General features: G+C 40.3%; 1 protein-coding gene across 1 annotated transcript; it reads left to right on the forward strand.

Moving 5' to 3' along the window:
• Positions 1–13,357: 13,357 nt before the first annotated feature.
• Positions 13,358–34,058, forward strand: TRIB2 (tribbles pseudokinase 2). Its single transcript, XM_053939629.1, has 4 exons — positions 13,358–13,418; positions 14,267–14,679; positions 18,640–18,932; positions 31,705–34,058. Exons 2-4 carry the CDS (start codon positions 14,410–14,412, stop codon positions 32,171–32,173), a joined length of 1,032 nt encoding a protein of 343 aa, XP_053795604.1. The 5' UTR covers positions 13,358–13,418; positions 14,267–14,409; the 3' UTR covers positions 32,174–34,058.
• The last annotated feature ends 38,031 nt before the right edge of the window (positions 34,059–72,089 follow it).

Genomic DNA, 72,089 nt, shown 5'->3' on the forward strand with positions numbered 1-72,089 from the left:
TTCCCTTGACCAACAGTTAGTCAACCATAACATCAGAAAGTCAACTAACTTTTTTCATAATTGTAATAAGGAAATACTGACTGCCAGACTATTACATTTTTGCCCATAATATTAAATTATAATAGATAATTACAGCTATCAAGATGGGCAGCTGTTTCTTTGAATGAATATTGCCCTTTCATTTTTTTTTATTTAGGTAAGACACCAAAAATGTTAAAAATGAGTAGTCATTCATTATATAAAGCAGCAGCTGAGCGGTAGGTGGAAGAATCATTGCTTTTTCCTACTCCTAAGTAAACACACATACAGCTTCATTTTTTAAATTCATTTTATTTTGATGGCAAAAAAGGGGATCTCTAATGACACGGAGTTTCAACTGGTAAATCTTCTTTACAGATTTTCTCTTTAATCTTGAAAGCTGATGTAGTTCATTCCAATTGCCCACAGCATCAGCTTTATTCTCTTGAAAGAACTTGCTCTCTTTTTAGTTTTCCTTTAATGTTTGGAGCCCTTACCAGGAGTGGTAATCTTCTTAAGGTGTTAGCAGGAGTCACAGAATGCACCAAAACTAAACCTCATATCTAATGAAGTATCCCATTATCAGGATCACCCAAATGACTCAGGTTTGTCATAGACACAGTATACTCCTTTATAAGATTTTGTAGAATTAGAAAGGAAAGAAAACTTGGGGGACTGATTAGTCAGGTTAGAAAAAGGTTATGAAGATCACTCTACTTAAATAACAACAGTCTTTTTAGTTGTTTTGAAATACATTCAGGTCTATTTATTATCACAGCTAGCCAATATATCTGGGTTATTTGATTACATGCAGATGTTTGGTTCTGGGTCCCACACCTTATGTTGAGGAACCTGTAATTTATAACTAACCTTTTCCCAAACTCCCTCTTTCTGCAAGCTGGCACTGGATCCTATGGAGATAGAAACCTTAGGGGAGCTGTGAGATGCTACTGCACATCTTGATTATAAACATTTCCTCTGACCATGGCTTTGCAAGATGAAGCCTTCACAAATTGCAACACATTGTCCAGGCGGAGCCATGGAAACCTGTAGTTGTTACCCTACAATAGGATGGAGAGAGCAGAGCATCCTCCAGGAACTGGTCTGGAGATGGCTGGTCTGTCCTGCAGTATGAGCCCAAAAATCAGGTGTGACTGTCAGCCTCACTGCTGATTTCTCTCTGTGAAAGCCTAGAATGGGGATGGCTCTGGAAACTCTGAAACATTTTGATTGTTTCAGCACAGGTTGGGAGTTGCCGTTGTAGCACCTATTGAAAAAACAGTGGTTTGCATCACAAGAGTGGGATGAGACATAGTGATACTTGAGCTAAGTCACCACCACTTCCCGGCACAGTTCAAGGTGTTGACTGGTCCTGGAGTAGTTGGCATCCCACTTAGGGAAAGATCACTTCTTTCACCATCTCGTACAGTAGTGATTATAATCTGCCAGATGAATCTTTCCTTTCCTAGAGCTTAAATCTCTGTGACTGACAGAAGATCATATTTGGAGGCTCCACTCTTCTGAAATTGGCTTATTCTGGAAATCTGCCAGTGTCACAGCCTGGCAAAGCAAAGGGATCAGAATTATACTTGGCTATTCACTCAGTCTTGTGAACTGTTGCATCACTGCTGCAGGATGTTACAAGCTTTTGAATTTAAGGGACAGCTCTTTGCTTTAACCTTAGTATTGTTTTCAATAATTTCCACATACGTAAGATTGGAAAAAAATATTCACTTCTCAGGTCTACTGCACTTTGAAAATGTAAAACTTCTCTGTTCCATAACCATTTGTCCATCTTAGCTGAAGAAGCCAGGAAAAAAAAAATAAAAAAAAATCTCAACATGAAATCCCAGGAAGTAACGGACTGAAGACACACAGAAAGATTAGATGGCAATAGTTATTCATTCATGCCTTGTGAGACAAATAAAACAACTTTACATTCATTTCCTCCCCACACCTCCACCCTTTTCTAAGGTTAACAGAAAGGATTCCTTTCATACATAAGTTATTTTAAGATCTTGAACAACTTAGAGATCTAACATCTTTTTCCATGTGTATAAATAACTCCACCTGTTGCAGTATCATATATATGTGATCATTAAAATAGATACAAGTGAAAAACAGTAGTATACATTTCAATCTAAAAGTGATTCTAGGAACAAAGCAGACATGACTAGCAGGCTTTTCCTTTTTCAAAAAGATAAAGGGGATTGTCCAGACTAAGGTGGATTTTCCAGAGTAAAACTTATCATACGCTCATCAACATTGTAAAAGTTACTGGAAATTGAAAAAAACAAAAAGAAATTTTCCATGACCAAGCTATTGAAGTTCACTGAACAAAGTAAGGGTTGCCAAAGTGGAGCCAGAGATACATCAAATTTGTTTCAGCTTCACAAATTCATGTGTTCCATTTTTACTGTTGCATCTGAAACAATTACAGTTCTCCAGGAGTTAACAAAGTGCTTCTCCCTCATTTTCCAATAGAGATCTGAGACACAAACTGAGAAAGCTCAAGTTATTTTGCGATAAAGTCAGCACAAAACATGAGAAGACACAGCATCTGTGGCAAACTTTGCAGGCTGTTTCCAACTACAGATGAACAGCCATACTGCAGAAGAAAGAGATCTGAGACTAAGCTTTGTGCAAATTGTTCTCAGTGAACTACAAATCCATGGTGCAAAGGTGTTTATTTTTAAAGTTATATTTTGGTTTCTTTGTTTGGTGATCATATGACGTTTTCAGCACCTAGAAATCCTTCGCTTATGACAGTGTCTGAATGAAATGTTGTTACTGACGTAACAATTATCTCCTCACCCCATGGCTTTCAAATTATGACTTAATGTTGAGAAAACTGTGGGCAAAGTGAGTGAAATAGCTTCACTACCTTCAAAGGATGTGGTTAGAATAGTCTGCAGGGGTGGGAAGAGAGTTTTCCTTTGCAGTTGGTAGAGCAGCAACAACAGAGTGTCTTTCAATTGCTTCTGTATTGCAGCTCAGGGCTTTTAGCCCCTGTCTGCTGCACCCACACACGATCTGGTACAGACACTTAAAAAGCATATAGCAAGCTCTCAGCTCAAGGAGTCCTTTCAAAGCAAACTTCAGTCACTCAGGGGGCCAGCAATCTGTAGAGGCTGCTTTTTCTATCCCTGAGATGGAGTATCACATTGGCTCTGCTGCATTGGGACCACCCTATGCCCATGGTGAAGAAATAGGATTTGCTTTTCATTAATTCTGTTACTATAAAAAATTCCTGTAGGATATTCTGTAGTTAGAGCACTGAATCATTTCTGAAACTTCCTATTCAAATATTTGTTTTATATGGCAATGGTATTAGTAATGTACAAGTTTTATGCACTGCTATTTCCTCCCACACCCATTGAAAACTTACAAGAGCCAGCCTGTCAAAATAAGCATGTGAATTATAGATCAGCTATAACATGCTTCAAATAGCCAGTGTTCCAGCCTAGGTGATGCTACATAACTCTGCTTTCCCTCTGTTTGCAAAACTGCACAGTCTACAATTCACAAAAAAAAAAAAAAAAAAGCCTACAAACTGAAGTCTGGAATTATCCCATCTCATTGAAAATACTCAAAACAGGCGCTTAATAACAGACAATTTTCACCTATTGTTGATGCAGAGACAGAAAACTTCCTTTTAGCTCAGCTAGTATTTATGTTATCCTTAAGGAGAGCCATTGCTGCTACTGACAGAGCCCAAGATGACTCTGATTTCCGCTCAGGTTCTTCAGGTACATACTTCATTTTCAAGAAGAAAAGGAGACAAGGCTACCTCTGACTCCCTAAAAAGTTTGCAGGAAGGCTGAGCTCACTCTTTCTTTCATAGATTCCATCCTCTTGGAAGTAGGCTCTGGCATTACTCTGTGGTGCCAGCTGCTCCCAATACTGGACACCTAATACATACATTATCCTGTAGGTAATATTCAAAGTGATCAGGAAATGGGAGTAAAAAATGTGCCTGCAATGTTTGCTCATGTGGGGTAATAAAAAGGAAAACTCATTCTGAGGAGCTACAGAGGGGCCTTATGATACAGAAGAACTGTAATAAAATGGCAGTGGAAATCCAACACTGATAAATGCAAAACTGTTCACAAGAGGGAAAATAACCTGAACTGCATGACCCATCAATGCACTCTGATCATGGAGGGGATACAGAAACATTGGAGTCATTAATACAGCCATAGGCACAGTCTGTCACATTCAGCATAGCAATTAGTAGTGATGCAAGAAATGCAAGTCAGTATCAACAACTGTTATAAAGAAATACAGAACAAACAGTGTGTCACTATAAATCCATACAGTTGCTATATCCTGAATATTGAGTAGGTTTCCAGTTTCCCATCCCATAGGATATAGCAGAAGCAGAAAAGGAACAGTGAAATGAGATCTTTTATAAAAGGAATTATTAAATAGATGGAGATTTTTCAGCTGGGAAAAGCAATGGGATATAATACAGAGCCTATAAAATCATGAATGACAGGGAGAAAGTAAGTGCAGATTTACTGTTTGCTGCTTCTTCTAACACAGTAAGAAGGGGGTATCAAATGAAATTAGGAGGTTTGGATGACACAAGTTCAAACAAAGAGTTACTTCTTCATATATATACAATTAAGTTATGGAATGCCTGGCCACAGGATGCTGCAGTTGCTAAGAGCACATGAGGGCTCAAAAGCAAATCAGAAAGATCTGCTGTAGAGAAATCCACTGATGGCTATTAAATAGAAAGGAACTGCTACTGGTTCAGAAAGCAAATGGGCTGCAAATCACTGGGAGAGGAGTTGGAGAGACCACTCTGAGGTTGTGTCATTATGTGCTTGCACTGTTTTTGTCCTCTGACATGGACATTCACCATTGCACTGTGTGTGAGAGAAGACACTGCGCGAGATGGACCACTGTTCTGACTTTGTAAAGTCATTTTATGGTTTTAGTGTCCCTACAAAATTCTTATGGTTGAAGAGAAGAAAACCTCATTTTAAGATCATATATCTTTTTGTCTGGTCAATGTCATCACTTAAGTAAATGGAGGGTAAAAAAATGCTCATGGAAATCCAAACAGGAAGCACTTTGCAAACAAAGAGGCACAGGCTGGTGCCTGCAGAGCTGCTACTCTTTATGCTCCATGGGACCTGAAAGGGACCTCTGCTACATTCAGCCAGAAGGACAATTACTTGTTTTGGTTTTTTTTTTTCCTCTCTAGATAGGGGCAGATCTGATGCTTATTGTTTGAAGACTGTGACACACCTGGGCAGCAGCAGCACAGAACTGCCAGAATCATGACAGAAACTCTTTCAAGCTAATGTTCTGATGATAGCCAGGCCAGCACTTCAGGAAAACTCTCAGATTTTAGTGCTTACACGGACTTCAGGCTTCAGTGCCAGCAGCATGGTTACACTGAAAGTGTAGCATGAAGCAAGGCTTTGTTCCAAACAACACAGAACTGGCTCATCCAACCAGCCCTACCTCTGGGTGTAGGGTGACCTTCACGATTAGCCTTTTAAAAGCCTTTCACTATATATGGCACTTTCAGTCTTGGCAAGATAAAGCTGAAGGGGGAGCAAGGGGATGTCTCATGATGCAAGTACTAAGGCATTCTTGGATTTTCAAGAAAAAATACACAAAACAACTTCCTGACTCAAAGAGAGCTGTATCTGGCATGGGAAACTTCTACATTAGACCTCATCCTGACAGGGACGTATTAATCACAAAATTTAGAGTTTGTTTAGGTGGAAGTCATAATGACTTTGTTGCAATGACTTTGCTTTCTGTGTTTTTAAAATGCATTTTATGTTTTACATGCAAGCCGGATAAAGTCCTAACCAGTAAAATTTGTATCATTGCCCTGAAAGATCCTGTTCTACAAAGCTCAAAAAAAATTAAGAGATGTATCAGCCAGGCTGGAGGAGAAAATTTAAACCAACAAAAATGTGAATAATAATCTACTCAGAAGAATTTCATTAAATTTTCAAAAAGTCACAGTTGAGAAAGATGCACACACTGGCTAAAATCAGTCATCTGAGGAAGGACTGGAGAAAGTTAATATTTTGCCAGTACTTCTGTAGACAAAATAGGGCAACCAGGTAATTATAGACCTGTCAGTTTGACGTCTATTCCAGGCAGAGTGATGGAGTTGCTGATAGGAAAGTCAATTAATAAAGTATTAAAACTGTGCAATTTAATTAATGGCAATCAACACAGATTAATGGAAGAAAGATCTTATCAAATTAATGTGCTATTTTTAAAAGACTACAAATTTGGTGGATAAAAGGAATTGTGGTAATATTTTATACTTTGACTTTGGATGCATTTGCCATACAGTACTATGAGTGATTCTGACGGAAATCAGAACTAACATAAAGAACTCTCCAAAACAACTAAGTTGTTTTAAAGCTGGCTAGCATGAGATCCAACACCCTAACCTAAAGTGGAGCTCAGAGAGTTGGTTCTGCAGGCACTGCTTACCAGCCCTGTGTTAATGATGATTCCAGCAATACAGAAGGAAGCAGTGCCTTTGCTATTACTACTTTTCAAGGAACCAAAATTTGGAAGTGGGCAGAAGTGGACAATACCTTTTTGACATTGTTTGAGGAGCAGGTGCAAAAGAAATACCAGGTGTTCCTACATCACCCAACAAAAAGGACCTATTTGAGAACAAGTACCTCAGGCCTTACTTCACGTAAGAATTCTTCTTTGGGAAGCTGAGACTGAAGAATGAATTGTGGGTCCTGATAGACCCCCAGCTGAGTCCCAGACCCCTCTGAAATCATGTTGCCAAGAAGGCCTGTGCAATCTTTTTCGGTGTGCAGAGATGCTATCCATCAAAGGGCAGTAAAGGGCTTCTGTTACTTCTGCATTTGACATTGTAGCAGTTTGACCCTTGTCCAATAAAAGTATTGGAATAATGTCGGTCCTGATATCAGCAGCTCAGGAGGGATGTTGGCAAATTGGAGGCTGTTCAGAAAAGAACCACAAGAATATGAATAAAAAAATTGGCAGTAAAATGGAATGACTCCACAAGGTAAGTCTATTTAGATTTAGTATATCAAAGCAAAGGCTAAAGAGTAACTTGATTATGGTTTGTAAGTGCTTTCATGTGGAACAGACACTGCCTAATAGGGGAGTTTTTGCTCTGGTATAAAAATATCCAAGGAAGTCCAATGGAAAGTTGAAGACACCATTTCTGTTACATTAAGGATAGGCAACTACTGCAAACATTTACCATTTTCTGTGCTAAAGCTAGATGTATTTTCTATCTAGTCCTTCTCAAGTCCTTCTATTGTTCAACTGGAATCAATTCCAGGTAAGCTAATTAATCATGCTGAAGAGTCAGAAATGGTCTTAAGGTGGTTTACACCTTTTGCATCTATGAATGCAGCTGTAACATACATTTTTAAGTAAATTAAAAAAAATATGTTTCTCAGTGAAGAATGGGATCCAAATTTAGCTGATGGGAGTTACTTGTGCACATCAAGAGAGGCTTTGTGAATGACGGGGGTGATGTTTCTTTCTAGCTCTGCTTTAGGAGCCTCCTTATTTTTCAGTGCTACCCAAAAAGCTGGCAAGACAAAGGATTACAATGAGGTTTTGGAGAACAGCTCCTAGAAGCACATCCAGTTGTCATGTTTCCATCTCACATTCGCCTCCACCAGCATCATGCTGATGGGTGCAACTCAGGAAGCAAAACCTGCTTAAAAGGGATTTGGTTCAGGTCATGCACTTGGCTGTAAAACAACTCCCCAAGGAAACCTCAAGTAAAAAATGAGTGCTATACATCCCTAAAATAAAAGAGACCTTAATGGCAACTGGTTGGATTGTGTTCAATCTTAAAAGGTTAGGAATAACTAATCACAGCATTTCATATCTTCTCTCGTCTATAAGGGTTTCCCTGGGATGTGCAAACACAGCACTTTTATTCCTGATCTTACACCCACGGCTTTGCTCTACTCACCTACCCCATTACAAAAGAAATAAAAAGAAATATGCCCCACCTCCCTTTTTCTTCTCTTAGCAATACCAGTATAACTTAAAATGTGGAAAATATAAAAGAAATGGTACTTATATCTGAGCAATGAGGGAGTGTTTTTCCTCAGGTTATTTCATAAAGCTAAAAGAGAGGGATGTTCAGAAGAGAATTCCACTATGTAAGATTGATTTAAATTAGCAAGGGATAGGATTGATATGGATATACATAACACAACCACTTCTTAATTTCTGGGAATGGTGCCATCTGTGAATAATGAGAGTTAGTGGTAACAGAGAAATGTAAGGTCTAGCTGTGGGAGCCAACAGCCCACAGCCTTGACAGTCAGATTTGGAGGGCAGTGTTGTGATTTAGAAGGTCAATTTGCTTTTGCTAATGCTGAAACCCATCAGCAATGCATTCAAGATACAGATGGAGACTTGTAAACTACCGGGAATTATTAGGCTGGGAACATACTGTGGTCGTAGCCATAGCTAGGACTTGGGGATATAATACTGTTGCTTGGAAATACCTAATACTTAAGTGAATCCAGAACCAGAGAGAAAGATCACCGACTCTTGAGCTGAGGACTTCTTTACTTCCTGGGCAGACTATCCTTTCATACACAGATTTTTTTTTCTGAGGACAACAAAGACACTTTTTGGGTCCCATATTAACAAACATATAAGGGTAAACCTCAAAGAACTTTTGTTAATTGCTTTTTTTTCTTCGCAATTAATGTACAGTATAACAAGAAGGCAGCTTGCAGAAATGTTGGACTTGCTTCTCTCTACCTCATTTAACTGGCTTCTGTACATAAATTATATTTTAGAGGTTTTTTTCTAATTTTTTATATTCCACTGTAGTTAGTTGTAATTCTTGCACTGAGTTATTCAACAACACCTTTTCTTTTTATTGTCTGAGTGAAGAATGAAGCCTAAGGCTTGATTCTGACTGCAGATATGGCACATAGGTATTTATCCTTACATACTTTATTGTATCCTTATTTCACACACACGTAAGCCCCACACATGCAGTTCATGCAAATGGGTACATTTCTTGTCAAGTTACCTCTTGACAGCAGCTCATTAAAAAAAGAAATATGGATGCACATACCAAAAGTCAAAATCATAAGATTTTTTAAAGAAGAGATGCTTGTCTCCATGTCTTTGAATTGCCTTTTTGCTGTATGGTGAAAAGATTTGTCCCTTTGCTGTCCCATGATTTATCACTTTCCTTAGCCTTCTTTACTAACATACTAGAGATATAGCATAAACGATAAGTAAAAACAATTACAAAAAATAGAAAAGACATATTCAAATTGGCATGGGGATCTAGCCTTGACAACTGATGGGGAGGTACTTTCAAGTATATTTTGAGCTAGCTACTTTGATTAATTTTGCTGAAATAAGACTGTCTTCTTATTATGACAGTTCTCAGCACTTAATAGTTGTTTAATGTTCCTAGTAGGCTCAGCTCTGCACTTTGTAAATCAGAAAAAAAAATAAAATTAGGGTCTTTCTTTTACCACTTCAAAAATTATTATCCTTTTTGTTCTAGCTTGTGTTTGTACACTGATAATATATTTTCTGTAAAGGGCCAAGGAGCACACTGACCTGGAAAAGGAAGTATTTTAAATGTAGGACTGTCTTTGATCACTCACAAGACTTATACTCTGATCTAAGCTCATTGACATCAATGGAAGAAAGACTGCTATTGGCTTGGAGGGAGGGTTGGCTCCTGTCCACACAGACTCCATATTTGCAAAAGCAGATGTTAAAAGATAAAACAGACTGAAAATCAGAGTTACAGAAAAAGATACTTTTTTTTCACATGGTCAGACTTGTGACACACTTTTCATTTAATAACTTTTACTCAGTCCCTGAAATAGGAAACTCCATTTTTTTTCACCGGTTTCTGCTCTTTACCTGCAGATAAACCTTGGATACAGAATAGGAGAGAATTTGGTGGATGATTTCCACAGCATGAAAATGTAAGGCCTTCTCCATAGACTCTTCTGGGATACTTAAGAATAGGAAAAATGCTCCAGGGAGAACATCATACACACACGCATACACAGCCCCTCACCTCCCCCTTTCCCCCCTTCCACTCCAGCAGCTGCACTTCCCACAGAAAGAGCAATTCCAGAGAAGGAACTCAGCACTATACTACTAGACAACATCATCAAAGAAGTAGATAATTGTAGGATCTGTTTAAAAGATAAAGAAACTTCTAATTGGATTGTCTCTTTTGTGACAGTTTCCAGGCAAGGTAGATCAGTTCAATGAAGTCCAAAGAGTAAAAGTTGGTCAGTAAGCAGTCCTAAAAGGAATTCTTCCCAACTAACTTAATTCTGATGTGTCTTCAGAAAGATCATGGGGAGATATGATAGTTTTCTCATATGCCAATCTGCTGGCTACTTCTTTGGTAGGTACCATTGATTCACTAACTGTTTTGTCATACATACTCAGAAAATTTCTCTCATTCAATTGAAGGAGAAAATACAATGAAACAATATTTGCCACTACCAAAACAGTTTACTTCAAACTGGAGTTTCTAAGTGTTGTGAACATGACATGTAAACTTGGACCAGCCAATGGCATTCCTTTAGCCCGGACATTCTGGCTCATGTGTTTCAGGTCACATCTCTCCCATTTGGTTAAGCATGACAGCTATGGAAGACTGGATGCAGTTAGGCAAAGCTTCAATGTTGACTTGGTTTTCAGACTTTGATCTGACTTTTATGATCTCATTCATTTTCCCATCTCACATATTAAATGTTGATCTTCCTCTACAACTTCAGTTGACTGACACAGACTAAAAAAATGGGTACAGAATTATGTACACCTAATGTCTCTATGAGGCAGATAAAGGGGTTTGCTCATTCAGAGCTTATTACTTTAACATTGGACTGAAATGGCAGTATCTTCATTGACATAACTGAGAACAAAAGCAAAGTTTACAAAGTATTAGGTCTGGGGAGGGATTCCATAGCAAAGGGAGTGAAATGATTAAAATATTCTGAAAGAGTAAAACTCATCTGACGGATAGGCAACTGTGTCATTACACAGTATGTCTATGCCTTACAGTGTAGATTTAATTCAGAACCCAAAATTTATAATCTCTTCATTCCAAACTTGAATATGGAATCCCTTCTTCAGATTTAGATCCCAATTCCAATAAAAATCAGGAGTTTCCAACCAGAGGCTTAGGATGAATTAGACTTTTCATCCCTTTCCCTTTCACTCCTTTCTCTTGTTGGCCTTGGAGGTTCTGGATAGCCTTTCCAGAGTTGCTAGGGACTGTGGCTCCAGCTGATGCTGAGTAACTAAGAAAGTTAAACAGAAAACATTTATTTACAGAACAAAGGTTGATGCAAGAGTCTAGGTCTTTGTCATAGTCAGAAGGAGTATGCAGGGGGAGAGGAAGGGAGAAATTGTGTAAAAAGCCATCTACTAAGAAAAGAATGTTTGATTTGGATCACAGGATGTGATACTGGAGAATGTATTGCATAACTTTATGGCTTGTCCTTATTTGCAATGATTCAGTATCCGGCACTGCTCATCTCATTTCTAAAAATGGTATTGAAAAGTTACAAACTATTCAGAGGTGATGGGAATAAGTGAGGAAAGGCAGAAAAAGCACCTTTTCATTTACAGCAAATAGCAAACACTAAGTCTGCAGGTCATCCAATGGGTTGTTGCTGATCATTGCATCTGTGCCCTTCCTCACTACCCAAGTGACATTCACCAGGTTAAATCTCTGTTGTCAAAAGCTTGTCTTCTCCATGCCAAATTTAGAATCATGACAACCCTTTTCCTCTTGGTATTTATCATATAACTGTAAAACAGGGCACTTAAAGCTCCTAGAGACAAGACATGAGGCAGGTGCAATGCTGTAGAGAGCCATTTCCAAAGCCTCCCCTGTCAAGACTGGACCCTGACTGCAGCATCCCTAGCCTCTTCGGAGCCCTGTTCAGAGGTTGTTTCTCTTTGCCTCAAAGCAGGCACCTCTGTAATTGACTCCTTCGCTGGTTATTTGATTGTTGCCATTCTCACTTCCTTCTACCCCTTGAAAACAGGTATCACCCAAACTTGCAGGTGTTCACCCCAAAACAACCCTTCTCCCATTTCTGATCCTCCCCTCTGCTGATGTGGGGAAAAGACACTCAAGACACAGACTGTCCCTTGGCATTGCCCTGCAAAGGCTGCAGCTCTGGGACAGCGCTGTGCTCTCCTCACAGACCTGTTCTCTTCTTAATGCTAGCTTGTATACTTTTTCCCCCTTTTTTGGGGTGCAGGCGGGGAATGGGGGAAGATGTTTGAGTATTTGGTTTGGGTTTTTTTCGGTCGTTGTTTCACAGAAAATCACCATCAACATCCAGACAAAAACTAGGGAGTACATGTCAGGCTCATTAGGAGTTCAGGGAACTGCTCATCAAATTTCTATATATAGCTAAACTCCTGTTAATTAAACAAAAGGGGACGGATTAGGAAAAAAAAAAGGACAAAAAACTAAAAAAAAACAAACCAAAACAACAACAAATCCAAACAAAAAAAAAAAAAAAACAAAAAGACCCAAACCAAAACAAAACCGAAAAAACCCCACCAAACCGACAGCCCGCAGTGGTGCTGGGCGGAGACAGACCGACCTCATTCATGGCTTTCTCTGTGAAAAGGTGTACGTTTTCCCCCTGTCTTCCCTTCCCCCGCACTCCCTCCTCCCCTCCGTTTTAATTTTGGGACGGATTAAGACAAGTCTGGAGTCGGTAGAACTCCTCCCACCCGGCAGCATCAGGGTACAACCGCCTGTGCTCCCCTAAGTCTGCGGGGCCCCGCGCTGCCCGGAAAAAAACGATTGCTTCATTGAGAAAAAAAATCGGCCAGCACATGAGATACGCATCAGCCCTCCGCGCCCGGCAGCGGAGCGGACTCTGCTTTTAGGGCAGCTTAAGCCACTACCATTATTATTGTTATTATTTTATTTGATATTAAAATTAATACCAACATCTCGCCCCTAACCGCAAGGGCAATCCCCGGAAAGGCTGGACCTGCCGGAGCTCTGTCAGCGGGGGAGCCGCGGTCAGCAGCATCCCACCGCTGCATAGAGCTGCTCACGCTGGTGGACACACCGGGACACACCGGCACACTCCCGGGGCCCCGAGCCGGCGGGCCGCCTCCGAGCCCCTGACGCGCCTCGGCAGCGCTGCGGAAGGACGTCTCACCTTGTTTACCCCGAGCGCGGCCGGCGCGGGGGCAGGCTGCGGGGCGGGCCGGGGCGGGGCAGCCGGGGCGGGGCGCGGCGGGGCCGGGCCGGGCCGGGCCGGGGCGGGCGGCGGCGGCGGGGCAGTCGGGCTGCGCGCTGGGCACCGTGCGGGCGTGCGGCGGCCGGCAGGGATCACGGAGGCAGCCAGCGTCCCCGCCACGTAAGTAGTTACTGATACGCCCGGGGGGAGACCGTGCCTTGGTGGAGGGGAGCGGCGCGGCTACCCTCTCCTCCCCATGTTCTGTCCCCAAGAGAAAAAAAAAAAAAAAAATCATCAAACAAAATTTGCTCTCCGCATTTATTTTTTTCAAAGCGATTCTAGTTAATTGCCCCTTATGGCCTTTCGCTTATCGGCCTCCCAGCCCCTGCGGTAAGAACTCGGCCCCTTCTCGCCGCGCCGGTTTTTGTTTTCTTTGTGCATGAACTCCATTAAACGCGGCGAAGGCAGCGAGCCCCCACTCACAAATCCGCTGTGCAGGGGGAGCGTGGGAGCGCTCTCTATTCTCTGGTTGCACTTTTTGTTCTGTCGCGACGCCAGCCCGTTCCTTTCCGCCAGCGCGGAGCGGTGCGGGCTGCCCCGGGCTCCGCCGCGCTCCCCTGGTGCCGGTGCGGCTCCCCCGAGCCGCCCGCCGCGGTCCCGCTCCTTTGTCGGCCCAAGTTAAATGCTCCCTCGCTGTTTCGCGGGGCATTCTCGGAGCGCCCCGGGCGCTAGCGGCGAGGCTCCCGCGCCATCTACAGCCGAGCCGCGGCAGCGCGGCGCTGCCGGGCCGTAGGGGAGCGGAAGGACGGTCCCGCTGCGCACACCGCGTTACCGACCTTTTGTTGCCGCCCGCGCTGCGCGCCCCGCGGGAGCGGCGGCTGCCCAGCCCCGGCCGCGCCGCCGCCCGCCCCTCGGCTCCCCGGTACCGGGCGCCGCTGCCCCGCCGCCGCGCTGCTCCGCGCCGCTGCGCGCCCGGCCGGCGGCGGGAACAAAGGGCCGCGGGCTGAGCGCTCTCTCCCTGTGCCCAGGACGCGGCGCTGAGGCTGGTCGCCCGCCGCCGCCGCGCTCCCGCCCCCCCCGCCACACAAAGGCAGCCGCAGCTGGACGGGCGAGGGACCGCGCTCCACGCCAGGGCTCCGGTGCAGCGTCTCGGCTGGTCTTCTCGATACTCATGAACATACAAAGGTCAACCCCTATCACGATAGCACGATATGGGAGACCGCGGAATAAAACCCAGGATTTTGAAGAGCTCTCGTCCATACGGTCCATCGAGCCAAGCCAGAGTTTTAGCCCGAATCTAGGCTCGCCGAGCCCGCCGGAGACCCCGAACTTGTCGCATTGCGTTTCTTGCATCGGGAAATACTTATTGTTGGAGCCTCTCGAGGGAGACCACGTTTTCCGAGCCGTACATCTGCACAGCGGCGAGGAGCTGGTTTGCAAGGTAATGCCTCTCCTTGTTCTCCCCCTCCCCCGGTTCTCCCCTGTCGCGCCTGGGTTTCCCGTGTCTTGCAGGAGAGCGAGCATGGCCGTGTACCTCATTTATTGAATAGTGGAGAAACAAAAGGCAAGGAGACAGGATTATAGGCGAATCCTGTAACTTTTCCCTCTCTCCAGACAATGGCCACGTTATAGCGGTGGCCCGGAGCCAGGTCTGCCTTCTATTGGCAGGGGGATATTGTTCTGGAAAGAGCCGTTCTTGAAGTAGGTTTTAACGTGAGTTCAGACCAGGAGAAAGCCTCATCTTCCACACAGTCACTTTTCAAAATGGAGTAGGGAATCCCCAGCTAATTTTAAGGTGTTGGGACCTGCTGACTTCCTCGATTTTTGCTGCCCCCAATTCTGTGCATTGGGGATATGGAAAAGGATGGAGAAACTGGGGGGCTGTGGGCAGATTGCCATCAGCTTTATCTTAAAAGTGATTTAAGAAAGAGAAGAACCACATCTAATTAATCAGCCTGAGCTCCCTCACGGTGGAGGTTGTTTGCAAACAGCATCCTCCCCCAGTGCCCAACTGAGCAAGAATAAAACCTGCACACCTACGGTTTTTAGAAGTGCAGACAGAATAGCTATCCCACTCTTTGTAGCCTGCCGGCTTTTCTCTGCCTTCTCCCAGTTTGCTCGTACTATTAAAAGGTGAGCTATGGGAAAGAGAAATCCGCATGCGTGCACATCTGTGGAGGGGTGTTTTTCTCTTTTTGAGCTGAGGGAATATTATCCTTTGTTCCCAAATTGTGATTCTTATTGTCTGTAGTGAGACAGACTTCTATCCAGCAAACAGAAGCCGTACCCAGTAGTAGTTTTTATAACTACATAGCAAATTGCAACCTTGCAGCACATGCGGCAGTGTATTATTCCCAAAACACGGAATTATGCCGTTTGGCAAATTTCTAGATGGAAAAGTAGATGCATTATACTAGTATTCCAGGAATTAATAATAGTGTTGCTGACTGTTTCATACTTTCTCGTACTTGATTCATAAAAAGTTATGGACTAGGCTGTAGTAGAGAAGTGGAAATAATTGCTCCTCCTTTCTATTTGTGAAGATTGGAGTTCAGAGGGCAATTTAAATATGCCTGCTGATTGAGTTATAAAACGTGATGTTAAGGCAGCCTAGGACTTCATGTGATTATTTAAGGGAAAAAAGGCCCGTGGCTTTGTGAAGAACTAATACTGCATGCTGAACTGGATGCTTTGTTAGTAAACTGAAATAGAACACGAGAATTTCGAGAATGAAAGCCCAGCTTGATGCAGTAGTATAGTGCTGCACTCTAGGACATCGGCATCTTTTCATGAAATAAACAGATCTCACAAAGCTGCTGCTCTGCATGAAATTCTAGGTGAACTTGCATAGCAAGTAGTAAAGCGGGGGCTATGCGCTTCTTTGTTTCCTGTTTGGTTTGCAGGATTAAGGCACTGTTGATAACAGTATGAACAGTATAACTGCAGCTCACAAAGACTGGGCCATTATTTTTTTTCCCTTCCATTTAAGCTGTATGTTTTTGAGCTGATCCTGACATTTGAATAGTATCAGTTTTTCCATATGTGCGAGGCACTACTAGCTGTGCTCCAAAAATACGATCTTAGCCTGGCTTGCTAGTTTCTGAGCATGCAGTTGTCAGTCCTGAGCTTGGCTTAATTTAATGTGTGCTTTAAAATGCCTGCAGTATCATGACAACTATTTGTCAAGTAGCCTTCCGGCAAAGAGAGGTGCTCTCTGGTATCTTACTGAAGATGCTCTTAGGAGATTGCTTGCAGAAACGTTGGGTTGGATAACAGACACATACTGATGATTCTCAAGATTCATTTGGCTGCACCCAGCGACTGTACAGATGCCGTTATTTGCTTCAAGGCTCTGTGGCATCCAAACAATGGTAACTTCTCACTTCTAATTCCCAGCGAGACCTAAATCAAACTGCAGCTTATTGGACTTTTGCTGAATTGAGGCCAAGGATCTTAAAAGCTGGGATACAAAGAAGCCCTTTATAGAAGGTATTTGACACTGTAGCAGTATGATAGTGCTTCCTATCTACCCCCATTCAAACACAGTACCGGTACATATCCAGAGCTACTTATTTAACATAGTCTGAGAACTGCAAAATGTAACTAATTTGCATTATGATAATCTGGTTTAGGAGAGAATTCTGGAAAGATATTTTTTCACATGAGAGTCTGAGCTACATAAATTTTTCTGCTTAAATTTTATTTTATAGCAGCTGCTTTGTAGAAGAGCCATTCACTTATAATGTAGTAGTTAAGAGTTTTGAGATCCATATGTCAATGAATTCTCCTCTGGAATGAATCGCACACCAGGGATTTTAGCAACACCCCCTCCCCGCCCTGGTTCTGCTTCCCTGGTGCACCATGTCACCAGAATGCCTCGGTGCTAATCCTCCCCCCGTAAAATGTGCTCAGTCTGTTTGGCAGTCTGCCTTTAAGGTTGTTTTTCCCTATGCCGGGGTAAGGCAGTGCAGGTATGGGGTGATGGGAAAAGGAGGTCTGTGAGGAGGGGGTGTCCCAGTTTCTTGGGATTTGGGTCCTCTTTTGTGGAAGGAGTTTATTAGGATTGTGCTCTGAAGCATTAAACGATGCAGGTTTTGAAGCGTCAGGTAAATTTTAATTGAACTGTAATTTTAAAGGATTTTAAAGCTTTAGAGAAAACAGGAACATATTTGCTTCTCAGAGAGGGTACAAATACCCACTATCAGAACTCAAATGCTAGAATAGAGAAAGGAAAAAACAATTGCAGTTTAAAACAGTGGTTAGAGAACAGTTGTTCATTTTTATATTTCGTTTGAAGGACACATGACTACCTTAAATTTTTTTTACTAAAATAACAAAACACTCACGAGTAAGTTACATATTAATCGAATTTTTAAGCTGGTGGAAATACTAATACTTGCTTTGCAGTCCTCTGCAGCAAGTATAATTAAAAATAAAAATCACTCCTATCAATACTTTGCTCAGTCAGTCTCTTTTAGCACACTGACTTCTGTTATTCTCAATGAAGTCTTTCATTTTCTTGTAATGTGGTCTTTTCTCAATTGACTCAAATACTGATTCATTCGTCATCGCTAGATTATAGTAACTTTTTATATTTGGGTTTCCCAGCAGCTGTTTAAGTTCTCACAGCTCATTCATAAGATCAGTGATAACATACTTAGTAGTAAAGGGACACTTTGCTTTTAATGGAGCACTTGATTGAAATGCAAAGAGTTCAGGGTGGTTTTGTCTTTGCCTTTTGTAGGGTGTTTGTCTGTGCTCCAACAGGCAGAGCTATTTCCCGGGTTGTCCTTCTGATCTTATAAACAGCCATTGTGGAACTGAGACTTGGAAAGTGAAAGTGACTTTGCTGTTTTTCAGAGATGAAAGAAAGGCAGGAAGTAAATAGGAATAGCAATAGATGATACTTTAAGCCTGAAAATCCTTAAGGCTTTAATGGGTTAATAAAATCAAAAGAGCCAGGCATGTGTATCAGGGTGGATTTAATGTGACAGCTTCTCTCAATACAAAGCTACTGGCTGTATTTTTTATGAGTTTATTTGGATGGAAAATAGAAAAGAAACACGCTTCCTTCTGAGTACTGCCTTTATACATCACTAGTCTTCACAGCTTAATTTAGATTGCATTTTAGATTTGATCAGGTGTTAGCTACCAGTGCTTGCTACCAGTTTCGAAGACTAGCCTTTCCTGTCAAGGTTACGTGTCTTCTGTGTGGGGTTGTACAGTCTGCTTTGTCCTGTCCTCAGTGCTGTGAGTTTGTGACATCCTGTTTACATTGGTGCAGCTTTCAGCGGTGACATAAATTGTACTTAGGGATGGTTTTGTTAGCAGAATCAGACGTACCGTGACTTCGCTGTCCTTCATGACACTAACCCTGGCTTTACTGTCATTGTTCCTGCAGGTGTTTGATATTGGCTGCTACCAGGAGTTATTAGCACCATGTTTTTGTCTGCCTGCGCATAAAAATATCAACCAAATTACTGAAATAATTCTTGGGGAGACAAAAGCGTATGTGTTCTTTGAAAGGAGCTATGGGGACATGCATTCGTTTGTTCGTACCTGCAAGAAGCTTAAAGAAGAGGAGGCAGCCAAACTCTTCTATCAAATAGCTTCCGCTGTTGCACACTGCCATGATGGTGGACTGGTACTGCGAGATCTCAAGCTTCGAAAGTTTATTTTTAAGGATGAGGAAAGGTAAGTCTCCCTCGTTATGGCTGGGGCTGCCTGAGGTCAGATAGTTGGAGTAGCAGGATATTGTAGCCTTTGTTTGTAGTACACTTTATTTTCCTCTGCAACTTACTTGTGGGATGGATGTGCCATTTTACCTTCTGCCTTAGGTTTTGGAGTAAAGTAAGTATAGAGAGCTGTTTGCATCGGTGCTTGGCCTCTGCATCTCTAGAGGAGTTTTCTCATTCCTATTGGGGAGATATCTCCTGCAGGAAAGCTCTGAAAGGGTGTCTGGTGTAAGAACTGCACTATCATAAAGGCTGATGATGTTAAAGAGGACTGGGGACTGAAATGACTCGTTCCAGTGAGAAGGTGTAAAGAGGAAGAGCAGTCAAATGTTTTCTGTTGGACTGTTCTGAGAACATCTTGTTTTCCATGCTGGGAGAGTCTGGAGGCTGCTTGTAAGAGTATTACGTGGTCACTAATTGTACTAAGACTAAAACTGCCTTCCACTGGGGGTGCTTGTTTGTAGTATCAGCTGCTGTAGTACTTGGGGAACTACTGTTTTGGTTTTATTTAGTAATACCTCCTCCCTATATACCCTCCTGTGTAAATTATCTGGGGAAGGAGTATGGGAAGGCAGGGAAAGAAATAGCACTGGATGCTCTGGGTATATTGTTGAAGTGCTCTTTCTGATGTGGAGCAATAGCTGTTGTACCTGTGGAAATTTCCTATCTCTTTCCTTGTGTTTACCAGTCTTTGTCTTGAATGATGCATTTATTTGCAACTTCCACATAATGTATCAGAGTGAATAAATACTGTAGAATAATGTCAGGGTTTCACAGAGTGATTAAATTGGAAGATGACCATTAAAAAAACTCCAAACATCTAAATGGGAGCAGAGCCTGCCTTTGTGCTTCTTCTGGTCTTGGTAGAGAATGGGGAGATGTTTTACCTTTTTAATTGAATGCTAAAAATTGTCTGAAAACTTACTCAAACTGCTGCAGATTTAAATGGATATTCTGGACAACTTTGTTAAAAATAACCAGTGCAAATCAATTCTGTCTGGGGGAATTGCAAGCAACGGCCAAATTCTCTAAGTTCTCCACAGGCTCAGGGAGTTGGTGATCTAAAAATTAGAAAAAACTAATACACAATTCATTCAGGAAAGAAAAGTTCCTGGTCTTAAAATAAAAATTACATCATAAAGATGACAATCCAACCCATTTAAATATTCTCTATTTATATTTTATTGCAAGCTGAGTTTTGCAAAATAGGCTTCTCCTTTTAATCTATTTACAGACTGAAAATAATACATATTTTCACTTCTTAATTCAGTTCAGATGATTGTCTACAAAGCATTTTTCAACTGCAGCCCCAAGGTCTAATTCTTCATCTTTTTCAAATTAAAAATGCATAAAATTAAACGAGCTTAATGTCCATTCATAGAGAAATGCAGAGCAGGTAGATATAAACTGCACTTCCGCAAATTTTACTCCCAGTTTAATAACTAAGCAGCATTGTAGAACCTCTGATGGAGATAAGAAGGAAACTTGTGCAAAATAGTTGAGTGAGGGATTGTTCTCTCTTGTAGCTGATAACGTCCTAATGTTTAAGTGGATTTTTTTTCCCGGGGATATATGTAAACATGTGTGGTTTTGCATGAAGAACAGAACTTGGAAGAGCTCCTCCAAGGGAAGGCAGCATGAGCTCAGAGCAGTGCAGTGGGAGCAGACGTAGGCCTGTGCTGAATGCTGTTGAACTCCTACCCTGCTGCTTACTAGGAACTGAATGCAACATAGGAGGCACAGGGCCAAATCCTTCAGCCACCCAAGAAAAGTGGTGTGTACTGTAATAGCACTGTTGGCTTTTATGAATGTTTTTAACTTAGCTGTTGTCTGCAAAATGACACTGTTACTCAGTTTTGAGCATTGTCTTCTAATTATACAATAATTCACTTTAAAGGTCAAATAGGACTTGCTGGTTATTTTTAAGATAATCATAATGCGGTTTTCTTCTGGATGTAATGTTGGTTTGTAAGTAGGAAGGTATTGTAATCCTTTCTCTGCTAAATAAACAGAGATGAAATAATGTGAGATAGAAATAGCACCAAACAGCAGTGACTGCCTTTTTTCACATCCTCTGATCATCATACTGTAATCAGTCATCACTTTCAATCTCCTGCTATATTTAGAAATGAAAAATCTTCCTGGTCCTCCTGAGTTCACAGAGGTGTTGGTGTGTTGCTTGCACCCCTCCGAGCTCCCATGTGTCTGAGGCTGCTGCTGAGGATGCCTGTGTGCTGAGCAGTCCTTGAGGAGCTGCTGTCAGCAGCCGTGCCTGGCAGATGGGTGCTGCACCATCCCTTGCTCTCTGGTGCTCATAATGAACCGAAGAGGGAGAGAAGAGATAAAGATGATTTGAGAAATGTGTGTGAGCTCTGCTGCTGTAAGTCACCTGCTCTTCAGTGGAGCTCTTTCTTAGCAATACTTTTCCTATTTCTTCAAGGCTATTTTTCTGCAGTTCATTTAAAGTACCTACTGCTTTGGAACTTCCTCTTCCTGAAGACTCTTATGGGCTTTAATTTTGGTAAAAGAAAAGATGTGAAATCCAGCATGCAGGCAACACATAAATGGAAAACTTGGTGCTTTTATTTTTTTTTAGTAAGATGCTTGTCTGCTGTTAGCTTAGAGCTGCCAGACTGGAAGAACCAGAGGGAATGTGAAGGTTATATGGAAGTAGTTTCATTTATTTAAAGAAGAAAATAAATTTTAAAGCATTTCTTAGTACATCATCTTTCATTGATTCTAATGAGATCCTGGTAGTTCAGTAGAAAAACAGAGCTCCTGAAGTTTTGCAGGTGGGTGCATGCAGTGTTGAAATTCTTTTACCCCATTCCCATTATCTAAATTATTGATGGAATTTGCAAAGATTTGGGCTCCTGATCTAGCAGCACCATGAGTGTTCTTTGCTTCCACTTGATGTCCCCACTAAAAATGTGTGTTATTTGGATGCTGCAAATCACAGTGCCTTAGGATGTTTCTAATGAACTGGGAGGTAAGAAGGTGGAATAAAATATTGTTGTAGGCTGGTAGCACTCAGCATTTTGTAGGGGTCCTAATCGTACTAGAGGTGTTCTCTTAGCATGCTAAATCCATTACAGACTCTGATCATGTCTTATAGTATTGCATGTGTGTAAGTACATTAGCACTTAAAATGAAACTCAGAATTCCACTGTGGAAACAAACAGAAACAATTTGTCTGTGTTTCAAGGTAATTTATAGTTTTCTTTAAATCCGAAACTGTAGGAAGTATGGAGATAGGGTAAATTGCATTCCATAAAAATGATGTGCTGTTGCTACATGGGTTCTTTTTTTTTTTTTTTTTGTATAAAAGGTAGTGCAGTTATGCTTTTTAGGGGAGGTGTCTTTAGATCCCTTTGTAAACTATAAGTGAAATAGCCAGTCTTGTAGTATTGAAGTTTCAGAGTTAAACTCCATAAACCTGCAGCTGATTTTGATGAAGCAGTTCTAAGACATTACAGCATGGCTGGAAATGTTTTGTAAGACTGGCTTAGCAAGCAGCAGCACATCTTTTAAATGACTGTAGTGGCTTCCAGAACACTAAAAATATGGAAAACAACACTGACTTGCCATGCTGAGTCTCAACAGACTTTCTAAAGTACCTCTAAGATACCTGAACACTTCAAATACTGTGTCCTTACACTTCAGAATGAAACTTGAGTCCAAAACAGTGAATGACCTATGATAAAACCTATGTTCTTGTATGTTTTCTGCTTCCATCGGTATTGTTGAATATTTTTTGTCCTGGGTATGAAGCCAGGTTGGTATTGATGTTGTGAGGCTCTTCCTTTTGAGTATTTTATCTGTTCGTGCCGTGGTATTTAGTGTTTTCCATGTGCAGCCTGTACTTATAGTAGACCCTTGGGCAGAACAACTGTGCCCTTCTCCTAGCTGGTGTCCCATAATGATGCAGAACAGGCAGGTTTTTTTGGGTTGTGCTAAAAATAGTGCAATACACAGTATATAGCTAATAAAGCAGTTCATCAATCTGATACATAGCAGATGCTTTGAGAAAGAGCCATCTGAAAGATCTCAGAATTAAATGAAGCATTTCTGTGTTGGTTGTTTCAATGGTTTGCTTAATACAAGAACATTTCTGCTGTCAGGGAATCATTAATTTCTTTAGTGCATTTTTAAGCCTTTAATTATATTAAAATATTAGCTGTCGAAATGTTTGAAGCTTTAAGACCTTGTACATTCATCATACTTGTTGAAGGGAAAATTAAAATAATTTTGGTATCTAGATATTGTAGTTTTCCTCTATTCTTTGAGTAAATATGAGGCAGGTGGGATTCAATAAAAATAAACAGGATTTGACACTTTTTGCTCTATGCCAGGGGAATGCAGCCAGTACAATACACTAATTTAGAAAGCCTGTGTTAGCATAACATATTTACTTGGTGCTCTTAGAATATTTTTTCCTCTTTAATTTCTCAGCTTTGAGTGGGTGATGCTTTAACATGACCTAGTTATGTTGTTTGCAATCCTCATGATACAAACCTGATCCCACAAAAAATATAAATGCATATACCAACCTTTTTGCATGTAGCCCTTTCATTTTCTTCTAGTTAGTAGTAAGCTTTTCTCCCCAGCATTATAATCAAATAATAATGTGGTCAGCAGCTTTTTCATCAATGTGTTTTCATTTGCTGTTACCCTTACAATTCCATAGAGAACATGTAAGTTAATGCTTTCCCCAAGTCCTAGAAAGGGAGTCCTAAAGTGGAAGAAAATCAAACAGAATGGGACTGCTCTTAAAATACCCAAAGATTTAGAAATAAAACCAGTCTTCATCTGTTTCGTCATTTAAGTACTTTGCTCTACCCTGAATGGGGCCACAGGACCAAAGAGCACAAGTTCTTCAATAGTGGAGACTCACAGGTCAGATTTCAAACCAAAAAATTATTATTAGAATAAGGGAGGAAGGTGAATTTCTTAATGGACAGCAAATTTGCTGTAACGCTTAGGGTAGAAGATGAAGTGGTTGCACAACTGTTTTTCACAGAAGGGTTTGTGCACCCTTTGCCTTTATGTGGTTTGGTTGCTATGTCTCTGTTCTCTCACCCTGTTCCTGGGAGCAGCACTGAATTTGTTTAGTGTTTGGTGCCCTTCCCAGCAGGAGGGAAGAGGGAGGCTGTCTGCAGGTGGTGAACATCACAGCCACCCTGTGAAGTGCATAATGTCCCCTGAGGGCATAGATAGTCATACAAGTTAATTGCTGTGCCAAAGGTTATAAATTAATGCAAAAGCCAGGGAAGATTTGGCTGCTGTCTGGCCCTGGGATGGTGACAGGAACTCAAACGGACCTTGAGTCAGCTCAAGGCCTTTCAGTGAGACCAGGAGTGTCAAGAGCCTTTACTGTTGTACTCAGTGCTGGAGTTTGCAGGAGGTTTTACCCCTGGACTGTCTGTGGTTCACAGTAGAGCCTTGTCTTCTTCACTCTCCCTGTTCAGGCAGGATGCTGTGGTATGTGTTGGTTGTCAAGTCAGTTATGGGTGGTGCCTCTCCTAAGATGCCCATCATGGGATCGACAAAAGGTGCTTTGTAGTCCCTGGGAGTAGATGTGTCTTAGGACATCTCAAATTCAGTTCAACAGCTGGTCCTTTAGAAGACTTGAAAACCTATGTATGGATATAGACTTACTGCGGAATGGTCCGTGTTGAATTATGAGTGGAGACTGAGGGTATCTGGATGTCTGTGCTAGGGGTGAGTGAGAAAAGGAGCCCAACTAGCCACAGCTGCAGTGGATTGTCAAAGTGAAATTCTTCTGCTGCCTTCTCCTTTAATTGTCCTTATTTTCACACTGGGAGATTACTTCAGGCTTGGGAGGGAGAGGAAAGGTGGAGATTGTAAAGAGGACCCAACCTGGGGCATATTTAGTCTTGAGCACCTGCTTTTTTAGTAGATGTGTATTGCTTGGAGACAGGATTGCAAACATCTAAGCAAAAGGTTTTCAGTAAGGTTGTGAAATAATGGCATGGCCTTAGAGATGTTGAGCACCCTTTGTAGGCTCAGAAAGTGCAGGGCTGTTTTCACAACATGCAGTTATGTTAAAAAAAAATGTGGTTTTCTTTCCCTATGGAGCTTCATCATGCATTGTATCAAAAGACCTAGAAACGATGGGAAACACAGCACAGCCTTTTAAAACTCTGATCTTCAATGTAATCTAACAAGATAAAAGTGAGGTGGTGAAGTAGCTGCCCTGAGCCAGATTCTTATAAAAAAATGGATTGCTCAGGGTATTGTAACTGAGCTCTTCTGTGGAAGGGTCTGCAGTGGATTTCATAGCCTGCACCCCAACACATGCATCACTCTGAGGAACGTGTTTTGTATTTAGGCAATAAGGGCACGGAAGAAACGAAGTACATGGCATACAGGACAGGCTGTTCCCAGCAATCCTATTTGAGTGTTGTAAAACTGAGGTCTTTGGGGCACCAGTCCTTCCTGGAGGTGAGTCAGAGCATTTGTAAGTGGAATTCTGTAAGGAAAAAGCCCAGACCAGCTTAAAACAAGTTAAAAGCTCTAAGTTGCTGGGTACTGCATGTCAGGGCTGACTGTGCTGTCATCATCCCTGCAGAGGAAGGGTGGGGGAGATGTAATTTTTAGAGGCTTCCTTATTGTGCGGAAGTACCAATGAAGGAAACTTCCCTTAGGAACAAGATTCATCCTGTAAACCTCTGCTGCCTGAAAGTCCCAGTTGTCTTTTGAAACATATTCTTGAGCCTGTTTCATTATGCAAGAGACTGTCTAACAGCCTTTGTGCAGAGTTTGGTTTTTTTCCTTCTCTGAAATTGTGTAGGATGTTGTGTGGTGGACACCCTTGCTCTGTGCTGTTACAAATTGGAAAGGGATCTATTGGTGAAAGGAGGAGGATTTAAATTGATGGCATAACATGTCCCCCTGCTCCTGTGTGCCTCTCTGCCTCCAAGGAGATTGGGTAGTTGTGAGTTCAGGAGTCTTTTCACCAAAGCTGCAAATCATCTGCCTGGGGTTTCATTACTGCCTTCCCTGTCTTACTGGCTCCCTGATGAAGAATGTGTACTTCTGCATTATTTAGGAGAGATTCCCTTGGTTAAAAAAAAAAAAAATTGATTAGCAAAGGATAACTGCTTCCAATGTTGAGCTTCCCTTTTATTCATTTATATTTTTTTTGCCTCCTTGTGACTCTAATTGCATGCATGCTCTTCTCATCTTTATGATGAGGTGTGGGCAACTGACCTCAATTAAATGACCTGTAAATTATTGGCCACCTAGGAGCAATCCCTGGTCCACTGGGCAGTCAATGGCTTGAATGCTTCTACCTAGGGAAAGGCTTTCCTGGTCTCAGTCAGAATAATATTGAAATATGAGATGACATTGCTTGGGTGCTTTTAGCTTTTTACTGTTGGAGGAATATTGTGAAGCACCTTTAGAAATTACCATTTTATATTTTCCTGCAATTGTATTTAAAAACTGGTAATTCAGATGGCAATGATGTTTGTTTCCTGATCTCCAGAGTCTGCTGCATAGAATCTGTAAATCTGGACCTTTTAATTTTACCCAGCCTAAGTAACAATTGGATGGTGTATCTGGAGTGTCCGTAGCAGGATGGCTCCTTCAGTCTCTTCCAAAAGCAGCTGATTTGGCTGTCATATGGGGAGTGTTGCTGTGCAAAAATTGTGGGCCCAGTCTGCAGTTAGTGTTCCCAAAATAGGAAGGTTGGCTCAGCTGTTGCTCAGGTATTATTTCTCATGCAGATGGCTTTGTGGACAGACTAGAGGCAACTGCTTTCATTGATTTGGGTGCAGGCTCCTTTTCTACTGACTGCTTATTCACTGCAGTGAAGATATTTTCTTCTGAAACACTCAGACTATCAGTTGTTATCTCTGCTTTAAATGTTAAAGTTTTTTTTTTTTTCTCCTGCCTTATGAGTTTAGAGCCCTCTGAATAATTCAACTGATTTTGGTATGGAAATTGTTTGCTTTTGTAGAGCAAGTGTGTGAATGTTGGGTTCTTATGTCCTGGTTTCAGTGTCAAAAGGCAGGATAGCAATTTGCTGGTAGTCCCAAAGTTCTGCAGGGAAGAATAATGTTGGGAAAAAGTGTGGGATGTGCAACAAAGGCAGAGGCGAGTGCTCCGAAGGTTGCATTGGAGAATCTTCTGGAAGATGTTTAATTGATTATGTTTTGTTACATTACTGAGGAGCAAAGTCTGAATGCAGTCAAGTAATGAATGGCATATTGATAAGAAACTCAGAGTAGTATTGTTTTTCATGGGTTTCCCTGACGGTTTCTATGGGAACAAAGACGCATTTCCCGTCCGAGTGCTGCTGCTGCCCTCTGATTGCACTTCTGTGGTTTCATTCACCAGTAATGGGAAAGCATTCATAGGCAGAATAGCTTCCCCTTTTTAAATAGCCATGATTCAGGGTTGTATTTTTTTTTTTATGCATTAAACTAATGCAGTGTTTTATCAATGATCTGATAGATGCATAATGCTCTTTTTCCAAGTGCTTATTTGGGGTCTGCATTAAAACTTGAAATTATGTATTGTAATTACGTAAGCATTGGCAAAAGCCTTTGTTGTCCTACAGTATGTGTACAACGTGATTCTCATCCGGCTGTGGCAGTAGCTTACATTTGAACTTTGGGGATTAATTTTGTTGCAACTGTTTGTCAAGCTCAAATGCTGGTGCTTTTGGAAAAGTTTTTTCTTTCGTGGGGGATCCTTTGTGAGGATCCTTTTTCTCTTGTGGGGACTGATGGAAGTTAATTATTTAGAGAATGAGAGGTTTTTAGAGAACTGTTTTTATTTGTCCTTTTTCTTCTCTGTGATGGGAGGCACTTCAAAGTTGATTGTGATTTCACACCTTCATGTTTGGTTTTTTCTGTCCTTTGCCTTAACAAATGTCCAGTTAATCTACAGTTGGATGCACTCCCCACCCTTTTCTGTGGAGGTTCTGTGTTCTCAGAATTGACTTGTAGTTTTCAGGATCTGTTTGTTGTTGTTGGCTTTTATTCCTGTTCATGGCTATTTGATGTCAGTGCTTTCTGAGAGGTGTGTGGGGGAGAGAGACTGCTTCTCATTTAGCATGTCTCTGCATTTCTCTGTATTTAGACTTTGACTCCCCTTTTTCCCATTCCCCTCCATACTCCCTGCCTGCTTTCCCCTCCCAAAAACAACCCAAAAAACCAAACCCTAAAACCTCACTGGATTGCAGAAAACAGACTTCTTTTAGCCAATGCTTGAAATGCAGAGTAAGGGAAGACCAGCAGAGCTGGAAGCTGATTCTTGCAGAGATGGGGTGCTGTGGGAAATAGCAGCTTCTGAGCCACGCTGCTGCTTTTTGGTTGCCTGAAAAGATGTGAAATGACTGTTACAAGGGGACGGAGAGTTGCTGTGTATACACACCTTTGCAGTACCCAGTGGTAGCACTGCTCAGACTGTGTTCCATCGGTGAGGCTGAGGTGGGTGAAATCATCTGTCACTGAAAATGGGCTGCAGTGGGTCTGCCCAGCCCCACTCCTGGCTGGTGGTGAGGGGTGCTGGCAGAACCACCCTGTGAGCCCTTTCTATTGCCAGCTGTGTGAAGTCAGACAGCCCTTCTGGTCCTCCTGTGCTCTCCTTGCTGTACGGATGGAAGCCCTCTGTTGTCATACTGCAAAGACACCAGACTTTACAAATGAAACCAGCAACACCCGGGTTGTGCCTGGGTGTACTTGGGAGAGGAGAAAGCCATACTGAGGCCATGCAGCTGGCAGTGTGTGCTCAGGGGATGCAGGCCCTGCAGTCTGCCCAGGAAATGCATGCCCGGTGCTGTGGGAGCACTGCCTGCTTGTGGAGGAGCCATTTCACCACTTGCACCTTGCACAGAAGGGAGTTTCTGGCTGAGGGTTTGGGGGCTGACCAGGAGGAAGAGGACTGAAGGTTGTGTTTTTGTTTAATTTGGGGCCTTTTGTTTCCTCAAAGCCTGTAAGCTCAGCAGGATGAAAAACCTGGCCTGAGTGTTTTCATTTGCCCACAGCTTACAGAGGAGCAGGCAGATAAGGGCCAGCTGTTGTTCCATTTGCTTGCTTAAACAAAACCCCCTGTTTTGTGTGGAGGCTGCAGCACCTTGCAAGGAAAGCAAGATGGGGGTATGGCTTTTGTGTGCTACTTCTGTTTTATTATCAAGAAATTATTTCTTCTCTTGGAAAAAAAAAAAAAGAGTTTTTGACACACCTTGCAGTCTATTCTCTGTGGTTTTGTACTGTGTCCATTGTAGGAAATGAGAGATTAGGGAATGCCAGTAATTTTATGTAATATAAAAGCTTCTTGAACTGTTTCTCTAAAGTCTTTGGCAACTCCCAGAAATGTAAAATAGGATAGAAAAGTAAACAACATTTCCCTGTGTTGTTGACACTGGGATGGCAGGCAAGTGTGTGTGTGGGGGGTGAATTCCCTCCTGGAAGTTGTTTATAAATAGCCTGCTCTGCCCCACTCCCTGTGTGTGTGTTCTGCTTCTGTTTGTTAGCAGGAGTCAGTCGATGCTTTCCTGTCTGGCAGTTCAGTGACTTAATGCATGTTTGAGTATCTGGCCCCACTGTTTTATTGCTACACATGCTTTTCTATGGAAAAACTGAGGTAGGCAATGCAAATGGAACCACAACTCATGTCCCTGCCTTCCCTTTCATTTCCTTTTCTCTGTTCAATGCCCTCTTTGGTATGTTTTTTTTCCTCTGGGCGTTTCTCCTTGCTTCTCTTCCTACGCTGTGCAGGTGCAGGAATGTGTCAAAGCTGAGCACTGTGAAAGGACTCTCCTCATGTCACTCTCCTGTTGTGGACCCTCTGCTTTGTGTACAGAGGGAAATTTCTGTGGTCTTGGTAATTGTAGTTAAGTTTTTCCTTGCAGCCCGATTCCTGCATGGCACATTGCTGCTGTAAAGTATTGTTCAAGTACTAATGAGGGGGATGTCCATGGCCAGAAGTACTGTTAGGATGGCAGTGGTAATTAATGAGGAAGCAGGTGTGCAATGCCCATCAGCACTGAACTGCAGGAGCAAACACTGGCCTGTTTCAGGAGAGAAGGAGCTGCCCTGACACACTGTGCTTGGGAGCCAGGTATTCGGAATTCTGTATTTATGACTTCCTCATTTGGGGCATGTTGCCAGAGGGGCTTTCACCTCTGCTAGTAAAAGTATTTAGCTGTTGAAAAGGTCCAAGTGTCGTGAAAGTTTATGACACAGTTGCCTCTGGAGTACTCCATGGAGTAAAATGCGTTTCTGTTGGTTCAAAAAAGATAGGGCTGAGCTCTCCTGGAACTAAGTCTAAGCCAAAGCTGGCCCAGATGTCTTTTGCAGCTCAAGCTCAATCAGTGTTGTCTTCAGTAAACATTTAAGAAACAAGGCTCTCCTTGTCTATTTTAATGCCTGTTAAATTACGTGGTTTAGTCAAGAGACGCAATTCTGCCTTCTGGGATGAAGTCCAGTCCCTGCCTGTGAATGTCTGTGGTATGAGAGCAAGGCCGTGACACAGGGCTAAGAGTGATGGTAACAGATCTGTGGGGTTGAGGGAGGAGGGCACTAATACTCAAAGTTGAGTTATGACCCCAAATTGTTGAAAGGAAAATCTGCACTACTGCTAGGTCACTGTGCCATCCCAAGGCACTGGACAAGCCCTGTTGCATTGTAGTGACTCTGTTCTCAAAACCACCCTTTGCTGGGAAATAGTCTAAAGGGTACTTGGTAATCCTTTGGATGCCTCCAACAGGGACAGATTTTTAAATATAGATACAAAGCCTAGCAGTGAGAAAGGAAAGATAGGTTATGTTCGTCTAGTGCTATGACAAGCAGCTCTGCATCATTTTTTTTCTGCTCCTGTGTGATATCCATAAGGGAAGAAAATTCTCTTGCAGAGATAATTACTGCAGCACAGTGCTTTGCAGGCAGCAGGAGTTTGCAATCTAGATAAGGCATTCCTGTCATCTCTGCAAGTCCTTTGCCAGCTTCTCTGCTCATTCCAGTGTGAGGAGCTCCTCTGGCTCAGTTGGGTAGATAAGCTCGCTGTTAATCTTGGCCTTCAGCTCACCTGATCTCCCTTTGCCCAAAATTCTATTTGGGAAGACTGAAATCTGTTAAAAGTGCTCTTTCTTATTTTCTCTTAAAATTGCTGGGATAAAGGAAAATGTTGGTTGTTCAGAGGGATCATTTAAGTCAGAGTGGCCATTTTATTACTGCTAAACCTTGTGGAATTACAGGTGTACAGAGTGGCTTTGCCAGCATGAAGGTGTCAAAATAACCTTGTGTAGTTAGGACTGGGTTTGTATTTGGGCATGAATCCTACACAGGTTGGTTAGAGTACATCCAGCTCAGAAGAGGTCCTGAGTTTATGTCCCCTTTTGGGAATCATGTCTATGTAAAATTAATCAAAAGCATGACTATGGCAGTTCCTTTCCTCTTTTTAAGAGATAAGCTTATTAATTAGTTTACTGGACATGACTGTGTCCAGTGTTTGAAATCTTGTAGCTGTATGTCTGGCAGTATTCTCTATATCTGTTTAATATCTCTAACCAGTATGGAAGAGACAATACTGATTTATCTGTAACGACTGCTGTGAGTGGGATTTCAAATTGATGCACTTCTGCGGTTGTCAGGTTTTGTAGAGTATGACTATTATAAGCAAGTAATTGCAACAGCCAGAATTTGTGTTTGTTTGCTTACCTTGATAGTGTTGTGTTTTCTTTTTTTCCCCCTCCACAGGACTAGAGTGAAATTGGAAAGCCTAGAAGATGCTTATATTTTAAGAGGAAATGATGACTCTCTTTCTGATAAGCATGGATGCCCAGCCTATGTGAGTCCAGAGATCTTGAACACAAATGGCAGCTACTCTGGCAAAGCAGCGGACGTATGGAGTCTAGGTGTCATGCTTTATACCATGCTAGTTGGACGCTATCCTTTCCATGACATTGAGCCTAGTTCCCTCTTCAGCAAGATCCGTCGTGGGCAGTTTAACATTCCAGAAACTCTATCCCCTAAGGCAAAATGCCTCATACGTAGCATACTGCGTCGAGAGCCATCAGAAAGGCTGACTTCACAGGAAATTCTGGACCATCCATGGTTTTCTACAGATTTTAATGTATCGAATTCAGGATATGGTGCTAAGGAGGTATCAGATCAGCTCGTGCCTGATGTCAACATGGAAGAAGACTTGGACCCATTCTTTAACTGAGCACAAAGACTGCTGTTCAGAAGGTACACAACCTGGAGATGGACACATGAAGGAGCCCTTCCTGACCACGTTCAATCACTTCCTGCATCAGCCTAGCTTGGTAGCAAAAGACACTCAGAGGTCCTCAGATTGAGAAGGAACCTCCACAAGGAGCTAATATAACAAATGTAGCATGGGGACAGACTGGGGGGGCGGGGGGAGCTTGCTATCAGGTTAGATTGATTTGGAGGAGAAAAGGCAGCATGGAGCAATTGTAGCTTCACCTTTTTGGAGCCAAGGAGACTGCACATGCCAATTCTGGTGCAGCTGTATCACTCCTGTTTATGTTCCATTAATAACAGTGGTAACTCACAACAAATAGAAACTTTTTTGCCTCAGCTCACATCTTGGCATCGCACTGTTAGATATTTAACTTCAGCCATTATTCAGGGAAAATACAATTGGCTAACTTTTTTAATCAGATGTCTAATAATTAATGGGATTAATACAAGAAAAAAAATAGGTTCACAAAGATGGACATGAAAAGTGGGTGCTAAAAGAAGCAAAATTTGAGTTCATGTCTCTTGATAGGTATTTTCAAGTAATTTCTTCTAAATAAACTACTTAATATTCTTGTCAGGAAATGACATTTTAATGCGTTGTTCCCTTAAGGGGAAGTAACTGTCATTTAACAGGCTGTTCTGTTTTGTGTCAAATGGTTTGTTGCAGGAAGCTATTATAACTCGAACTTTCAACTGCATTACTGCTATAATAGGGGAGAAAAAAAGAAAAGAATAAAACTGTATAATTTTTTTTTAAAGATATGAGATACTGGCTTCCATATCTGCCATGCTGCACGTATATGACTGCGAGGGCAGAAAGCCCTTAACAGTGTCTTCATCTGAGAACCAATCTCTTCTTTACTGACTAGCCCATGTGTAAATAGAGGGCTCTTTATTATTGAGGAAGAGTATTGTGGGTTTTTTTCTTTGAATTCCTTTAAACTTGGGAAAAGAATAGTTTGATTTTCATTTTTGTTTATGTCCAGACTAAGAAATAAGAGGGTATTAATAAGCTGAACATTTATATTACAAATATTCCTCTTGAAACATACACAGTAATATGCACCTTTTGTATTGTCAAGACTTATTCTATTTATTGAAGAAAATGTCACAGTAGTGATGTATTAAGCCAGTACTTCAATTACGGGTTGACTTGGGATGACATGTTACATGCTGTAGTTAACACACTTCTTTTCTGTTCAGGTATTTCTGTCCCTAAATAACTTTTTATTTAGCTTCTTTTTTTTTTTTTTCTAGATAGCTTTATTTGATTTAGACTGGCAAATGTTTTTATTACTGCTTTTATATTGCTGTATGATATTGAAATCTCTTGGCATAAATATTTGTGTTTCCAGTACCTCAGTTGTTCTGATATTACTGCCTGTATACGTTTTGTGAAGTGGTCATGTTTTTTGGGTAGGTACATGTGGACTCTGTAGTATGTAAATGTTACTTGAATTTGTGCTTAATTATAGTATGTGGCATGTGCGTACAGCTACTTGGCATTTGACGTATGGATGCTATTTACCTGCCTTGCAGGAAAGTTATGGTCCCACTCTCAAGAGGATGTTTCACAGTTCTTTATCAAGAGACAAAGCTAGCTGCAGCTGACCTGCCTTGGTTCTATTTTGGTAACTAAGAATATAAAGGAGTAATGTTTTTACACTCTGAAGATGGTGCTGTGTCAAGAAGGACTTTTTTTTTATTTTATAAGTACCTTATAGGAGGAAAGATTGGTGATGTGCATGGTGGGGTTTTACTGCCTCTGGTGCTTTGTCATGTATTTGGTTTAATGTTTTTGTCCTAATCTCTTCAATAAATAAAATTGTGCATATTTAACTAAACTTCAGTGGTGAACAGTGTTCTTACTGAATGTATGAGGTGCTGCAAGAGTTTGCTCTGTTGGGATCATTCAGCTGGTATTTTTTGTGTTGCTGACAAGCTCTTGCCTAGTCCCATGAGCTGAGAAAACTTAGCACTTTACATTTATTTACAAGGTAACACTGTAAGTGTTTTCATCGAAAATTTTACCATTTGCTCTGATTAAAACTGGCTTTTATTTTCTTTTCTTTTGGCTTGTCCCTGTGTCTTACCAAGCCCATTTACCCTTTTCAAGAAAGATACTGAAATGTGGTGAGAACTTTGGTGCTGGGAGGCCCTTTGTCTGATAAAGAGAGATACCAAAATGGAGTGAGCTGGTCTTTGCACTTTCCAAAATCCTGGGGCAGTGTGCATCTGTCGGAACCCAGAATGTCCCTCGGACACTCTTGGATGTTCCGGGCCCAGGTTAGAATCATTTGAGACCCTGGCATGCAGCCGGAAACCCCTGTGGCTTTGAATCTGATCCATGGAACAATTTACCACCCTTGCAGGAAGAACAAGAAATCACAAAAGTTTAGATATTACAGTAGAAGTAGTCACAAAGTGAAAGGAAGAATCTTTGAGTGCTGTACAGTGGGGTTCTAGGCCTTGTACAGAGGGGTATGAGTTTTGTACCTGGGGGTCAGAAGTTCTAAGATGGAGGGATTTGGGTGTGCCCTGTCCTCCTTCTTTCTCCTTCCTAACCTCCATGTACATGGTGATGTTGGCACTCACAGATTGGTTTAGACTAGAAAGTCACCATTCAGTATAGGTAATAGGCATGGGGAAAAACCATAAACATTTAACACGTAATGTATGATATAAAAGATGGCACCAGCCCCCTGGGAGGTCAGTGAGTGTGTGTGTGTGTGTGTGTGTGCCTTTGTCTGACTTGCTGAATGGACTGCAGCAGTTCAGGAAGAAGATCTTTTAGATAACATACAATAAACTACCTTGAGACTGGATGACTGAAGACTACTGAGTCTTTCTTTGAAGGCACGGGTTGGAGGAGAGACTTTTCCATCTTTCGGGGTCACCCCAATCTGGGGATGAGCCCGGGCATGCATCTTGCATTTGCATCTCTATTCCAGAAAGGATGGTTCTGAATTAGCACCTCCTAAATTAATGTCTTTTATTTAAGGTCAGATTCTGTTTCTGTCATTCACATTAATAATTAACAGATGCAGGTAGTGACATATATAAGAGCATGTAGGGTAATAAGGTGTTTAGAGAGTGTGAGGCAGGACAGATGAATCCTGGTCCATTAAGAAAAGACAGTTTGAACTGGGCTTTGATTTAACAGCCACACTGCAGGCTGTTTTCAGCACCTCTGTAGTTACAAAAAGCTGTGGATGGTTGATAGTCACCCCTAAAGAAATCCCCCAGCCTCAAAACTCCCCATTGCAAAATAAAGATTATTGCGCTAAAATTGCTAGCACAGGGTTTACTGTCAGCCTGGCTAACTTTGAACTACATGACTTCTTCCTAGGTAACTCTTGGCATGTGTTTCAAGTTGGTAGATTGAGAATTAAAACTTGATTATAGCATTAACCAGAAATGTTTTTAACATGTAGAAACACTTGAAGATCAGTTTTTAAATTATCTGTATGCCTGCAGCCAAAGTTTAAATTACTTGAAATTCTTTCAAATCAAACTCCCACAATAAATGTGCTTTATAGAAAAAAACCAGATTGTAATCAGTCATAGAGAGAAGGGGAGCACTGAGGATTTCCCTCTCCCCCACTAAAACTTATGTGAACAGCTTCTGTTCTGTTTGGGTGGAAGTAGTTAGACCTTATTTTCCAGCAACCTGCATGCTTGCTTTTCACTGCCAGTAATTATACAAAAAATGCAGCTGACTAATGATTGCTCATTTGCAGTGAATTTTTTATTTGAAGATAAAGCTGCAGAGGAATCCTTTGGCAGCTGAAGTCAGTTTTATAAAATGCTGAAGGGGTGCCTTGTTTTTGGAACTTCCTTGTTCCTATAGCTAAACCCAAGAGGGGAATTTGTGATTCTGTTTTCTGGCTTTTTTGTTATTTCTGCTTCATGGGCACTGCTAGTTGAGTACACAGGTATAGTGCTGCTGGCTGCAGAAATGCTTGAGACAGCTTTCTTAAAAAGTGCTGCTCCACCGTCGATTTAGGTAGCAACTGCAGTGGGATTTGGGATTTTGCTGAGCAAACTGTCACATGGTCTTAGCTGCCTCTCAGTCCTGGGGAAAAGGATGATCATCTCACAAATGTGCAGGGTGAAAAGCCATGTCTACAAACAAAGCCATTTCACAGAATATGACCCCATGGCAGGCTTTGGAAGCCCTCCAGCCCCTCCTTCTCCTCTACCCATCCCAAATGAAAAAAAAAAAAAAAAAAAAAAAAAAAAAAAGAAAAACGTTGTACTTCTCTTTTACTATTATATATAGATTCTGTCAGTGCAGCACTGTGTGCGACTTCAAGCTACAGGCTTTTCTTCAGGACTGCACAAACAAGAGACAATTATTCCTTTGGCACCATGATGTCATATAACCTGATCCCTTAGTCTTGCTGAGGTGTGCATGTGTTACAGAGATAAACAAGTCAATTAAAAATTCATTCTCTTGTAGATGAAATAACCTTGGTGAACTTGTGTTTCTGGAAAGAAAAAAATAAACTAAAAAAGCCCAGCCCAAGACTGTTAAATCCCAAACTGTGCTTTCCTGGCAATTGGAGAGGAAGGGCATGAAACTTGATGCTAAGGAAAAATTATTAAGAAGGGAAAAAAATAACACTCTTCATCCTGAAATGATTGTGTTGAAATTTGGAAATGTATGAGTGAGCTCTGTGACTAATAACATAATGAATACCAAAAGAATTAGTAATAATCAGTTCTTTATTCTTTAAGTTTTGGCTAAAATTTCTATGAAAAACTTGCTAATTTAATAAGTGACAGTCCAGCTAACAACTTAACTAGCTTGTAACTTTTCTATTCTTTCAGTAGAAGCAAATGTTGAAAATTGGTAACACGATGAGACAAACTGAAATCAAAGTGTAAGTAAAGTGGGGTATAAATGACCTGTAATATGGTGTAATTCCCCTGGAACAGGAGAAACTGCTGAGGAAAATTTCTAAAGAAAACCCAAACAAGAAACCAAAGAACCCTTTAAATCAGGGCGGTTCTGCCACTGACTTTTGCTTTTCCCAATGTTCTTGATGCTTACGTTCTTGGTACCAGTTTCTGTGCCTCCATTTTGGCTTTTTTGACATCTGAATTAAATTGCTATTAGCATGAAATTTTGATCCTCTAGAAATGCCTCACCAGAGGCCTCTAAACAAGTTTGAAACTCTAGGCTGTATTTAAATTGTAAGTTTTTATGTGTATTGGTGAGTGTATGCAAATATGTGGAAAAATACATTTACAGTGATGGTAGTGTAAATTCTGAGAAATTAATTTGATATTATTTGCACTGATGTAAATGAGTGGAATCCATTTCTTAAGGGCCTCACTACTGTGCTGAGAGGTGTCATTCATTCTTTATATAACTCAATTTAAATTTGTTTAGACTCCTCTTAAAAACTGGCTGAGTACAGTAGGGGATTCCATTGTTCTGATTCTCCTGCCTTCTTCACCCATTCTCCTGCCTTCTTCACCCAGCATCTGTAGCCAGCAGGACAAAAGGGAAATAATCTTGGCATGGCAGCTTGCGCAAAGTAGTAGGTTGGCTGCTGCTCTGCTTGTTTCTGATCAGGAGGTTAAAGCATTGCAAAGCTGGTGCTGACATCATTCCAAGCACACAAAAAGCTGACGTCAGTTGCACAGTCTATTGCAAGGTGTTTATCTCCATCTGATTAGGCTGGCAAAAAGTGTACTGAGAAAGCAGCACACAAAGAAGGAAACTCTATTTGTCCATGCTTCCCACTCGCCCTGACATCGGAGTCAGTCCTGGAAAGACTGAAACATGTTGATAAGGCTTCTGAGAAAATCTGTGGTGCTGCCATTGGGCTGGACTTTTGCCCATCTAAATCACTAAGAATCAGTGTTGTGCACACAATTTATTGCAGGTGGGTGTTGGGCAGCCCATCCTTATAGGGGAGTCCAGGTCTGAACTTCTGGCCTTCTCAAAGTGACAAAATAAGAAGGGATGCTATGACATAGAGTACAAACACTCATCTTCTGCCTGCTCACCCAAGTGTGGGTCATTGGTCAGCAGAGAATTGCTGCTGGCTGGCTGGTGGGAGGCTGCTGGCTCTACCCATTGCCCTGCCTGCAGCCCCTACCCCAACAGCGGCCTCATCTGCTGACCCTGCAGAACATGGCAACAGTACCAGCTGCTGCCATGGCAGACCAAGCCACATTGCTTCTGTTTCCCCCGTCTGCAGGAATGTGCTGGAGATGTGGAGTAAAGCCACAGAAAGCAAGAATATTCCTTTATCTGTGACCAAATGTGCCCTTATAAACAGAGACTTCCACCTGCAAATCACAGAATAAACTGAGTTGGAAGGACCCACAAGGATCATTGAGTCCAATGCCTGGCTCCGCACAGCACTATCCCCAGGGGGCACAACACATGCTTGAGAGTATTGTCCTAACACTTCTTGAGCTCTGTCAGGCTGGTGCTGTGACCACTTCCCTGGGGAGCCTGTTCCAGGGCCCAACCACCTCTGGATGAAGAGCCTTTTTCTAATATCCAACCTAAATCTGCCCTTCAGGCCATTCCCTCGGGTCCTGTCACTGGTCACCAGAGTGAAGAGATCAGTACCTGCTCCTTCTCTTCCCTTCACGAGGAAGTTGTAACTGCAGTGAGGTCTCCCCTCAGTCTCCTCCAGGCTGAACAGACCAAGAGGAACACCTAGCAATAGTGTGGTCTATGGAACAAGCCAAATTCTTCAAAGGTATGGGGCAGAGCAGGCTAAGTGTTTGATTTCTACTTTTGCTGAGACCTGGCTCTTTTTAAAATTCCACGTGGGTTCATTGTTTCTCTTATAAAAGAGCTAAAATTTGGTCTAATTCAGTCCCTGGAAATAAGGAAAAAATGTAGACAGAATTAGAATTAGTCAGAATTAGAATATCATTGGTTGTCAAATTCCATGCACTTGCAGTTTAATTTGAAATGTTCTGTAGTATCAGCCTGCAAGAAGAAGAGAGTTCTGGCTTATGGGTCATCAATGGGCATTTTATTCCTGCATATTGTTGATTTCTACTTCCTCCTATGTGTGATCACCATGACAGCAGATTATTGGTAATTTCTAAGTGTTTTTAATTGCTAATTTTAGTTTTCGCATTAGCAAGAAACATGTCTGATCCATGCAAACAGCCTTTAGAGCTGCTGTAAGATGGAATGTATCTGTGGTTAAAAATTGAAGCTCTTCTGGGTACTGAGTTTCTGACAGGGCTCCAGCTGCATTAGGGTAAAAGGATTTTACTACGTACAAACTTTTTATTAGAATAAACGTTGCTTAAAAAATTACATAACATGCCTACTCTCCTTGGTAGCTCAAATCAAGGCCAATCAAATCAAGATGCTCAAGATGAGTAAGTACATGCATATTTTACCAGTTGTTACTTTTTAAAAACTCTCTAATTCAGTCAAAGGAACATATCTTGGAGGAGCAATAGCTTGATTACAACAGAGAATTCATGGCAGAGAACAAAAAAATCTTTTTTTTTTCTTCTTTTTTTTTTTTCTATTGAGCTTGATGAGAAATGTTGACAAATCCATGTTCTTGGTACTGTGTAGATTATCAAGTCTTCGCCTTGTCTGAGGAACTGCTAAAATGAATAACCAGTGATCTCATGTAACCTCAGGACAGCAGTGAGATTTGTCAGAAAGTTCGCAGTGTGCTGTCTGTAATTTGAAAAAGGAACATCAGCAACATGAAATGCATGATTCAGAGAAATCCAGTGACATTTTGCTATTGTCTGCGGCTGATAAAATTGGAGTAGTCAACGTTGCCTGATTTCATGCCTGCTGATTGATCAGGCCATGAGGATAACCCACATTTTACTGCAGGATGACATTTTTCCTGGATAAATTTAGCTTTGTGTAGAAAGCAAGGACAAGGTCAAGGTTGCATTTATATCCTCAGAGAACAGGAGATGCAGGGTGATTGTGCCCTTCCTTCTTTTTTTCCCCCTTATGAGTGGTCTTTCTGCATAGGTAAAGTAGGGAAGATAATGCCCTTTGCCCTTTTTGTAGTAGAAACATTACTGATCTGTTCCAGAATAATACTCACACCAACCTGCCAAGGGCCAAGTGGTATTTTGAGCTCTACTTATTTGCCATTAGAGCAAGGGGGAGTGGTATATCTTATATTTCCATCAAGCATGCTGGGATTGTACAACTGATTTTGAAAAATGCCATGATTTAACAAGTTCTGCTCCTTCTTCCACGGTACTTTTTCAAAAGCATCATCACCATTTTCTGTAGTTAGTAATTTTTGAGGAAATTAAGTTTTTAGGTTTCAGATAGTCTTGCCTATAAATAAGTCTGAAAGATAAAAACCATAGCAAATTAAGGGTATTTTATGCAAGCAATCATAGACTTTTGGTAACCTGTTTTCTAAAATTACAGAACAAAAATGAAAATCCTGTGGTGATTCTGTTTAAACAGTTTTATCTTCTGACTCTTTCCACCCTGCCAATACACTTTGCTTTTATCTAGGACAACTGCAATTTTAAGTGACACTTGCTACCATGGGGTTTGTGCTGCCAGGTCACTCAGAGTGCATTTGGAGGCCACCATGGTGAGCACACCATAGAAATAAGGGAGAAATGTATGTGTTGTGTATTATATCCAAAGGCTATCTATCTCAGAAACACCAGACTTTTCTAAAGGGTAGAAGGCTTCTCATCTTATTTCTAATAGTAGATGGGGTTAAAAGATTCTGAATGTTGCTGCTCCCATCCATAAGTAATGCTTCCAACATTGTAGCTGTTGGATGCCAATTGTTCAGAGAAGTGGAAAGAAGTGTCTAAACTGCATTTTTCTATACTTTGCAACTTTTTGACACCATCAATTTACTGTGAGCTCCAGTTAGCTGAATCAATAGCCGATATAATCCCCAGAGACCTGGGAAAGACCTGCTTTCAGGGGGTTAGTAGATAGGCTATAGGCTTCATTGTCTGGGGTGGAATCATCATGCTCTTGCTGCAGAACTAGACCAAAGACTCTGATATTTAGGGTAGTTTTAAAGCTTGTTCCAAGATTGTTTTCACAAGAAAAGGTTACCCTGTCAGAGCACAGCAGGGGAGATTGACCGCACTTCTGAAGTCAGTATAGTCAAGCCCAAGCTTTGTTCTGCCTCAGCTCTTAAATCAAGTTCCTTGCAGAGGGACAGAGAAACCCACTGCCAGCTTTACATGTAACAGGGAGGACAAAGACAAGATTCAGACTATCTAATGCTATTGAAGCTGGAAGTAATGGGCTTACACAAGTGGAATTTGGGGGTAGGATTTGTCCAGCTAAATGTTGACAACTATATTTCTCTCTGCTGACTATAAAAGGAGCTCAGCATGACTAGCTCAGGCATAGATGTCTCAAGTTAAATGGGAGTAATCCTCCCTGCTTGCCAGAGCCCGATTTGTTTGCATATACAGAAAAGTATTGTTCCTTTTGAGATACACCAGGTATCCAAGACATCTACACAAGACTTGCAGATGAGAGGCAGAGGCTATGAAAGAGGAACCTCTGGTGAAGAGAGAGATGGAGATGTGGTAGGGTACCCTCAGGCATCTCAAATGGCAGTCAGTAGACACATCTATATGGACATCTATGTAGGGTGGTCCAGAAGACTTTAAAAATCTAACCTTTTTATAAACCTGAGTCTCAGAACAGGATTCTCTTGCTAGCTTGAGAGTTTCCTAGGTATTAGCCCTTGTGTATTTAAAAAAAAAAATGTAAATACATGTATAATTTATGTGGGAAAATGTTTTCCTTCCCTCTTTGGAAATGGTCACTGTGAAAACAAGCTTGCAAATGTTGTTGGCCCAGAAGGGTTTCAGGCCAAATGAGCCTGACCCTTATATAACATGTGAGAAAATGCTCAGCACATGGCTGCTTTAAGCTTTCTACATCTAGCAGTCATTGGACAAAATACAGAAATAAACCAAAATGCAGAGAGAGCGTAAATCAGCATCATAAAAAATAGTAATGATGAATGTTGATACATTGAGATATACTGGGAGACTGAATAAAAGATCAAGAGCAAATACATTTATTTACTTTTTATAGCATGTCACTATTTTATTTTCCTCTTGTTACCCCTCCATGTAGGATGTGCTACATAGAACAGACTTAACCACCTGTTCAGTAGAGAAATTAAATGCTTTAGAAAAGCATTTTCCATTTCTTCCCTTTAATGTCCACCAGTGGATGTTCTCTCTGGCCCCAGAAGCAGCTGGTGTAACTCAAATAGCTCATTAAAAGTGCCTTGTGATCCTTTCTGTTGTGTACACGGCACTTTAACCTGTTTGCTCTTGGACTTTCTCCTCTAACAACTTCCCTCAAAAACAAGTTGCTTTTTATTTGGGAGGGAGATTTGAGTGTTGTCAGAGAGGAAGATTCAAATTGGGCACAGCATCATAAACACAACACTTGCAAATCTCTCCAGTTTTAGGCAGTAGGAAAATGAATTCCCAGCATTTGCTAGTATTTCTCCAGACAAGAGTGTTCATTAAACAATGTTAATGTTTTTCTTCTGTTAAAAGCCAAGCTATGGTATGAGGCAGCCTTGTGTTTAGCAGTTGCTCACTGACTAAAAATCCTATGGCAACCAATAAATGGAAGCCAAGAAATGTTGCAATATTATTTTAGAGGATCCGTCTGCTTATTTTTACAGTTAGCCTTGCATAACCTTCTACATTTTTGGACTCTGTCTTATGTAGAATATTTCTTAAAGTTTCCATTTATTTCAATTGTGCACTGCACATTAGGAAAACTAAAAGAATTAGAAAAAATGAGTCACAAATACTTTGCCTTTATGATGTTATCCTGTCCTTCTAGATCCCATTTATGTACTGCCCTTACATAATATTTATTTGGTGTTACAGTTTTGCTAAGCATCTTACACTAATTTCTTTAATATGCAAAGCAAAAATGAAAACAGTGTCATGAAGGTAGCTTGAAATGTGTTTGCTTCCTGGGATTTAAACATGTGGACACAACAAATGATATCTGGCTTCCAGCTGAAGACCAGAACTGGATTTCCAGCTTGAGCAATCACATACCTATCTCAAGAGTGTGTAGACTTTGAGATGGTCTTTTTTTTTTTTTTTTTTTTTTTTTTTTTCCAGGGTGGTTGTGGAGATGCATCTTTATAAGCAATGAAAAGCAGTGTAATGCTAGGTTTAAAATGATGTGTGAAAAAAATCTATTCCGTATCAGTGCAGCTCAAGTGTTTGGTGGATGCACATTTCTGTGTTGCCCTGGCACAGCTAATCATTACCAGCAGAATATCAAAGACTACATCTGTATGATTTGGCCTTGATACATATAGTGCTCTAAAAATTGTATATTTCACTCTCTCCTCCCACAAAAATAACCTCAAAATCTCTGCAGCCTGTTCCTCTGTGGCCAGCAGTGTAGCAGTACATGAATTCCTTCAAGCTGGCTCTCTATAGGTTGCCTGGTTCATGCCTGATGTTGCAACCCCATCACCCATGACGAATTACACATGCAGCTCTTGCAAAATTGTATTCTGAATAAATAAAGGCTTGGAACTTTATCCCTGTCTTTCTTCAGCAAACAGGATCTTAGGTAGGAGGGAAATGAACAGGTTTTTGTGCTGGTATGTGAGCATGAGGCTGTGTGTGCACCCACATAAATGAACAGTCCTGAATGCAAGAGGGGGTGGGCATGCACCATTCTGCTTCTGTGCACCAAGAAGCTGAAACAGGAAATTATGACATGTTCCTCAGCTGCTTCAGAGCAACATAGCTTAGCTCTCCAGCAAGAAGAGCTGGGAAAGGTTTGGTGCTTCTGTAGGCTGGAGATTTCCAACAGGCAGCGCTGGAAAGGGAGGGAGCTGATGGGAGGTGGCAGCATCCTGGCCTTCACCTTTTCAGGAAATCCTTGTCCATACAGATATACAGGTTTTGTAATTGAAAATTTGTGTCACCTTGTGCATATATAGAAGAATAATAGAGAAAGCAACCAGTTCAGTTCTTAGATTCTTTAAATATCCTCAGGTGGGTTTCGGCACACAGAGATTTAGGTTTCTGCAGGAAGGATGTGTCAGTTCCTGACATTTCATGGAGACCCAATCTGCCCAGCTTGTGGAGCCCAGAGAGTGATTTATGTCATCCCAAAGCAGACACTGATATTTTATCAAATTAGTGGTACCCTACACCCATTGCCTGAGACCTATTTGGTTTTTAAAACAGTGACCAAAACATGTAGCTCAAATATAGAAGGCAAAGTTGTAGTCACCAGAAATCAGGAGAGCTGTGACCTACTTTTACCTGACACAAAGACTAAGAAAATAAATGTAATAATTTACATTCCCATTGGTTTCCATGGGCCTTGAACAAAGACATTAAATGTAAGAAATAAAAGAAGCTTGTGTGCAAACAGATATTTTATATATTAAAAAAGTATGCATTTAAAGATAATAAGGTAGAACATATCTATTCATATGCTAATCCTATTAAAATGTAAACTTGGGTTGCAAGTTCTTGGGATCAGGACAGGAGGTTTTTTATCTGTATTTGTATATAGCAGCATAATAAAGTCTGGATATGCCTAGGTCCTTCTGACTACTGAAGTAAAATTAATAAATTAGAATGGTTGACTAGTTTTAGGATCAAATACAATATGTCCTATCTTACAAGATCAGCAGCCTCCTGCTATTCTTCAGACAAGGCCTCTGCTCTTTTCTAATTGAATTCTCTGTGGATTTTTTTGTACAAATTTTATCTATGAACTTTAGCTGCAACTGACCTAATATTGCAAAACCCATTTCTCACAGAACCTAAGCAGGTTTTAACCTAGCTTTTGAAAGGAAAGCAAAATATAATAATCTACTTCAGCAACTGGACTCAGAAAACAATCTATTAAGGGCAATTTTCCTTCCATTGTCTTTCTTTGATGAAAGGTCACATAAAAATCTCATAAACTGAGGTATTGTTTGTCATTTTAGATGCTCCCTGTATACCTTGGAAAATCAGTTGAAGAAAAAACATACAGTATATTTTCTGAAGGCTTTATTTAAAGCAATTAGATTTTTAGTTACATCAAACAGTGCATTGCATTACATGCTGTATAACTACACTTCAGAGTAAGCAATTCTATCAGATTTTTGAGATAAATAAGAGATAGAAATTTTTTTAAAGTTTAAATTTACAGGTTTGATAAACATGGTTTACTGGTTTATAAAACCAAACTGACCGAGACAGTGTCATCAGTGATCCTTTCTGATCTGCACTGATGTTTTCTACAATCCTGTTTGGTTTATTGCTATTGTTCATTTTATTTATTTATTTATTTATTTATTTATTTATGCTCAATCCTGACAAGTAGTGAAAATATTGCCAGGAAAAAGGCTTTTGATAGTCATTGCCTTGAACTTCTTTTAGGAAGGTACCTGTGCCACTCTCGTGAGCTGCCCACATTGATCCATCTCCAATGTCTGGACCCGATTTCAAGTATTCCAGAGCAAGAATTCTCTCTTCAAGGGTCCTCAGGCTGCAGTCAGTCTGCAAAGCCTCTGCTTGGGGTTCCAAAGCATCTTCTTACCTGAAGCCAGCACTGGTAGACCCAGATGGGCACTGTTGTGTGAAGGGCTGTGGAGTTTAGGAGAATCCTAAAGGACTAAAGAGGAAGTGCTGCAGCCTGGTTTTGCTACACACCCCCAACCCAGCCTTCAGATGGTTTCACCCAAAAAGAAGTGTTGCAAGGGCAAACTCAGTACCTTCATGAGGTGGAGGTATGATGTCCTCTTGTTTAAAACCTAGTATGGTGTTAAAGAAACACCATACTAGGTTATAAATAATGGGAAATGCTGTTGTAAAGGAATATTGTTGTAAATTATGTGTACTTAGTGCTTGCTGGAGGTTATTGCAACACAGATTTACTGATCTATTAATTATGGTAGGCTAATTATAACAAATCCCTCTTCCTTACTCAAAATGAACAGCCTTCATGAATGGGAGGTTGTGAAATGGAAAGAGAAAGATTAATTTATTTTTTTTTTAAGCGAAATTAGACAAAGAGAGAGGAATGCAGAGGACTCTCTCATCCCTTCTCACAGCTCAATACGTCCACAGTTCCTTTTTTTGTTGCTACTCTGTCACTTGTCCCACCTGCCATTGCAATGTATAATTCCCAGTCAATGCATTCAAGTATTTCATACATCCACACAGACATCTTTCCAGCTTGTTCTGTAGTGCTTTCTCCTCTCATATTATAACAAAAGTTTTGTAGTTTTAGGGATTTTTTAAGACCTCATCTTCTGAAGTCTTTTCTTCTGCTCCTGATTTAAACTCTGTATTTACGTCTCTTATGATTGTACAGTGAAACTAAAATGACAGAAATGCAATAAAGTATTTTCAGATATGTTTTTTTAAAAGTTCAGAGTTTTAAAACAACCTGTGTGTATTTTGGAGGCCTGACTTATTTGTTATTTTTGGTGCTGAAGTTGAACTGAACTACAAAAGCCAAGAAATGTTGTAAGCACAGCTCTAACTACTGTGTTGTAATCTTATTTCATTCAGCTGCTGACGGCTTATATGGCCACTGAAAAAATGCAGTCCTGACCAAGTACTTTTCCAGTGAAAAAATGTTAATTTGTTCCATGCCATCACCATTTTTTTGTGTACCTATATTCAAAGTCAACTTTATTCCCAGGTAAGATACAGAAGGACAGAGGAGGAAACTGAAGTTCTGTGTAATTTCTAGACTTCTGAGAAATTATATTCTTTAAGAGAAGTGAATTTTAAAAGTTTTGTGGTTTAGCGGTTTTTATAATATACATCATTGTTTTGCAACTCAGTATTCCTCTGCAAAATATCTCAAATGTCAGAAATAAAAGATACTAAAAGTAATGCATATTATCAGAGAAGTTGAAAAAACAGAAAAGCACTTAGATGGCCATTTCACACCAGGAACCTTCAGGAGTAATGCTTTTTTGATCCCATTTCTGGCCCATGATACATTGGAGGTAGCTTACAAGTTCCAGACCTGTGTTCAGAAATAACTGTCTGAAGCTGAGTTTCAATATACAAAAAGTATTTTGTATCATTATTAATTTTTATTAATTAGGTATTTAAAAATATATAACATCTATCTAAATATTGCCTATAATTAATACCATATGATACATATTATATATTAAAATTTTGTAGTGTAATAAAATATATTTCTGTATGAGTGGAATTTGAAAATATTTACATCTTTACATCTATGCATTTATATATAGACAAAACCAAAGGCCATTCTGTGGTGTCTTCTGTTCAGCTAGGTAAGCAACAAGTTCTCATGCTGCATGACAAAGGCCTATTTCATCAGGCTGCTCTGTCATTCCTTTCATATAAACAGGGCTAAGCAGAACCACTAGTGACAAAGGAGCAGGTTGCAGATGCCTCACTGCACAGATTTTGTTTTCATTCTGAGGAGTTTCTAGGGCAGAATGACTCAGGTGGCTGATGGTACCAATGCCTAAGGAAATAGGAAAAAATTAGGTGGAAGGAATGCAGCAAAATGATTGAAAGATCTCAAAACTCCATAGTCATCCAGTGTCTTCCTGATCTAAATCTATTAATTTTGCCCTTCCCTTCCCTTCCCTTCCCTTCCCTTCCCTTCCCTTCCCTTCCCTTCCCTTCCCTTCCCTTCCCTTCCCTTCCCTTCCCTTCCCTTCCCTTCCCTTCCCTTCCCTTCCCTTCCCTTCCTTCCCTTCCCTTCCCTTCCCTTCCCTTCCCTTCCCTTCCCTTCCCTTCCCTTCCCTTCCCTTCCCTTCCCTTCCCTTCCCTTCCCTTCCCTTCCCTTCCCTTCCCTTCCCTTCCGACTTTCCCCGGTCCTGTGAATGGCACTGAGGCTCCTGAATCATGAATTGAGGAGTTCAGTGATGTGATGAAATAAATTATTGTTAGAGAAAAAACTCTATTGTACACTTTCTCCCCTTCAAAATCCATAGTCTGAAAGGGAAATATCCCCTCTTCCATTCCCCACATGTTTGGAGAGTTGTTCAGAAACTGAAAAGAGTGGGCAATTTTTGATTTTTGTAATTGCCACAAGGCAGTTGAGGCTTTAAGCTGCAGCACAACCACTATCCCCAACTCTTACTACGTTCAATCACACTTGAATGCACTGTAGCAGAATTTCATTTAGATTTTGTAAGATTTGGCCTTTTGAAATCAGCATAAATTATAATGTTCCAGTCAATAGTTTGTGCAACAGACAACAAGTCACTTGATTTTACTTTAGCATGTCTCAATCTGTTAAACAATAGGGCTTTTCTTTGCTGAAGTGGGACTGGTGTGCATTCAGTAAGAATAAGCTCATTCTAACAGCTTTTCTTTGCTTTTCTGTTTTAGAGAGAGAGAATTTGTAAATACACTGTATTAAATCATGTTTGATAGCAACCTGTGAACCATGCTGATAAAGAAGAATTGACCCAAACTACTCAACCTCAGTCTAATGAGATCAAAAGACATCAGGTAATTTTAGCTTATTTGTTGGGGGTGGGTTTTTTTTTTTTTTTTTTTTTTTGGTAGCTTATCTTTTCACAGATATTTAATTGTTTGTTTTGGGCTCTTTCCCCCCCAAGAACATCTGAAAACAGGACTGTGAAATGCTGCAGGACAGGGAATTCTTACATAATTTTTCTAGCTAAGAATGAACCAGAAAGCCCACAAGAAGGATTCTTTTGATCTTTTCTGGGCAATATAATTATGTGCTAACTTCTCTGTGTGGTTAACTGAATAGGATGTTGCTAATTACTAATCACCATCAGGAAAGGGAGTAAATATGAAACCATACATATCCAAGATACTTTCCAGGTGGAGGAAGAGGTTTGCTGACTTTAACCTTTTGTATATTGATTTTCTCAATCTTTTTTCTCTTCACTGTATTGCAGAACAGACACTGTAAGGAGCTGAAGGAGAAACTGTCTTTGGCACAAAGCTCCTTCTTAAACCAGCATCAAAATATCACAGCTATTCCAGATTAAAATAAGGCTGATTCCTCCATTTTTAGGACTATTGTCCATGGCTTACCATTTTGGGGTTCACATACCATGCTATTGCAATCAGAAAAATTAATTTGCTAACATAAGCTAGAGCTATATGTTCTGATTCTTACTCCTTGTCATTCCTAACCAGTTAGTTATTTTCTGAGAACTGTTTTGGTTGAATATCACAAGCAAATTATTCAAACATTCATCAGTACTGAGAAAAACTAAGCCTAGGTTCTACACGGATTTCTTAAAAGCTCTGTAGTAGAAATTTTGGACCAGCTAAAGAGAATCAAAGCCCAGGGACTGACCTCACTGAGACCAGACCAGATTTTCATTTTAGATGTTCTATAGGGCCACTGAATTATTTTTCTTTCTAATTTCTAAATGAAAATCTAAAGATTTTAAAAACTTTAAAAATGCTTACACAGTGATGTACATCAGTAATGTACACAGCAATGTACATAGCAAGTTCAAAAGTAATGACCATCTGCTCTCTCAGGATTTTGCTCCTTATTGAGCAAGATGATAGGAATTAAGCTTTTAGGTACTTTTTCAGGAAAAAAAAAAAGGCTGATTCTTTTTTTGTTTCCTTGTTGTCTTTCTGCCTGGATGCTGTATCTAATTCCCTTTGAATCCTGGAATATGCATGTAGGTGGGGGGTGTTTCAGTCTTCAGGATACCATTCTGTTTAGTGAATATTGGGATGAGATATTTAATATTCAGCTTCAGTTTTGCTTTCATTTGGAATAATCCCACACTCTTAATTATGCTTATTTGGCAAAAGCTGAATTTCTGCAAACCAGAACCTTGGGCCTGGAGTTTTTGTGGTCTGTAATAGTGGTTTGGTTTTTGTTTTTTGGGGTTTTTTTGTTTGTTTGTTTGTTTTGTTTTGGTGGGCTTGTATTTTGTTTTTCGTTTTTTGTTTTAATTTTCTTTTGTTATTTTCCTTGTTTGTTTGCTTGCTTTTGTTTGTTTGGGTTTTTGTTGTTTTGGTTTTCTTTCTTTTTAGAGAAGAAGAATGGATAAAAGAATGATCCTGTTTTTTCATCTCATTTCTGAAGGGAAATTAAATAACAGCCATGGCTCTACATTATAGCCTTCCTTTCTGCTTAGCTTTAATTTTAGTCATCTTTTGCTGGTTCCTGTTATACCCAGTTCCTGAACTTTCAGTACAATAAATGTTATTGTTCGTGGGGAGAATGAGTTGCATAAATGTCAAGTCATCAACAATCAGCTGGCCAGTTTCCTGAAGCCTTTTTTGTTTTCTTCATGGGACATAACTACAAGTACTTATTCATACAAATGAGTCTTACACACCTAAGTAGACCTATTGATAGTAATGGTGAATTGAAGGTGGGGAAAAAACTAAGGTTGTGCAACATCTTTTAAATCTAGACTGAAGTTCTAGTTGTCACAAATCTTTAGCCGATGGCATAAATTTACTTGCTTTTGGCAACATGTGCACCCCTATACAATTTTTATTTTTTAAAAAGTTAGATAGAAGAAATCGAATTGAGAAATAGCAAGTTGTTTTACAAGTAATTTCAAAAGCAAGGGATGATGTGCTTAGGACAAAGATAGAGGCTCTTGATATGTTTAGTAAAAATATAAAATTGTATCTGTCTCATGCTATTGGAATCTCATTGAGTATTGATTTCTCTGAAAGAACATCCTAGTACAGAGAGATTGTTGTCTTACTTGATATACCAAACTTAAGTTCAAGACTGTGGAAGACAGACATGACAAATTTGCCAATGACACCATCTAAAGAGGAGGAAGGAAGCTGAAAAGTAAAAACTAGTTATTAGTGAGCAATATAAGGGAATATTATACTTGCAGTAGCAGGAACAGGAATTAATATTAGTTTATTCAATTATAAAAGATGAAACCTGTAGAAATTTACAATATGTTTCAGCAAACATTCAGAGAGTCTCAAAATCATGCTAAAAAGAGAGAAGCCCACTTTGTACTTGCTTAAAGTGGAAGTTTCAGGCAATAATTATTTATTGTAATTCAACAAGATCGTATCAGGGGAACCATCAGCTTGAAATGACTGGTATCTGAGGAAGGGTCATATGCAGACTTCTGAGTTTACTATCATGAAGGTCTTCTGCCACTCCCACAGCTGTCACTACATGGGATGCTTCCCCACCTTGTTTAATATGCAGCATGTGTCCTTTCTCCTCACCTAGAATGAGTTTTTCTTGTCTGCAGGGTCCCTTTCTGGGGCCACCAAGCAAAACCTGTGCTCCTCACCTGAGGTGGGATTCAGTTACTTAAACACAAGTGTCTGGCGCTGCTTGAGACACCTTGGGCTGGCCTGCCCAGCCTTCAGCTGCTGGTTGAGAGAATGCAGGTGTTCTCTAAGATCAGTGTAAGGTCTCTTATACCAGCATGTCTTGTGCATCTCAGGTGTTATTAAAATACACCTGACGGTTTCTGATGGTGTTTTACATGTGAGCTTGGTATCTGGGCTACCAGTGAAGTTCAAAGAGCTCCTCATCTTGTTCTAGTCACCTCCAGGTGGCCCCTGACATGCCTCACAAACCCTGTTGACATCTCCAGCTTTACTTCTCAGCAGTTTATAGCCCCTCACCTCAGCCCCACAGCCGTGCCCCCAGGTTACCTGCCCCTTAACTCAGCAGCAAGCACCCACCCATCAGCCCCCCAGTACCCTGCAGGGTCTCTGTTCCAGCCCAGTGCAACTAGAGTGCTAGTGTTGACTAATAGCTTGGCAAGTGCCAGTGACAGTCCTCTAGATCATTGGGGAAGGATGAGAATCTGCTGCTGAAAGGAAGCTGATTGTTCTTTTTGTTAGAGTCCACCAAAATCTGTACAGAGGACACCACAGCAAATGGACAAGAAAGTAACTCACGCAGGAATTCTGAAATGCCATGAGATTTCTTTCTCTTCTCTAATACCTGTTCAACAATTCTCCTTTTCTGTTGTAAGGTTGGAATCCCTCATCTGCATTTTGTAAGTCAATTATACTGGTGACAACATGAAGTGTCTGTGCAGTAAATGGAACTATGTAAACTTTGAACAGAGGATTTGTTTCTCAAAAGTTAATTTGACTTCCTCTTCTTGTCTGGTTGTGTTGCTTTGGTGTCTTAAAAAAATATATTTCTTCTTTTTTCTTCTCCTTGCAGCTGGAGCTGGTAGTTACTTCTCATAGAGGGGATTCTTTTCTCCTTTACATCCTCTTTCAAGGTGAATTTTAATAATATCTCATGTGCTAAAAACAATCTTAGTAATTTTAGTATTTTGTAAAACATCCAGTTTGGGTTTTTTTTTTTTTTAATTAAAAAAAACTCCACAACGACCTATCAGGAAATCCATATTCAGTTTTTTTCCACAGTGGAAACTGTGAATTATTTATAACAGTAGTTTGATTATATTAAAAAGCACAATCCCAAGTCTGCAGTACATTACTGGCTCCATTCCTTGCCTAAAACAGGCGTGTTTATATTTTTCCTCAGTAAATATGTGATAATTAAATGCAAATAGACCATATTTTTCAAATGAATTCCCAACCCTGGAAACTTGGATGATGATAATCTTGCCTAATAAATGCACAACTGCAAGTGAAATCAAAGTTTACTGAAGCAGAACATTCTTAGCAGTCAGTAGCAGCCATCATTTAGTGAAAAAAAATACACAGGATTAATATAGACACATCATTGAAAAATGGATAGCCCAAAGGTATTTTATAATTATGGAATATACCTAAGTATTAATTGAAAACACTGTGCACTCTTTATGGGATATTCTCAGCTAATCCATTCCTTTAAATTATTAGGCTATATTGAAGTCATGCCTAAGGCTGTCATCAGCTCTCTTGCATGTTCCCCATTGTGTGTGTTATCCCCTGTTTCTAGGTCAGCTTTTCAGCCTTTTCCTTTCCTCTTGTGAAAAAAAGCAATTTCTGTCCCATACATCTCATTTATGAAGAGACATATGCATGTTTCCTGGCTTCCAGCACCTGGTCTTCTCCCTGTCCCTTACAGCCCGAGGTCCTGGGTCTCCCTTGGAGCTAATGGAAGGACTTTTGTATTGCTCTGATAATTCTCTCATCCCATGAGCAGCTCTGTTTCCTCCTCTTTTCGATGAACCATGTCTCTCTGATGTCTTTCCAAATCTGGGCTAAAGACAGAGGAGTGTAGAATCTCAGAGAAGATCATCAAAGAAAGGACTATTGCCTGTCCAGCCTGCAATGAGAAACTGACACATCACCTGCAGCCATCCTTGTTCCCTCCTCCTTTTCTCATTCTTCCCAGAATGCTCCACTTTTACACAGCTGTTTTTTAACATCTGGAAATATATCATCGTATGCACTTAAGAAGAGCCTCTACATGTGGGATTTTGTCTCAGTGGCAGGATGCTGGCAAGAAGCCAAGCCTTGTCTTTGTACTACCTGCCTAGTCGTTCTCTTTGTCCCAAATAACTCAGTTTTCCTTTCTGGGATTCCTGTAGCTGCACCCCCAAGACCATTTTCATAGGGTATTTGGAGAGATTCCTATGAATATATTCCCTTCTTTCCTTATGACTTCCTCACATTAAAACTACTTTCTCCCTTTAACTAATTCTCCTTAACAGTTAAAGACAAAGGCTGCATTTTGTTCAGTCTTTATGACCTTATGAATGAGGAAGAATATTATCCAGCCCATAGGAAGCATGAATTTAAAGTCTGATGGCTATTCCTTCTGTAGCTCTCACTTTCATGCAGTACTGTTTTCTTGCCTGAACCTGGAGCAAGAGAGCAGTGTCAGCGGAGGGAAAGGCAGGTTCCTGGAAGAAGGAGTAGCTGACAGGATGTTGCTTTTGTTGGAAAAGAGCCGTCATGTTGACAACAGGGAGGACCCAATAAGGCTGAGTGTTAGCTACCAACCAAACATCATGCTGCCAGTCAGAGTGCAGAGGCCAAACTTCCCTTCTTCCTGCCAAGAAAAGGCATTTAAATAAGGACTGAAGTATGATTACAATTTCACTCCAGTTTAATGCAGACAGCAGAAAAACAGAGTGACTCACTCAATACATTCTTGCCTGTTCAATAAATAAAATTTCTTCTCAGAAGCCTGCAATTTTGCATCAGTAGAGAGGCATAGTGAACACTCAGTCCTAGGATGTACACAGCACAGCAGTTGAGATTTCATGCTTAGAAAGGCCAAGAAATGAACATATTGGAAAATTCTCATGAAAGGCCACAACTTACATTAATTTTCTGTTTCCTTCACAGATATAAAAATAACTGCTTAAAAAAATATGAAAGGATAATAGCTGATCCTATTCCCACAGCTTTAAATCTTAACCAACCTGCCTCGAAGCATCCACCTCTTTACCCTTGTGTCCTGTAGCCCTCTCCATGATGTATGGTGAAGGGAGTGAGCCAAAGGGGAGGAGGGCTGAAGGATGTATTGCCACAGACAAGGCTGTAAAGTTACTGTGTAAACTACAAATTTACTCCATAGCATTGCTACACTAAACAGTGATGGGTAGGGGAGATTTTTTTCTTAAGTTCTCCCTTGCTTGTGGTCCTAATGCCTGAGCAGTTTCTCAGTCACATAGTCAAGGCCAGACGACCCCTAAAAGTTGGCAAATGTATTGGCCAGTGGCATTGTTTGTTCTCTATCTGAAGGTGACCAGGAGATATGAATAACAGCTTAATTTTGGATTTTAGATGCAAGCCTGAGGTTTTCCTTTTATGTAATGCTTTCTGAAATGTCCTGAAAAGAACTGAGGAGTTAGGCTGAAGTCCAGGAAAGGAAATGAATGGTAGAAATGATACAGAATCTCCCCTGACATCCTGTTAACATAGCCTCGTGCTTAGCCCAAGAACTCTGCCTTGCAGAGCTGGCAGGGTGAACAAGACCCTGCCTACAAACGTGTTTTTGCAGCCCTGTCATGGTTTGCTGTGTACAACAGCCTTTACTGCGTGCCAAGATGTCTGTGTTTGCTGCTGTAACACTGTGCTGAGAAAGCCACACTTCGTGGGCCACATCCCACCCCTCGGTGCTCCCCCTGCACTGCAGCGTGGTGGCCCAGAATGGCATTGTACAGGTCATACAGGCTCATGTCTCTTCTCAGGCATACAGAGCCTGGCTCAAAGTCTGCTAAATGCAAAAGAAAGATTTTAACTGACTTCAGGAAGTTGTGTTCAAGTCCTTTGGGAAGAGCTGGGATGAAGGACAAGTAAAATGTAATGTGAGGTGGGCTTTTTCCCAAATAATTTTTTATTTATGAATGTATTTATTGACTTCTTTGATGTTTTAATCACTGTGGAAGCACAGCAACCTGATGGATCTCTATTAACATACATTTAAATACAAAAGGGGCAGTTTATTTTTCAGCAGTTTGAGCACCTGCAATTCACATTAGCTTCAGCTGGAATTCTGTGTGTTCAGCAAATTAAACATTCAGTAAACAATGTTATAACAGTGTTGACATTAAGATAAAATCATAAAGGCATGAAAACAGGACAAAGCCTATAGCTATTTGTAGCTATATTCAAGCTGTTATGCCTCTTGGTCCTGGAATAGAAGGCTGGAAAAGATCTCAGTGGCTGTGGATTAGCTCAGCTCTGTAATTATAGCACCTGAGAGCTGCTACTTTGCTTATATTTCATAACCAACAGAAAATTGTCACATAAAAAGAGGATTCATTTTTTTTATTACAATACTAAAACTAAATTCATCTTTGAGCTGCATTAGTATGATTTGCTAAGTCCTGCAGGCCACCACCTTTCTTGTTTAATATGCTGGTACTACTAATTCTCCATTTCCAGTGGGAAGAATTGAGAGGGTGTAATTTTATGCAACCTTATTCTGCAATACACCCTTCCCCACACAATCCCATTTGTGCTCTTTGCCATCCATGCATTTCTGGCAAAATCATGGTGCAAAAAATGAGTATGTTAATAAACATACTAAACCCAAGTGTTTGTGCATTGTGAATAACTTGGCCTACTAAATTTGGTCCATTAAGAGAGACTTAAAGGACCACTCAGGCCCTATTTTCAGGTCAGTCCCAAAGTGTATTAACCTGTTTTGAAATGCCTGGAAGCTGTGGGAAATGCCCACTGAATATGCTAGCAAAGTGAAACTAGAGAGCTTAAATGCAGCCAGAAAAGAAACAAAACCAATTTTCTATCTGCTTTGGTAAGATATTACTGGCTCAAGAGATTATACACACCAGAACTGAGATTTTGAGTCCTGCTCTTGGAAATCACCCCAACAGGAAAAGGCTACATCCTTCCTTGGATTTAAAAAATACTGTGAGAAAATCCCGTCATTGTGCTTGCCTTCCCCACCTCGTGCAAAGAGTACCAGGGAGTCATCAGAAATTCTTCAGCGTACTGACACAGTCTCTGACCTTTTGGAGAGTTATGGAAGTGTATAATAAGAGAAGTGTGCAATTTGGAGCACTCTTTCTTGGTTTTCTATGCAGATACACCAGCATTTTTCTCTATTTTGATGTCACTTCACACAGCAGTGAACTTTGAGGAAAAGAGGAGCTGAAGTTGTTGAAAAATGACCCATAATCTACTTCAGAGGAGTAAGAAAGCTGGAGGATGGAGAGATAAGAAGTTCCTGTGTGGAAAAAAAAATGCACACAGTAAAGAGGAATAAGGTCCCAAACTGACACCCTGTAACTGTGCATAAATTAAGAACATACATGTTACTTAGAAATGGGGACCAGAGCAGATCCCCACCAGTTTGTCACAGAATATCCTGTCTAAAGTGGTCAGGCCCAGGTGAATCCCTTCCCTCTCAGCTGGGACCAAGGATTCATCACATCTCTCACTGAACAAAGGGCAGCCCCTTCCACCTTTGGAGCAATCAGATTATTTATCCAGCACCAGGAGCACCTGTTATCACACCTCTTTCAAAGGGATTTTTTTTCTGATCCATAAAATGCTACTATTTATTATGAAAACCTCCCTCAGATCTCTGTACTTCAGGGCCTGTGTTACGAGCCTGTTTCTCTTTTGCAATCCCATTTCTAATACTTCTTTCAGTAAACAACAGCTGACCCTTATAAGTTTGTGGAACTGACTGGCCCCAGGCTCTCTCATCTCTAAAAGAGTGAGCTGTGCTCTTGCATGTTCTTTAGCATGGGTGGAGGACAGGAGGGGAGGCTTGGATTTTTTTTTGGTAGGCTGAGAGGTGTGGGTGTACAGCTATTTGGGATGGAGGGGACCATCATAAAACTCAGGCACTCCTTGGGCTTCTGCAGGTGATAGTTCTGCTGCTGTTTCCCACAAACGAAGCAGTCTTGGTGGCATTGTGGAGGAACTAGGAGAGACAGGGACATTGTAGTTTTATGACAGAAAACAGGAGAGAGGAAATCTCTAAAGTTATATCTGCTTTCGCCTTTACTGTATGAAACTATTCCTTAAACCCCAGGCTCTTTAGCCTGGCTTTCTGCTCTAGACAACTTGGTGTGATTATTTACCTGGGACAGGGAAAAGGACATGTGTCAGAGTCTGACTGATCTTTCTTCAAAAAGAGGAAGATGATGACCACACATGCTGCTGGATAAATAAGGTCCCAAAATGCCATTAGATATCTAACTGGCTCTGGGACCACAAAGATGTGTTTATTGTTTGCAAATTTTGCTATTTACACAGTGTTTGCCCAAGGCCTTTGTGGCCAGGTTAAAATCCTTTTTTATTCCTCCCACTGAGTAGTGGTTTATTTTGTTATAAATAATTTCCACACCTCATGTGAGACAGATGCCATTGTTTGCTTCTTTTCCATTTGAGATTTGGATGGTGAACATAAGGGATTCTTGTACAAGTCCTACAGAACAGATGCAGCACAAACTGGGGACATTCTGTCAGCACCTTGGCAGTTCCTCACTGACTTACATGTGCTTTCAAGGAAATTTCCTGGTGTGTTGGTCAGCACTGGTGGACCTCCCACTTGATGGAGGTCTCAGCCAAAAGTAAAATTTTCTTCAGCATGGTGTTTAAATCTGTAGCAATTCTATCTTACATATTAGAAGTTCTAATGTCATCAGTTTTGTGCACAATAAATGAGAAGATATAAATAAGGCACAAGATGAACATAGTTTATATATACATATCTGCTTCTAATATTTAGCTCTAATATTGTAAATGTATCTTAAATACACTTCTAATTGAACCTTTTCCCTTATTTTATAGGCAAGAACTAAGCCCCTCTTTCCCTGCTTTTAGTTTTTGATTGTTTTCTATTAACTGAACTCTCCTATATTGTTTGGTGATGAGGAACTAGGGAGAAATAAATAAGTTATCAAAATAAATAAAATATTTAAAAATGTGGGTGATGCCAAGTCTTCTAAGTCTGTATAGAAAAAGCATCTGTGGATATAGAGAGCAATTGTATCTTTTTGCCTGGATATGGCAATACATTTTTAAAAAATGTTTTATCTTTCAGCTTGAGTAATAAAGGAATTTACACCATTATAGAGAGAGTCTGCTCTTGGAGAGATAGAGCTGTAGCTACAGAAATATGCACATGACAGAGGTTGGGTATTTTGGCCTTGAGTTTTAGTAGCTACCAAATCATTCTGAAAAGATTCCTTCATTCTAGAGGCCAGCAAGTGTCCTACCAGTGGCCAAGGACTGCCCCTGTCTGAATTAAAATGTAGATCTGTAACACTTATGCAGAACTTTGTTCTGATTACTGACAACTGAAATTGCTATAACACAAAAACATGTCATCTAGGAGTGATGCCGAATCAATATGACTCAAGAGAATAAGCTGGACCACTTCATAGATAGTTCAGCCATGACATTTTATCTCAAATTGAAATCAAGATCAGAAACACAGCTATTTTTTTTGTACAATCCAAATGGAGATTACTAATGTACTCTTCTATAAATCAGAAATGTCTTCATCTGTAATTTATGTGAAGTAAAATTATTGTCTTCTGAAAAACGTATTCTGAGAAGCTATTCAAAACAAATTGAAAGTGCTCAAGAGACTTGGAAACAGAGCACTTGTAGCAAGAGATTGATGTGAAAAAAATGTGCAGAGCAACAACTGAGCTAGAGATAGGAGGAAATGCTTTTTCAGCCAACCTGTAATTAGCTTGTGGAAGTCACAGCTACAGAGAGTCAAGGGTAAGAATATAATTAGATTCCAAAAGGGACTGGAAATATATATTGATGTAATTAATTATAGCTCTGAATATATTTCCTAAAGTGTTTTTTTTTCCCAGCAATATTAAATCTCACTCTTCTCCCTGGAGGGATTGTGTTTTTGCAGAAGGCCAAAGAACACATGGACAGGAAACAGCTCTTAGGTAGTCTGCAGTGCACAAATGACACTCCTGAGGGAGAAACAAAGGTGCTGTTATGGCATGAGCAGAAGGGCCAGTAAGGTGCTGGGTGGTCTGTGTGTGTGAGACTGACACAATAATGACTTAGACTAATACTCAAACATACAGTCATGGATGCCAGATGGTCACCAGCTGGGAGACAAGTCTCATTTTTGAAATTGTACATCCCTTGTAAAATATCTCTGTCGCTATCAGCCTCTGTAAACTTTAACAGTCTGCTCAGTTGGCTGAATTTAACAGTACACTAAGTATGGTAATTATAGATACTGAGGTAAATATAAGTTATGACTGGAAATTTTTTCAAAGGCAACTATTGTCATTAGTTTACATAAATTAAGAGGCTACTGTCACGTGCAAAGACCACATGGAACTTTCCAATATTGCACATTCATTTTTCAGTGATACGATGCAATGCTAGGCAGTGCCCTGGAGATGCCAATGTTTTCACTGGGGGCTTATTTTGCCCTTTCTTATCACAGAGGATAATATTTTCCTCAGGACTTAAACACATAACTTAGCAGCTAACACATCAGGAAAAACAAAGTAATCAGAAATGGGGTGTGCAATCCCAAAAGTAAAATAAAACCTACACTGGAATACTAATAAACAATATGATAAAAATACCGAAGGTTAGAAGTTCTTTTGCAAATGAAGAATAACAACTTTCTGCAACTTCTGTTCTTGGCAGAAGAGACTTATGATTGCATTTGCCATGGGAGGTCAGGAACAGTCAGGTGATACCATCTGACCAGGTTACCTGATGCTAATAACCAAACAGGCTCAGCTCCCTTGGGATCTGTTCTGCTCAGTTCCAAGGGTAGTTTTGATCCAGAGGACCATATGCAGAGTTATAAAAAGTATTTATGGAAAGAAGGAGATTGTGTTACTGAGGTAATAGACATAGGCACATGATCCCTTGATGTGCTTACTGAAATTTAGGGGTGCTTCAGGGCATTTGCGTAGTTATTTTCTTCTTGGCCAAGATAACAATTTCTTTTTTTTTTTTTTTTTTTTTTTTTTTTTTTTTTTTTTTTTGTGGTTGAAATACATTGTAAAGATATTTATAGGTGATTTCTGACTATTTCTGTTTCTTTCTTTGGATTTTCCATGTATGATGAAGCAATTCAAGCTAAAAGAAAAAAAAAGAATCAAAATAGAAATCTTTTGCCCTGGCTTGATATGGTCATTTCTAGATTAAATTGTGAATGAAACAAATCTGGCTGTAGTTGTTTGTCCAAGTTGCAGAACAGTCTCATTTCATAAAAAGACTGCTAGAAGCACAGAAAGGGTATTGTAATGCACTGCAGAAACACACTGATGAAACTGTGTGAGTTACTAGTGTCTGCTTTCAGTAGCAATATAACCTTGAACCTTAATAGGTAGCAGAAAGCTGGAAAGCTTTGTCTGTGTCTCAAAACTGTTCCTCCTAACAAAGCAGATAACTGTTTCTGTCACATATCTCTTTGAAATAATTGCATTCCATCCATGACCAGTCAGTGACTGCTAGATCTGGGCTACAACCTCCTCCTTCCTTTGAGGAACAACTGAAGTCACATCTTAACATGGACTTTCACAGATCCGATTCTAAGTGTGGAAAAGTGCCATACTCTTCTAAAAAATAAGACAACTTATATTATCTTAAAAAAAGAAAAAAAGTGCCCATTTTCAAATGGGCTCTTTCCTGAACATCCTTTTCCAGGTCCTTCCTGTTTACATAGAGAATTTTGTGTGCATTTTGCATCTCCTTATTCACAACAAAACATTGTTCTTGACAGAAACTTGCCTATTTTATGGAAACCAAGCTGATATGTTTTCTTCAGCAATGGTCTGAGCCTTTGTGGTACTAATGCCTGATTAATGCCAGTTTAAGTGTCTGGTGACGAGTGACCCACTGGCTTGAATCCTCATATATGCCAAACTCAGTTGGAGAGAATATGCTTCTTCCTCTCATTCTTTCAGGCTCCAACTGGAAATTTAGTCAGTTTGACCTAATAAGAAACCAATTTAGAAATGCTGAATCTACCTTTTGCCCACTCCCTTTCCGCCTTCTTAATCCTATACCTGTTTAGGGACATGTAGACTTGAAGGAAATAGAAAATGTTGGAGTTGACAGTCACTGACAAAAGTATGAAATTCCATTAGCAGGACAAGCATAATTTTGGGAAAATGCAGTCCTAGCAAAGTACAGCCAGTGCTTAAATACTCACTGAGCAATCAGGTGCCCTCCTCTGTATATGCTGCTTTCAGAGACATATTCATATTTCATGTATTTTACCTAGTGCTTATGCAAGGGATGACAGTGAAGTTCATTGCTTTCCTGGCTGCCCACTCTCAAGAATACCATATATTAAATGAAATCTATTAATTCTGTTGGAAAGGTGGAGGCTAAAGCACCTGGAATACAGGAATTATCTCTGAGAATAGCAACTCAGTAAAATTATATCATGGTGAGAACATCACACCCTCAGAGAGCCACGAGTCGCTCACAAAACCAGTAAAACCGGACAGAATTTCTTAAACTTTCTGTCACAGCCTTGACTCAGAATGCAAAAGCATAGCTAGAATAGTTTTGCAGCTTGTGATTGCAAGTTGATTCTTTACAGACCCAAAAGCATGTGCTAGACAGATGTTGTCCTCAGTCTGATAAGTTTGCATATGGCACTGATGAGTTGTAGATATCAAAGAATTCTTGGATTTATGTAAGTAGATATGTCCAAGCAAAATCTATGAATATTAAGAGGCTGTTATTCAGAACTGATGTAGCTTGTTACTGGAATAGTAGTATTCTGCTTTAGGCTTCAAATATGTAGGCTATCAACATGAAAAAATTATTTTATCTTAATTTTTTAGATGTCTCATTAAAATACAGCAATTAAGCCCTAATTTCAGCAATATTTTTTACAACAAAGTCAGTAGCTTTAAGAATCTATAATTTCTTCAGATTTTTTTTTTTTATTAATTACAGCACTACAGACATTTTCATTACTTTTTGGGATTTTGGGCAGGATGGATGGAATCTTCAGTAGAAAAGTACATTTTCCTTTCTGAAATATATCAGCTTTAGTGCTAAAAAGGCACCTATTATAAATATTCTTATGATCTTCCAGAGGAAAATAACATTTTCATTTGTAAATATAATGAAGAAGAAATCTGTGAGAAGTATTTTTTCATCCTTATCAGAAACCTCTCATGTCACACTGTCTTGCAGCCTGAACATGTGAAAATCCAATGTGGGAGTTTAGGATTTAGTTCATGTAAGGATTTGATTAATGTCTAGCAGTTTCCATAAGTTCCACTCTAATTCTTCCTCAATTTTTATCTATCACAAAAAATATACTATAATTAACAAATTTTGGTTTTTTGAAAAAGTGCCTTTTGGTTACGCTGAAGCTGAAAGTCTGTCCTGCTCTTTCCAAATATGATGTGTTTCCTTCCAAGAGATCATAGCAGTGGTGAGCAAAACCTGAAGACAGGCTGTGTTTGGAGCATTCTCTTTTAAACGGGACTTACCATTTCAATGAGTTGCTTCTGCAACAGGGAACTTCAGCCCTTGTCAAACAAATTCTTGTGGGCACAGCAGTGTTACAGAGCTCTAAGGGAGCAGCATTGTTCCCATTCTCATGGTCTGCTGTGGGGGGCAACACCTACTTGGATTATGACCTTCATTTTACCAGTGGGTACTGGATGCCTATCAGCAACTTCCAGCCCATGTGCTTTTGAGGAGCTTGACCCAAACAATTCACTCAGGGGCTGCCAGTTTGTTTGCAGCAGAATATACTTAACCTGTAAATTAGCCAGTTAGTCCTCAGAGGAAGTCTTGAAGTTAACACAGGGCTAAAATCCCAGCTGCTCCCAGAGCATGAGGTGCTGTAGCTACAGATCTTCTCTGGAGTTCATCACTCCTTAAGGATATGAAGCAGCTCTGTAATGTACATCAGCTGTTCATGGTTAGTGGAGGACTGCCCAGCAAGGACTGCAGCAATGTGCTGCATCCCAGCAGTGGCTGGAGCCCTGAGCCCTCTCCTAGTTCCTGACTTGCCTGTGCAGGCTTTTTGCAATATAATTGCTGCCAGTGCACATAGACCAGCCAAGCATGTGTGGGTGAAGCACCCTTCTTCAGTTTAGCAAAGACAAAATACATTGACACTGAAAACATTCAGGTCAGTATTTCTTAAGGCATTTTCCTTCAGTTTGAGTCATAGAGAGAAATTCCTCAGGCAACTTTCATTTTACTATTGTGGTTTCACACCTCTGCCCAACAATGAAATTAAAAATAATTAAAGTAGAGAGGTTAAGAGAGGGGTGAATAATTCACAATGAAAGATGGACCTGCCAAAACTAGTCCGTTTTTCTGTTCATGGAAAGTCTGCAGGTTGGTTGTAATTTCCAGACATTTATTTATGACTTTAGTTTGTCTGGTATTCTCCTGAAAATTTATTTTTATGCTTAGGAGGCATCACACAGAATTTGCTTCAAGTACTTGAACTGAAAATCTGAGCTGTGTTAGTTAATTGTGGTTGCTCATAGGTAGTTATGTGAGATGGCAGGAGTACAACAGAAGTGAAAGCAGTTGAGAAGAGGAAAAGATTGCCTTGGGAAGAACTCTGTCTACAATGGGCTGATGAACTGCATACACCGAATTATTTTAGTTTCTAAAAAATCTGTGGTGTGTAGGAATAATAAAACCAGAGAACGGTTTAGGGTAGAAGGAGTCTTTACAGATGCTCTGAAAGATGTGGGCTTTAACTAGTATAAAAGGAGGACAGGACCAGACTGAGGGTAAATGTATTTTTTCTGTAGCTGTGTTTCCATAAAATAGTTATTTTTGTGTGAGAGGTCTAACTCTCCCTAATGGACACTTTTGCAGGACAATATCTTACTAACTGAGTGTACCTGCCCTTAAGGGAGGGTCTTAGCATTTTAATGACTCTTCCCTGTTGTTTAAAGTGTAGGTGCATCTAACACAAACTCATTTTTACATTTTTGCAAATGCCTGCCAAACGTGTTTGGGAGTATTTGCTTAGCTTCCCTGTGTTTCTTACAGAAGGAACATTTGCCTTATATGTTACTGCCACTGATTCCTATTTGAGGCCAAATTATTTTTAGTGGGGATAAATCTTTTATAGAACTAAATTTTTTATTACTCTAAATACAAAATATTTATGCTCCATTATATACTTACAATCCTATTCATGAAAAAATAACAGTCATCCTAAAGAAGTATTTCCTTGGGAATTATTAAAAAGAAGAGGAAAAAAGGAAGGAAAAGACAATTCCACCGCAAATTCCCCCCTACATTAAAGGAAACAATTGCAGGTAAGATTTACAGGAGGCAGTTGGCAAGTGTAGATCTGTGCTTCCCACTTTCATGTCCTGCTTTGAAATTCCCATTTTGTCACACATGATTACAGTGATGTACTGTAATGCTTTGGGTAGAGACTTTTTCCTAGCTTTCTTCAACAAAAAAAAAATCTAAAAGAAATAATTACTGCTTGCTATTCTATGTCTACTGTTGCAGTGAAACGGGTGCTAAATTTTGTTCAAACATCTTCAAAGATCTACAGTATTTCATTAAAAATTCAGCCAAATTAATGTTTGGAGCAACACTATTGAAATTCTGGTCAATGACCTAAGCAAGTGTGTAAGCAGTGGGGTAATCCTGAGAGTTTAATTGAACTATTATCATGGAGAAGGTTAAATATGTGCTTACTTAGCTGCATAGTGTATCTCAATGCACAGCATCTGTGGGCCTGAAAGCCAGCTGAAGTTAATAGGAGGGCAGTCTCAGAGAGATTTTGGGTCAGCCCATGAATGATCTAGTGTTCATTCATGGTATATAGTAGATCAATTGACTTAATTGGATGATGGATCAAATGTTTCTCCATATCTGCAGACTGCTTACTCTTCTCTAATTTTTTTTCATCTCTCTTTCTTCTTTTTTTTTTTTTTTTCATCAAAGGATGTTGCTCATTGGCTGTGACTACACCAAGATCATCCCATTCAGCCTGAAGAATTGACCTGGCTCAGAATATGAGATTACAAAGCTCAGTTTTGTTTTTCCATGCAGTACATAACATGATTTTCTTCCTGGACTGCAGGAAGTTTCTAGCCATGATATTTTTCTCTTCTGGGTAAGAGGCAAGAATGTGTGGGGTAAATATTTTATTTCCCATTGCCCTCTTTTCAATAAGACAGTTACTGAAAAGAGAATTTTCCTGACTAGAATTTGTAATAGTATTCTTCATAATGCACCAAGAAATCCTTTGTCAAGTAATTGTTTCCTGTTTTAAATTACAAATATAAAGCAAACTAAAAAAGGGGGGGCAAAAGAAAAGAGACATTTGCTTAGAGAGTTGGAGGAAAGAGTAAAGAGAGGTTGGGCTGAATATGTTCTATGGCAAATTTCCCAAATATTTTTTGTATCGGATTTGCAAAGCATTTCTTTTAATGTGATGTCAGGTCAAAAATTCTTTTTTCTTTGTGTGCCATTAAGACATGTTATCCAAGCAGAATGGCTTTGTATTGTAGGAGGACAAAGTAAGTGCACACATCAGTGTATGTTCAGAGCTTCCTGACATCATGAGCTCAGAGCATGTGCTGCCTCTTCACTGGCACTTGGGCCTCTCAGATTCTTGAGAATACACATGATCACATCAGACCTGGTGCCACATATACTGCACTCACCTCAGAGACTTGCAGTGAACGTATAATCATTTCTCTCTAACTTCAGAAACATGATTCCAAGATACTTTTGTTCTGACTCTCCTTCAAGTACAGGAAGTTGAGTCATGGCTGTTTGGAACTGTAGAACTGCAGGTCATGTCCTTGTGTTCTCAGGGGATCCATATGATTCTGATTTTCTTTGTCATGGTGTCAGAATGAGAGCAAGGAAGGGGTCAGTCCCTTTGCAACTGCGCTGTCTTTCCTGCTGGGATACATATAAGTAACATTTATATCTAATTTAAGTCATGAAATGTTCATCACCTTTTGGGTTTCCTGAAATACCCTGCTTCTCATCTGTCTGTGCTTTTTCTAGGGATACAACTATATGTTTACATCCTTAGCTGACAGGTGAATTTGCTTTCATAAAGGGATAACATGGTCAAGAGCCCTCTTTGAAGGAATAATGAACAGAATTAAGAGGAGGAAGTGATGTCAGGTGATAAGGGCAGATAAAACAACTCCCAAAACCTAGTTTCAAGAATATGTAGAAAGTCTGTTTTGACTTGTCTTTTTAGGTACACCTGAATACATGCAGTTATAGGGAGCGGGAGGCAGTTAGAGAGGTTAGGATTTAGAAAAGTTTTTAACACAACCTCTCATCTGGGACAGATAGAAATCTGGTGTCATGGGCTCATGTGGTCTCCAGCACTCAGAGTGACCTAACCCTCTGGAGTGTTTCAGCTGTTGGAAGAGCCCTGCAGAAGACCAGCATGCAGGTATGCATTCAGGAATTGCTAAGAGCTGGGAAATCTGGCTGAGTTCAGCTTCCTTGAGTAATTGGGACATTGCCTCTAACACCATTGTTGCAATAGCTCTGAAAAGCCTATAATGACACTGTTCCCTGCTTCCCACCAGCCAGACCTGTCAACTCTTTTCAGTCTTCTGCTCCCACAATTTTCTCTCTTCTCATGTTTCCCTCCCACCCAGCAAGCCTTTAGTGGCCAAGACCTCTCTGCTGGTCTCTGATCCTCTGTGGTGGCCCAGCTTGTCTCCCTGATCTGTAATGTGATGCAACTACTTCAGCCTGTCTACAATCACAGGGTGTGAAACTGTGTGAAACTTTCTCATGGAAAGACACCCATTGCCTTCCCTCACCAAATGGCTCAAATCTGCCATTCTTATACCATATTACTCACCATGCCCAATGCATCTTCCTCCTGTCTGATCTGAGTCAGCACCTTTCTGCTTACCAGGAAAGAGGCTTCCTGAGAGAGGTCTCTGTGGCATGAGAGTGTGGAGGGTCATACTGCTCTGGGGAAAACATATAGTTTTGGAAAGAGCGTTCCCATGGAGATTCCCTGCTAAATTTTCCTTCAGGTTCTCCCAGTACTGAAAGGAACCTCAAATTATTTCTTGCAGAGTTCAGTTTCCTGAGATTTGAGCTTATTAAAATGTTGCCTGAGATACCAGTAGCTGTCTCAGTCTTTGCTGCAGGGGCTTTTCCCTCGCCTCTGCCAAGGCTTTCAAGGAGTATAATTTTCTTTCTTTAACTTGAGGCTCTCTAACCCTGAGCTATTCTCTTCACCCCCAGCCTCTTCTGCAGCAAATCCCAGGGCTTTCTACCAGAAGTCAGCTAATAGCTTGGTGTTCTCATCAGGAAGGAGCAGTATGATTAATTCTCCAGTGTCTCTTCTGTTCCTCTGAGCTGTTTCCTTATGGGGAATCTGTAATGCAGCAGGGCGGGAGCCAGCACGGAACTCTCTTTTGCTTAAAATAGGTCCATCACCTGCTCCACATTCACATTATGGAATAAGCCACAATGTGAGCAAAAGAAGCAATGCTGTCTCATCATTGGCTTTCAGTCTGTCTTTTGTCATTTTGCAAAAAAAAAAAGATGGTCTGTAACAAAGAAGATATGGCTCAAGAGGGATGTGAGCAAAATACAACAATTAAGCATTAAAAATCAGCCACATAAATATGCCATCTAAGGAACACTCCCTAAAAAGATTTTGATTTACAGTGTGTAAAAAAGGAAGTGCAAATCTTCAGAAGCATTTTAAGATGGATACCTCTTAGCACATTCAAATGTGCACTGTATCCAATAGCACTTGTAGAGGTTATTTTACCCAGTAATGGCTTGATACACCTGAATATCATACCCTTTTAGAAGGGATGAAGAGGCTTAGGAGCTGAGAAGCTCCCTATTTCTCTCTGTTGACTCCAGAGGAAACCTGAAACAAGACACCTCATTGCCTTGATCAAGTGTCTGAAGTAAATGAAGCTGATCCAGGTGAAGAGACACCATCAGAACATGGTCTCTTCCTGCAGCTACTGGTTTGTGCCAGGAATTCAGTCCTGCATCACCCTCACTGGCTGATAACATGATTTGTGGCCTGGAAACAGCCATGACAGAAGAAGGTTAGAGATTCTCTGGGCCATATAGTTCCTTATTCAGGAAGAACAAGTTTTTGTTCCTACAGAGTTTGTCCTTCAGACCCAAAAGTTCATGTCACACAGACAAGCTGATAGTGTTGTAATGGAAGTGCATTATATGCCCCTTAAGGAGAATGATCTGTGAAAGAAAAAAATAATTTTCTCCACCTGGTAAAAAAAGTTAAGAGTTTTGGCTTTTGGTTCAGAGCAAATGATGGGAGAGTTCTGGGAATGCAAGTTGTATGGCATGAGCTCACTTCATGCCTGTTGGAAAGTAGGTGTTTTATTAGTTAACTTCACAGAGAAAGTGTTAAGCCATCCTAGCATTTCCTGTGACAACACTTCCATCTTCCATCCAATGTATTTGAGCACTGGGAATCATTCTTCTTGGAAGGCCATGACAGTGCAAAGGCAGAAACTTGGGGCTCATTTATAACTTTAAACTGAAGTAACTGTAGTGAGTGAAGGCACCAGTTAGTTCAAAAAGATCTTAGCAATGATTAACAGTGCTGCTCTCTAAAAATTGCCCCAGTTCTCAGTGTGAATTGTGGCAAGCTTAAGCACTGACAAAAGATGCCATTTGTTGTGTACTTTTTTTTTGCATCCTTTTTTCCTCCCTCAAGATAGCACAAGTGTCTATTATCTCCAGCCAAGTCAAGATATTTTCACTTTTGATCTTATAGAGTTTGCTGCTGTGAATGCTTATGCACGTTGTCATCCTTAACTTCGTTGCTACAAGTACTGGAGCAACACATCAAATGTGGGTTTTTCTAAGTCTGGAATTTCAGACAAACAGTTCTGTGCATTTCTTCAGAGACTGAGTGGTTCCAGAAAGATCAGTAGGTCTGTATGATAGACAAAAACACAACCTTTCCAAAGCTGGGATGACACCATCAGTCAATGTGAATATCTAGACTGTGATATGTGAAAGTAAAAAATATTTTTCCTTCAGAATTCTGTCCTTTAAACTTTAGGACTGTATAAAATACAGAATTCCAGCTAAAAAATTGCAGAGATTATGAAGATTCTTCATTGTACTTTTATAAAAAGTCAAAGAGAAGTTCCTGGTGGTTATCAAGATAAATACTTTTAAATATTCTATGCATGTGCCCTATTTGTAAATTTACTTTGAATTATATGCATAAGAATGATTTTTAAATTGCTACTGTGTTTTATATAAGAAGCCTGCCATTGAGGAAATGAGTGTATCATTTGGTTTAAAATTGCAGTGGGGAGAAAAAAGGCCTTAAACTACTTCCCAGAGAACAGGACCGTAGCAATCATGCTATAATAGTTTATTGTTTCTTATAATACAGCAAGTGGTAAAAAGGCTTAATATGTAACCTAAATGGATGTTTCCTTGAATAGTTATATACTCAGCTTCTTGTGCCAGAGATTTAATTTAGTCAGGGCTGCTTTTATATAAAAGCGACTTGTTTGTGTTCTGTGGAACATTTCTACTCTTTTATGTGAGGTCTTACATGTCTGGAGGATTAAAATTGCTGCACTGTTTTTAGAAAATAATGACTACTAAAGACTCTAAAGTAGTTGGGCCACTAGAGGGAAAAATGTGTTACAAAGGGATTTGTGCTATGAAAATGAATAGATGTAGATAAGCAGGAAGGCTAGTGTCATTCTTTTCTGGTTCCTAATAAGGCAACTTTAACATGCAAAATATCTATGAGCTCTTAATTTTAATTTAAACTATTTGCTTTAATATGATTTTAATAGCTTTTCATTGTTTTTCTATAGTGATTTAAAATAGGGCTAATACTTTTACTTCCCTTAATTGAAAACCTTTAATTCTTAGATGAATGAACTATCAGTGCAAAAGTTTTTTAAATCATAAATGGTAATAAAATACAGCAAGCTGACTACATTTAACTGCAAAAGTGACGTTCTGTCTGGACAGGTGATGGCAGATACCTCACTGACTTCTAATGGCCAGGATTTCTTCACTGTAATTTGTTTTAACTCCAGCTTGTGGTGCAAAAATTCTTTTAATATCTTTACTCTGCAGGATGGGCCCCTGTGTCTTCCCTGTTTTTGAAGGTATGACACTGATGTTTGCATTCATACCAGGCTGAACACAGTCCAATATAGCACATAAACCCATGTGTAGGTTTTTTTTTTATTGTAGCATATTAATTTTGCTCAAATTCTGGATTTAGGCATTTATGCAAAAATGCTGATTTGTTTTTTTTTTTTTTCCAAAGAGGAATAGACCCCTTTTATTCAAGAAAATATAAGGAAAAGCTTAATTGTTCTAAAAGGTAGTAGGTTAAGAAGATAACTCTATCGTTCAAAAATTTGTATGTATGTATACATATGTGTGTGTGTTCATATGCATGTATTTACACATTTTAAGCCAGAATCATTGCTTTAAGGCGAGGAGATTAGGGGGAAAAGGGGCTGACTCATGATCTGAATCCTGTGTTAATAGCTTGAAGGAAGCATGTCAGTGGGAATGCCTGTGCTGTTATGTTAGCTCTTTGTGTCTCCACAGCCTGTGTGCTGCCTTCCACCCTGGCTGAGGTAACTGATTCTTCAGGCATAGACTGGGAAAACTTCTAGTGTAAGATCAAACTCAGTCCTTACCAGCAATATGGGTGCAACTGGGGTTATAAGCTGTTCAAACCCAAGCTCACTGTCAGGCCGTGTAAAGAAGAAAGGAATAGAAAAAGCTGTTAAACCTTACACATGTGGTGTTTGAGGAAGAGATCTGAGGGTTGGTCATTTTGGCTTTTTACCCAGGAGTTCCCATGAGCAAGCTCTCTTACCCTGGAAGCAGTAACTAGACCAGAACAACAGGGAAATCTGCTCATCTGGGATAGTAATGCAACCAGAACTAGTTTAGCCAAGCAAAATGTTTTAATACTTTGCAAAATTGCCAAAGAGATTGAACAAGACTGTACAAATTAAAAGCAATGTTTCTTAGATGAAAACACAAGCTAATCTAATATTTTTTGATAAGACATATAAATCCCTGTAATTTAGCTCTCATATTGGGTACATTATTATTGGCATCAGGCAACAGCACAATTAGATTAAGACTTACTTCCTGTCTTTTCCAGAATATTTGCTAATGAAGCTGAAGACAATTTGTCTGTGACAGCCTCCCCTTACAACGAATCCATAAATATTAACTATTCAGTTGTGTGATTAAATGGTTACCTGGAAAATGGATGAAGATAACTGAAATTATACACATTCCCATGTTTCTTTTATCTGGGTTTGTATTTTATTTAGCACGGGACTATCTGGAAGACCCTGATTTTCCATGTGGTGTTTCATAGCTGAATAAACCACTAACCAAGTAGCTGTTTGCCCACTGTTCTGGCCAATGTGGGTATCAGCTGTGTTTTACACCTATCATGAGTATGTCCCCCTCCCTTATAAAGCTCTGGGTCTGTCCAGCTTCTGGACTGAGGAGTGGCTGAGGGGGAGGAAGCA

Source organism: Vidua chalybeata, chromosome 3, assembly GCF_026979565.1.
Source record: "Vidua chalybeata isolate OUT-0048 chromosome 3, bVidCha1 merged haplotype, whole genome shotgun sequence".
NCBI classification, from domain to species: Eukaryota; Metazoa; Chordata; class Aves; order Passeriformes; family Viduidae; genus Vidua; species Vidua chalybeata.

Coding starts and splice junctions, on each gene's coding strand:
- TRIB2 (XM_053939629.1), top strand. CDS start 14,410: ATGAACATACAAAGGTCAACCCCTATCACGATAGCACGATATGGGAGA. Junction 14,680..18,639: donor GCGAGGAGCTGGTTTGCAAG/GTAATGCCTCTC, acceptor TTGTTCCTGCAG/GTGTTTGATATTGGCTGCTA. Junction 18,933..31,704: donor ATTTTTAAGGATGAGGAAAG/GTAAGTCTCCCT, acceptor CCCCCTCCACAG/GACTAGAGTGAAATTGGAAA.